The 64738-nt window shown below is 29.4% G+C and overlaps 2 protein-coding genes across 5 annotated transcripts; one reads left to right on the top strand and one right to left on the bottom strand.

Annotated features, from left to right (window-relative positions):
- Positions 1-7227: 7227 nt before the first annotated feature.
- On the bottom strand, positions 7228-33478 carry LOC107454694 (uncharacterized). 4 transcript variants are annotated; one of them, XM_016071969.3, is made up of 9 exons: positions 33272-33478; positions 30024-30143; positions 27572-27616; positions 24202-24271; positions 20926-21061; positions 18126-18210; positions 15449-15725; positions 9926-13598; positions 7228-7434 (listed from the first exon to the last, which is right to left on the bottom strand). In XM_016071969.3, exons 2-9 carry the CDS (start codon positions 30113-30115, stop codon positions 7379-7381), a joined length of 4434 nt encoding a protein of 1477 aa, XP_015927455.1. In that variant the 5' UTR covers positions 30116-30143; positions 33272-33478; the 3' UTR covers positions 7228-7378. The 4 variants fall into 4 exon arrangements, with proteins under 4 accessions (XP_015927455.1, XP_015927456.1, XP_015927457.1 ...); XM_016071970.3 differs by having other exon boundaries at positions 33248-33465; XM_016071971.4 differs by having other exon boundaries at positions 33396-33465.
- A 16144-nt stretch (positions 33479-49622) lies between these two features.
- Positions 49623-62095, top strand: LOC107454690 (arrestin domain-containing protein 4). The gene is made up of 5 exons (XM_043052659.2): positions 49623-49727; positions 51187-51401; positions 57148-57330; positions 59257-59442; positions 61729-62095. The coding sequence occupies exons 1-5, from the start codon at positions 49706-49708 to the stop codon at positions 61867-61869; spliced, it is 747 nt and encodes a 248-aa protein (XP_042908593.1). The 5' UTR covers positions 49623-49705; the 3' UTR covers positions 61870-62095.
- The last annotated feature ends 2643 nt before the right edge of the window (positions 62096-64738 follow it).

The raw sequence follows: 64738 nt of genomic DNA, 5'->3' as shown, positions 1-64738 counted from the left end.
GTGTGCGTGCCTCCTGATGTGACTTCTGTTCCTTTTTCAGCCATTATTCGCTCTTTAAGTGCTTTGCTGAGAAATCCAAGGATGATCCCATGAATATGAAAAACATAGTCTGAATATTTTTTTATTGTAATAATTTTATTATAAATTTCTTAGGTATTATCATTTTATTATTTTGCACTTATTGTTTTTAGGGGCAGTTTTATTTGATGAAATGAAGCTGTCTGCAATTTAACGTTCAACAAGCAAACCCTAGAAATTCAAGGCTTCGTTAATCTTGGAAAGTATACTTCATCGACGCAAGCATCTGAGAGGGGTGACCATGTGTTGGTTTCCATGATACTCCCTTTCAGGGGCAAGTGGGTGCAATCAATTGCATGTTTTCTGAGTAAAGGTGCTGCATCAGGTTGTAATTGCACTATGGTTTAGGGCAGGTGCCCATTAAGGGATCAAGAAAGTGCACTTCAATTCCATCTCTTGAAAATGCAATCAATTATATAAAAAATAGCTTTTGCTTTTAGATAATTTGCTATATTGTTTTCTTTTTTTTATTATTTAAAATTGAAAACCAATATACTTTAATAGAATTTTATAAAATAATCTAATGCTAAAACTGTTTACTGTTGTTTCCCCCCTTTCAAATAATATTAATTATAAGTAATAAAGCACATTTTATATAAATTTTTTGTAAAATTTAAAACCATTATACTTTAATAGAATATTATAAAATAATCTAATGCTAAAACTGTTTACTGTTGTTTTTTTTTCCCCTTTCAAATAATAATTAATTATAAGCAATAAAGCATATTTTATATTAATTTTTTTGTAAAATTTAAAACCAATATACTTTAATAGAATATTATAAAATAATCTAATGCTAAAACTGTTTACTGTTTTTTTCCCCCTTTCAAATAATAATTAATTATAAGCAATAAAGCATATTTTATATTAATTTTTTTGTAAAATTTAACTTTGTTTTTTAACATGTAAAATTTTGTTTAAAATTTTTTAATAATTTATTGAAGTTGCTCTTTAGTATTTCCCATGTTCATGTGAAAAAAAGTTTTCAGAAATACAAGAAAATACTTATACTTAAGTTTTTAGTTGGTTTAATTTTTACTGCTGTTAAGTTTTGTGCTGGTAATTATGATGAATTAGATTATTTCTTTCATAATAATAATTAAAAAGATGTTGACAACTATGATAAATTTTTCCAGGAACGATTTTACATCACTTGTTGTTGGAGTGTATTATTCTGTTGGAGCTTGCAGGCTTCTTCATTGATGTTGTTGTGACTGATTGGGCATCCTGGAATATAAATATATGGAAAAAATCCGGCATTACCTTGGAGTCTGTTAGCTGCCAACACATGTGTAATGAACTTCAGAGGCTTTGGTTTGTGTCAGATTTTCCCCATCTAATCAAATGGCTTAGGAATATAATAGTTGCTCTAAAGATCTTAATGGTAAATTATGTACATGCTTTTTTTGAACCTTTGTTTTATAAGTTAATACCATAAGCCTAGTTGAACCCTTGTTAACCTGAATTTTTTATAACATGAATTAATATGTGTTTCCTGGTGAAATCGCATAAAAAATTAAATTATGTATAATTAATGCAAAATGTATACATATGTACTGTATAATTTTTATTAACACTAAATATATTCAGAACATAAACAGATATTTTATAACTCTTTTGTAGCTATATAATTTAAAATTTGTCAGTTTGAAAATGTATACATATTTTTCTTTATTTTTAACCTTCTCTGATATAATAAGAAATATTAGGGAAGGTAATATTAATTTATATGCTTATAAAGTTGAAAACATTTTCTAATTATATCAAATGACAATTTAGACACCAGATGGTCTTATTAAGTTATAATTCTTGGAAGATGTTATTGAATGTGATATCCCTAAAGACTATAGTTTGAAAGTTTGTCCGAAATTGACACCAGAGCATGTGAGACCAAAGTTCTACCAAAAAATATATGTGGCTTTAGCTTTTCAGGTAACTTAAGATTTCTTTAAATTTTCTCATCTTTAGAGATAACTTTATTTAAAAAAAAATCTTTCTTTTAGTTATTTAGTGCTTCTGTTGCTGCTGGCATGGAATTATATAAAGATCCCACAGACAATTTAGCCGACAGTGATGGAACAATTACTTTTGTTAAGCGTGTAAATGAGTTAATTGACAGCATGAACTAAAGAAATGTCATACTGTTTATTCACTGATATCTGTTATTATGTTTCATGTCGAATGAATTATGAATATTTGGATTTTAATTCTTTGAAACCTCAATTTTTTTTAATACCACATTCAAGATTTTTTGAGCTACCTTAATGAGTGAGAGACATAAGCTCTTGAGAATAATTATCATTTTATTTCTGAGTCTACTTATTATGGGTTAAAAGTTACTTTAAAAGCTACATTGGAAATATTTGAATTTTTAACTAGCCAGTGTAAGTTCAGCTACTTAATGACTGCTCGGTTAAATAAAGATTCGTTAGAGCTATTAAAAGAATTAATTTTATTATAACTTATGTTTGAATTGTGACATTAAAATTGAAAGTGTTTATTATTTTTTAGAAATTCTTTGGCATCATGCGAAATGCTTGTGGATCTAACGATCATCCCTAACCCCAACACTTTCTTTCAGGCTTTTCGCTTAGTGGGTACGTATTCCCTAATAAAGCCTCAGAAAATTTCGAATGTGTCTAGAACTGAGTTGTTAGAGACACTGGTTGATTGCAGTACTAGACATTCCAGCGACAATAAGAAGATATTGTTCGAGGAGAAACTGGATGCAGTAATAGATAAGTGTCTAGATATTAATCAATTTTGTTTAAATTTGCTAGAAGAATGTGACCACAATTATACATTCGCCTTAAGTTCAAGCGATGTTGTTGTAGGTTACATTGCTAGGCGTGCATCCAAATTGTTCACTTTGATTATGGTGGTCTTGTAACACCTTCTAAAAGTGTTTTTGTGTTTGTTCAAACCCTTGAATCACAAGTGATGAATGTTTTGAAATCAAATGGTGTTAATGTTAACACATTTAATTCCATTCGTGACAAAATTGAAGATTTACCACAATTGCCTTTCTTGGGATGTGATGAACATAAACACAGTTTTACACTATCCGTCATAAATTTTTTTCTCACTACAAGAATGCATTTTATTTGTGATAGAGCAAATAAGATTGAGTCATTCAATTCCAATAAAACAAAGCAATTTAGAAAGTTATCCAAACTTTAAAACATTGCATGTAAATTTTTAATTTTAATACTACAGGAAAATTTATCACACTAACTTTTTGAAGGTAAGAATAAAAGTTTCTCTAAGAATTTTCAAGATTTAAAAAAAATAAAACCTCATCAATCTTCTAAGCTCTCTCACTTTTTTTATCAGATATATACTTAATATGATTTCACCTGAGCAACAACTTTTTTCTTTATATCCACTGAATTTTTCTAGCTCTTGCTGGATATTTATTCAGTGCATTTTATTTTTATTAATTTTTTTTCACATTATTTCTATCCCGATCTATTTTTTTAGCATATGTCTGGACACCTTTTCAATGTATTTTTGCACTAGTTTGTTTCATATTTTGAAGTAGCTTTATCAGATGGTTCTTGCAGGGTGCGTACAGACTCCTTGGGAAAAAAAGCAGTGCCGTTCCTGGGGTGGCGAACGCCTGCGTGCAAGAATAATTTTGTGCGCCCCTATATACTATGCTTAAATTTTGATGATAAGGCCAACTTTCATAATCATTTTTAGTTTGAGGTTTAAACTGAATTGTTTCCTTATAGACTAAAGTCACTTTAGTGTAAGTGTTTGATTATGAAAATGGGCGTAATAAAATAAAACAACGAAAAAATATTACAAAAATTTTATTTTCGACATGAAATAAAATAGACTATTAACGTTCAATATAGACTATTAACGCACAACACGCCGACAACAGATTTTTTGCATGTAAATTCCAGTGTAGAAGTTACTTCTTATATTAGTTTACTGTTTCTTCCCGTAATCAAAGTTTACAGCTTTGCTATAATTTGATTTTTAATAATTTGCTATAATTTGATTTTTTTCGAATAGTTGAATTTGGCGCCTGCGTGCGGGGCATTCGCTGCATACCCGCCAGGAACGGCACTGAAAAAATGTCTCCAAGAAGTACTTGGAACTACTTAGATTTCTAAATTAGTCCTTAGATTATTGTGTTGCATAGATGAACTTATTAAGTACGCTGATGAATTTGCTGTCCAAGCAGGGAAACTAAATTATGACTTAGCTGTCCAAATCTAATAGTTTAAGAAAAACTTTAAAAGAAGAAAAAATTAAATTGCAGGAGTTAGAGAAAAAAAATAACAGCAAATAATTTAAATTTTACATGTTACGAGCAAACTTAATTAATAATTTACTGTGATTTTTTTTTTTTGTATAAAATGCCTTAGATTTTCTTATGTATTCAGTTTTAAAAATATAAGATTTGTAGGCTTTTATGTTAATCTTTAAAACAAAATTTATTAAAATATTTGAAACTGGAAAATGTATTTATATATAAAAAAAAAGGTAAAAGTGATAACTTTATTTATTTTTCTTGATGAAGTTTGACCAAGTCAAAATTTATTTCAAAAGGGCTAGAAAAAGATATGTGGACTATACATTTTTGCAAGTTCCTTATAATAACTTCTTTTTAATTAAAAAAAAAACTATCTAGTTATCTTTTACACTAAGTTTTTTAATTTTTAATAAGTCCTTAAAATTTTGGACTCCTTGTTCTGATCTCTGTATGAACCCTGTTCTTGTCATAATTTTTTTATTGCTTTTTTAATCTGAATTTTTATTTGCTAACAAGTTTCTACTCTGATACCAAATCCCCAGTTGTTGGGAGGATTATTTCCAAGCATACTTGGAACTTAATCTAAATATTAGAATCCATTTGGGTCCTTTTGTTTAGTTATGTATATTGTACCCAATGTGATTTTTTATTAAGATGCACTTTCATCTTAGAAGTCTCAGTCAACAAACTCCAGATTTAATTTCTTTCCAGTATGAAAAAAAAGAGAAACTAGTGAATTCCATTTTGCATTATAATCTGAATGTTGTGTGAAAAATAAATTATCTTTAAAAATTTGCTAATCACTTTAAGATGCATAAAGTTTATCTCATTGGTTAGAGACATGCTAATTTATTAGCATATTGTATGTTAATTTTCCAGAATGTAAATTTTTTACCAGTTTATGTGAGAAGAATACAGAAGCTGAGCTTATACAGAAACCGAGTCAAAAATATTAAAGTATCTTATTTAGCTTGTGATTTATTTCCATTTATAACTAATTAATGAATTTTTTTGTTGTAATGCAGAAGAAATTATTTATTTTTTATTAATATTTTTTTTATTTATTTAAGAAATATAATGACACTACTAGAAGAAGAGCAGATCTTGTGTTGTTTAAATTGAACATCAACATCTCTTTATTTTCATTCAAGTACATGGTTTAATTTTCATAATAAAATTAAAAATTGAATTATGAATATTTTTAGTTAATTTTACCACTATGCAATAAAAGAAACCACTTTATTTTTCATATCACAATTCGCACACAAATTTCTCTAAAGGAAGCTTAAATAGAATAATTTTCACTAAATTGAATAATTTTTTTGAAATTATAATATTGAGATAAAAAGATTTTGATCTATCATTGATTCTGTTAGTTTATTTTATTTAATTATTAACATAAGCAGGCATTTTGTTTCTATGAATCTACATTTTCTATTGAAATTCAAAACATCTGTTAACTTAAATTTTACTTTATATAAATTTCTCTTAGTCATTATCAATTAAAGAGAATGTTTGTATATATTTTAAGGTTAAAACAATAGGATTCAGAAAAGAAAGCTATGAAAATTTGTAAATTTATATTTTTAATAATGAAAACAATTGTAAATAAAGAAGTTCAAAAAGGAGGAGAAAACTGACAATTAAAATTTCAATGATAATTTTTCCAAAAATAAAATAAATTTTCTACCAATAAACATCCTACTGTGAACTTAAATATTTCAGAATTTTTAGTGAGTACAAAACAATAAAAAGATGTCTGCTTGATATATTTAGCAGTTTTGTCTTCTATAGCAGATTCTCTCATTAACTCTAATGATTTTTTTGGGTCTCGATTGACACTTTTTTAGAAGAAAGTTCTGATGATCAACTCCCTGTTTGTGTCTCTAAATGAGCTTGGTCATTCAAAATATTAGAGTTTATTAGGGCCTTTTTATTTATATGCATGTATTGTGTCCAGTGTATTCTAATATTTTGACATACCTTCATTGTCACAGTAAAAGTGGAAAATTCTTTTCAACATTTAGGAGGTTTTCAAAAGTAAGTATTGTTTTGCAATATATTTAATAAGTCAATAAACATACAATTTGGAAGGCAATATTTTAATAACCTTTCAACTAAAAAAACTTGCAAAAACTAATGTTTTTGTTAATTTATTTTGTATTAATGATTATTGGAGATTATCGTTTCATCATCATAAATTGTTATATGTTAACAGAATAATCTTATCTTATTTTCACATTTATTTCTTCATCATCATTAATAGTAAGTAATTTTTATTTATTTTATTAATTTTTATTTATTTATCTGTATTAAAAAAAATTTTTCTTTCCAATTTGATAGTTTAAAACATTCAATTTCAATACCACTGATTTCAAAAACTATTATATAAAATGAAATCTTTGAATAAAAGCAATATTGTTTTTATTATTTAACCATTTTTCTTTATCAGTGTAATATTCCATAAAAATATTTTAATTCCCAATGCAGTTGTAAAATACCTCATATGCACATGCATATTTTGACAATTTTAACTTTTCTTTTCATTTAAGTCTTAAATCCCACCTTCAATTTAGTATTTAATATAACAAATTTTTCACTTTTTAAAATATTTGTTTTAATTCTCAAAATAAAATTTTAGGTTATTATAAATAATTTTGTCTTAATGTAAGCTTTAACTGGAATAATTTGTTACAAAATCAATCTAAGCTCAAAATTAAAGATTTTCAAAATGTAAAAATCTAAGACAACAAAGAAAGAAGTTTCTTAATGCACGACCTATACTGTTCTTTTTTGACAAGAACTCTAAAAATAATTATATATATTAAGGACGATGATACAGAACATTCCTATTTCTCACCCCTAAAAATGGAATATAGCCATCAAAAAACAAACAATTTTTATTTTTATTTTTACAAGAATTGGAAGTGTTTCAAAAATACTCTTTGATTGGCAAATTTGTTATAATACATGACTGGTTATAGCAACAGAAGGATGCGTAATGTTGAATTTCTCACTCAGATGCTTTATTTTTTAGCATTTTAACTTGCCCGGTTGTATCAAAGATTTTCTGGACCTTAAATTGTAACCTATAAAGAGAAAACATTGAGTTAGTTAATGTAACATATAAATTTTGAACAAAATTAGAAAATAAGATACTGTAAAGAGTGTAGGAAAAATATGATTTTCAGTCCAATCCTATGTCAGACTCAATTTGACATTATAAATTTTCCACTGCAGGGTGGCTACCCCTATGGTAGAATTTTTTCGGACTTTCTGCTCTCTCTAATCTAATAGTATATATAATTCTCTTGCGTGGCACCCAAATTTTGGCTGTATTTCTTTTCCGCCGGTGGCAACGTTTGCTTTGTTTTGTTTACATTACTATTTCTCTTACACGGCATATCGACCAACGATTGCCGCTAAAACTGTAACATGCCAAATCTAGCTGAGGTGGCTCAACATACAGCACTTTTAAAGACGAAAACTGAAATAATCAGAGAGCATCAGGTGCGACAATCTCATACTATTAAGCTAGGCAGAAGTGACTAGTCTTTGTCGAGAGATCTCCATTTTAGTATTTTGTCGAAAGCGCTTTTTTTCACGAATTTATTTGATGATTTTCTATTTATATCACGAATTATACTATAGCACATTTCTAATAGGTTCAACGAATTGCAGGTCATTTATTCGAATACAAATTTATTTTAATGACTTAGTATTTACTAAAAAGATGTAATTTAAAAAAAAAATTTTTTTTACATGGATTTGAATGATTGTTTTGAATCCTTAGAATTTTGTGCATTTGCAATGTACATAAGTCAGTAGCGAACGAATCGAGCTTGGGTTGCAAAGCAAACCATGTAAGATTGCGTAGCAATTTTCGGGGGTTAGCGAGCAGGGGGCGCAGCCTACTAGTACTAATATATTTCTGCAAGGTACTTTCAATAATAACAAAGATGTATGTTACTAATTTAAGATAACAAAAAGGTATGATACTAAAGGTAACAAATACAAAATAATTTTTTAACTGAATATGTAATATTTTTTTATATTCTAATATTACAGGCTATATTCTCTCTTTTAGTTGGGGGAGGGAGCAAACTATTTATTTCCTTTATTGCATTTGGCAAATCCTCATACCAGTAAAAAAAAAAAAAAAAGAAGCATGAAATCTGTTAAAGTAATTACCGAAAAGCATATTGAAGACGAAATCATGCGAATCGGACTCTTCAGAAAGGCATGTTTCGTTTCAAGATTTGATTGTTGTAATAAACAATATTGTATAAAAAATATTGGGTTTTAAAAACATGTGGAAATCAAAAGCAATAACTGCCATCAAATTACCCATATTGCCTGAAATATATCTAAAAAGTAATTGAAAACCAATGTCAATAACTACTGAAATTACAATTAAACTGGATTTACAATATCTGCATAAACTGAGCACTTCAAAAAGTGTTTATTTAAATGCACAATTCAAATTTTATGTGTAAATTTCTACAGAAACTACACTAGATGTACTAGGTTTCATACACTAGGTGTGGAAATTAAGAAAATGTTTGCCTCTGGTCCGTGAAGGCAGAAATATGCTATTTTCTGACAAAAACACCATACTGAAAATAAAAAGAGACATTTAAAAATCAAATCAAATCAGTTGGAGATCTACTCCCATTGTGGGGATTGTGAGTAGTTATTGACCATGTCAACAGCCCCACAATAGAATCGAGTTCACATGTCTTTATATACTAGTGAATTGGAATTATAATTTATGTAGTGGTAGATATACTTCACCCATACTCCTAAAAATAAATAACTTAGTGGTCACAAAATTGAATATGTTCTTCTATGAATATGTGAGGATCAAACGATTGGTGGTCTCTGTACTAGAATGTGCTTTTAGGTGCCAAAAGGCTGAACAGTCTTGGTGTAGTTTCTATCTTAGTTAAATAATCAGTAAATACTAACAGTAAAAACTGCTTAAAACACTGTTATAAAAGTTGTACTTCTGTATTCTGTAATACTTCTGTATCATAAAAAAAAACTTAAGAAAAAAAAACATTTAAACTTTTTTTTGTTACCATTATTAAAATGTACCAAACAGTTATCCGAGTTCAGATGCAACTACCCTTCCCCTTACTACTCTAAAAACTTTGAAACTATTTTGGTTTTCGGATTTTCATGTTATACAGTAAGGAACCGATTATCCGGAACGATCGGGACCATCGCTATTCCGGATAACTGATTTTTCCGGTTTTCTGAATCGCTACAAAAAGCCGTTTTTTTATTGTTAAACCCAACTAAAACAAAAAAAAATATTTGGAAATAATCTTAAAAAGAAGAAAAAACGATGAAGTAATACACTAATGATTATTTCCAAAATGATGGTAAGGTAAACATCTTTCAAAAAAGAAAGAAAAATCCTAAAATCTTATGAAGAAAAAAACATTTTTTTAAAAAAATGGCGGGAAAATGTATCGAATTTTGTTCCGGTTTTTTGGTTTTCCGGTTTTCTGATTTCCGGATAACGGGTTCTGTACTGTACTAAGTTCACAGATAAGTACCAAACATAACACTAACCTTTATTTGATTCTGGTTGACTATCACTTATTTGGATATCCTCTTTCTTCTTTCTGAGAAGTTTGCTCTCCTGAGCACCAACTCGGGAGACGGCAGGTCCAGTTCTGGAGGGTGAATTCAATGTCAATCGACTGAGATTAGAAGTCAGTACGGGGTCACTGTGATCAATCTTCAGTTTTTTCTTCCTATTAAGAGAAGTTGAGGGGTTAGTTGGATTCGCCTTGCGCTGTCTTAAAACTCTAAGTTGCTTTACAGGTGAGACAGCCAGAGGAAGTTCCAAGTGTCCTGTTGACGTAGATAAATCTTTACCTTGAATGGGATAGTCCAAAACCAAGCAATCCTTTTCTATAGTATTATTTGGAGGCTTGAGGGAATCCTGAGAATGATCTGCAGATTTTGGCAGAGAACTTTCATCATTAGCAATTTGAGGATTTGATTGTTCAAGTTCTAACTCTTGAGCCGTATGGATGTTACTATCACTGCAGCTCAAATTTTCTTTATTTTCACTTCGCTTCAATTCATCGTAAGTATCACAAATATTTTCTAATTTTTTTATACTAACAACAGGCTGTAGTACCTCTTCTGAAAATACTCTAGCATAACTGGAATTCCTATTTGCAGACGTTTCTGTAAGTTCTAATAGTTCCTCGGACTTATTCATTACAGGTTCATTGTTATCAGCATCATAAAAACGGTTTTCCACTTTATTTTTAAGGAAATCATGCCCATTCGGATCTTCCGACGAAACTTCACGACTACTTTCAGAAAATGGTAGATCTTCATTTTCAGTACTGGCAAGAAATAATTTTCCTACTTCCGAATCTCGGATAAGTTCTCTTTCGGCACAATCAGCATCGGAAGTATTCTCGTAATCACGTTCGACTTCCACGCTCGAACGAGGCGACTTTGCAACAGAGCTTGCAGCTTCATCAGGCTGGAAGCCTAAATTACATTTTGATTGGATGCAGTCATCAACTGGAATCAGACAAGAATTTTCATTTTGAATCCCTAAATCGTGTAATTGAGAATACTCATCAAATGAGTGCTCCCCAAAGAGTGATTCATTATCAGAAATGTCCTCGGTGTCTTCGATTCCGAAATCCGATTCAAGAAACACTGCATTATTTTGACTGACTTCAAGCTTAGAACAATCACCTCTATAATCAAGCAAATTACTTTTTGCTTCAGATAGGATATTGTACTCTTCACTATCAACTGCAGTTTGTTTAGAAATCTCAGAGAAAGTTTGACAACTACTGCTGGTAACAGAGAAAAATTCAGATTTACTTATATTAACATTTGCGGAGGACTCAATAGGTGGTAAGTTTAATTGGCAAGATTTTTCTTTAGAAGTTTCCAAACAACTCTCATCTGTATTATTTATTTTACTAACTACCTCATCTACAAGTTTGTATAATACACCCTCAATATAATTACCAAGCCTATTGGGACTTGCCTCTTTGTTTTCTGCAGGCATCTCATTATTTTGACTTTGTTTATCCCTGCCAAACAAACAAGAAACAATGGAATCGTTGAAATTTCGATTTGAAAGTTCGTTTTCTGACGTCTCTGGAGCTAAGTTCTTTGGTAGTGTTTCAGGACTCATAACATGAAACGCTTCTGCGCAAGTTTCAGAAACATGCAAATAAACAGTAGAATATTCAACTTTTTTAGTTTCATTAATATTTTCTTCCAAGTTGATGGAAGAATTATCACTAACAGAGTTTATTTTAGATATTTTTGAGACTTCATCAGAGTGATCAGCATTACCTATCAATGAGCATTCAGCGCTAAAATCTACAGTTTTATTATTAATTGGATAATTTTTATCTTGAACAACTTCTACATCAACAGTTTTATTATTAATTAGGTCATTTTTATCATGAACAACTTCTACTTTGTTCAAACTTATATCATTATTTCCACTAATTATTGGTTGCACTTTAACAAGATCTTCGGATATAAAATGTGATGGATGCAATTCAATTAATTTTACGTTTCTATTTTTTCCATCATGCACACTTTCTTCTTTTTCATCACCACACAAACAAATTGGTATAGCTTCAGTTGAATGGGACGGGATTCGTATACTACTTTGCTTTTCACAAAAATCTGTATGCTTATCTTCAGAAAGAGTAATTCTTTCAGAATTTGGCATTGTTTCATTAGCTTTTATATATTCCTCTAATGGTACTTCATGATGATGTTTAATTTCAGTTTCAAGATTTAGAGATGATGGAATCGATTTTACTTGATCAAATTTTATTTTAGAATCAGAAATTGATTTTACTTTATTTTCTTCTGCTTTGGATTCAGGACTCGGAGGTTGCAAAATTGATACTGTCTCAAGCCTTTGAGCAGTGGCCTTTTCATGCTCATTATTTTCTACAATTTCATTATCAGGCCCAGGTAAGTGCTTAAGAATCAAATTTGATTCACTATTATCTTCTGTATCTAAAGGCTCAGTTAACTCGATTTTTTTTCTCTTTTTACCTATGTGTGGAATATTTGTACAGATATCAAATGAAGAATCAACAGGCATTTTTGAATCATCTTCAACAAGGGCTGTTTCTGCTGCTATATCAATGGCAGATTCATATTGATTCACCACTCCAGCATCAATGAGAAATGAGCTGTTAACGCTATTTGATGAACAAGAATCTACTTTGATTTTTCTCTCTGAAAAGGTGTTGCTCATTGCTTCTTTTGTCTTGCTACTTAGGTCAAAAAATTCTTGACCAACTTTACCTTTAGTTTCATTATACAACTGAGGTAAAATTGACGATTCTTCTTCAACAAGCTCCTGTGTTGTGATGTTTCTATTCTTAGTAACATTTGAATTTAATAACTTGTCCTTCCTCTTTCTTTTTACAACAGAGGCACCAGAAGATGAAGGATCAACTAATGCAGTTGAATCAACACTATCTCCAGTACTTGAGTTTGTTAACATGTCCTTTTTCTTCTTCTTTCTTTTAACAACTGAGATACCAGGAGATGAAGAATCAATTAATGCAGTTGAGTCAATACTATCTTCAGCACTTGAATTGGTTAACATGTCCTTTTTCTTCTTCTTTCTTTTAACAACTGAGATACCAGGAGATGAAGGATCAACTAATGCACTTAAATCAATACTAATTTCGATACTTAAATTTGTTAGCTTGTCCTTTCCATTTACAAATGAGACACCAGGAGAGGAAGGATCAACTAATGTAGTTGAGTCAATACTATCTTCAATACATGAATTTGTTAACCTGTCCCTATTCTTCTTTTTTCTTTTTGCAATTGAGGTACCAGTAGATGAAGGATCAGCTGTCGCACTTAAATCAATACTATCTTCAGCACTTGAATTGGTTAACATGTCCTTTTTCTTCTTCTTTCTTTTTATAACTGAGATACCAGGAGATGAAGGATCAACTAATGCAGTTGAATCAATACTATCTTCCGTACTTAAATTAGTTAACATTTCCTTCTTCCTCTTTCTTTTCACTAACGAGACACTGGCAGGTGAAGAATCGACAAAAATGTTTGCATCGTTTTTGATAACGGGTGTTTCTGCAATGTTTTCAATGGTAAAATCACACTGACTATTTATTCCTGTACCAACTACAAATGAGTCTTTAACATTGTTAGGTAAATAAAAGTCTTCTTTGACTTTCACTTCAATCAGTAATGCCTAAAGAGATGGATTAAAAATTATTTGTAAACATTAACTAAAAAGTTTTTTTAAAAAAAGAAATAATTATTAATGCTTGAAACAATATAACTTTCTATTTTTCGCTTAAAACAGAATTTTAAATGTTTGATTCTACAGATATAATCAAATGAAATAGAATTTCAAGCATGCCTAATTAAGAATTTTTTTTCTTTTTTTAAAGAAAGAACCTTAATTATTAATTCCTCAAACTAGAGTATAAGATAGAAGATATAGAGAGATAAAACTTTTTGTCGGCAGTAAGGGTTAAAATTCTAATGTTGTTTGAAAAAAAAAATACAGCAACTAACGAATGATCGGAATAATACTTATGACTTATAGTGATCTTTTCATTTTTTAATTCTTAAAGGGATTGTTCAGCAGCAATTTTTTTTCTTCCAGTTGAATTGAGACAGAAAATCATCCAGTTTATTTTTGATCTAAAATAATTTTCTTAAATGTTTAATTACCACATTTAAAAAGATAAAATCTTATAAAAATAAGCAAATGATAAAATGAATAAGATTTTATTTTATAATCATTGTTGAACAGCCAAATTTTCAGTTTACGGCTACCAATGTTCTACTTCGTAACCTTATAATTTTGAACCCAATACAGAAGACAAAAGAACTCTCAGATCAAGTATTGGGAGAAATTTGCCTTTGTGGTGGACTTTTCGATGGAACTAACCTGCATTTGCGTTGCATAAGACAGAAAAACTACAAAAACGTTTCAAGGTTAGTCTGACCACAAAGGGGACTCTAATCCATGAATCGAGAACATATGCACACATTGGTTAATTAACAGATTGAGGCTTAACAGCAAAAAACTCTTCAGCTCTTAAAAGGTACTTGCAAAAATTTTCTGTCACCAACTGCGAGCGCACGTTTACAACTCCCGTCGTGAAAGGATTAATTTTTAGACAAAATTAAAGGATTAATTTTTAGACAAAATTAATCCTACTTTTAGTAAAGTTAATTCCTAAGTAAATGCGGTCATTAGTTGCAGTTACCCAAAACGAACGCATTGAAACATCAGAGTTTTATTTCACTTAAAGTAATTATTTTAAATATTCAAGAAATTAAACAAAAATACATGAATTATAAAAATAAAATAGGAGTTGCCAATGGATAACTCAGGGTAATCATTTAACAGATAAAAATGAAATTTCTGGGATTTTCAAAATAAAATTTAAATAATATACCAGATTTTCCTGATTTAAGCTAGCACAATTTTCAACATGATTTAAAATTTTTCATACATTTATACATGCCACACATTTAGTAGAGAAAATCTCTCTTGAAAGTAATTTATGACTATTCTATGCTTTAAAAGTATTATGGTATTCCAACAAAAATAAAATATTTGAAGTCCTAATTGTCCAAGAAGTTTAATTAAGTGAGCAATAACTGTTTAACCGAAATAAGAAAAATTATTAACTAAGTGGAATTGGGTTATTCATTACGATAACAAAGAAATAAGCTACAATATTTTCAAAAAATAATTGCCCACTTTAAATTTGAAGAATTTTAAGAGTTAAAAGTAAGTCACCCAGAATTCCAGAGTGTGTGAAAACTCAAAAGACATGTTCATGTACTAAAATGATTTGAATAGAAAAATAAATTTATTTGCCTATTACAGGGCATAATACGTTAATAATTTTTGTACAGGACATTGAATTCTCTTTAAAAAGAAGAAAGAAATATATTCATATTTGAATTATAATTTATTAATATAAAACCTAAATTAGAAAGAGACACGTTGAAAGATCTTGAAATAAAATTATCACAGATAAGGACTAAATAAATGCAATGGGGAAAAAAACAACTTACTTTTCGCAATTGTACAAAAAATTCTTGTGGAAGTTTCATATTATTAAGAAACACTTTTGTAAACAATTTATTGTTTACGTTGGTTAAATTTTCTATTTCATGGGACATGAGCCAAGACTTAATGTCTGAAGGAATGTGAATCTTTGAAGCAAGTGCAACAACCTTTGCTCTCTCTAATTTGTTCTTTGACAGGAATTTCACTGTTTTGAGCAGCAGCATAACCTTGAAGTAATCTTCTGCTTTAGATACTTTCAGCTTATTAGTGAAAAGAAAATGACTGCAAAGAAAAATAAGCATTTGTCATAAGAATATTCAGCAAAAGTAACCAATATGCAATAGTTATTAATAAGGTTTATGGTCTTTAGTACGACCTTCCCATTCATTATGATAACCAACTCACAAGACTTTGTGGGGAAAGTAGATATCAACAATGTCAACTTTCATCTATGAAACCCCACAATAGAATCGAGTTAACATGTTTTATATAGTAGTGAATTTAATTATATTTTTTTGTAGTGGTAGATACACTACAGTACTCCACCACCGGAATGATACCTGTGATAGAATTCAATAAACGGATACCACTAATTGATTCATTGCTGTTTTGTGAGACGCCAGGAGGGGGAGCTGTTTTAAGATCACCGTACAGTTGAGTGCTGAACGTCAGAGCTGTATTAAGTTCACAGTCGTGGTCGCTCCTGTGTTACCCTTAGTAGTCGAGTGTATACATTGAACGTTGTGTTTGATGGAGACTGAGAAGCAACAGCGTGAGGAACACAATGTCTCTGTCACAAGTAGCAAGTCAACTGTTCAAATCATAGTGGGCGTTTCTGCCAAGGTAAGCATGTTAAAATCACGTCCGAAGGTCACCAACGTCTGGGGTGGTGAGTAGATATCGACTATGTCACCTTTCAACCATGAAAAGGTACCCCCACCATAGAATCGAGTTAACATGTCTTACATACTAGTGAATTGGAATTATATATATTTTTTGTAGTGATAGATACACTACAACTTGTCTCCTTTTCGAAAGAAGCAAATAAGAGTCTAATGTGAACCTTACCAATGAAGCAAACTGAAATCTTATTCCATTGTTTTTATTCCAGTAAATATTGATTTAAAAATAAGTTTTGATATTTTCTTCTGCATTCATAATACATAAAAAAAAATTGTTTCCAATTAAAAAAACTAGTTTTTTCTAGTTTAGTTAGAAATGTTTCAAACCAGAATCTCTTTTGATGATTGTGCATTGAATGTGAAACATCTTGAACTCTTTTCGAAGGAAGAAATTAAAAGTCATTCGATCCAAGATGCTTAGCGTAAACCAGTACTACTAGGTGTAGACTAGTATATAGCAAAACAGGGAATTCTTGTAATCAGTGGCCAGTTGTAGCATTTTTAACAGTGTCCACTTTTTTAAAAATTGGATATTTTATATTATTGATATTAAGAATCAATCAGTATCTATATTAAGAATCAATCAATCAATAGTGTATTTTTATGAAGCAATATTTAAAAAAGAATTTTTTTAATTGTATTTTTATCATTATAGAGGTACAGATTTTTCTAGTAAAATTTTTGCAAAGAAACTGGTAAACCAGGCACTCAGAGTCGAAGAATTTTCGATGCTCTGACAATTTATGCACGCTTTAGAGTCCCAGATTTTAATTTTAAAATTTTTAGTACAAGCAAGCAAACAAAAAATAATAATAATAACATAACCATCAACTTGCAGGGAAACACACAAATTTATTTCGCAGCTGAATTATTTATTCATTCTTAAAAAATAATTGAATCTAATAAATTCTCTTTCATATTTGATTTAAAATCACTATAAATGTAATTTAATACCGAGAATAGTCTTTCTATATAACTAGGCTAAAGGTCACAATGCAGACAATGAAATTGCTGTAGCCTGGAGCATGGGTTCCGAAAATTTAAAGTTCCAGCTTCACTCTGGTTGCAGGTTTTATCTCTGAGTTACAGAGGTAAACAGGAGTAAAAGTACGATGCATGCAAATAATAATTCATAAGCAATGAAAATTTTCTTTACAAATAAAATAGCATATATATATATATATATATATATATATATATAAACGAAAATTATCAATACAGTAAGGAACTAATTAACTGGAATGCTGGGAACTATCCTGGATGTCTGAATTTCCCTGTTTTCTGGATCGCTAAAAAATGATTTAACACAGCTTAACTACATTTCTACTTTAATATTCAATTAAAAAATGCAGATTTAGTATTAGTATTCCAATTAAAAATGTGTATTTTGCACTTCATTCTTTTTACTTTATTGTATTTATATAATAAGGCATAGAGATGTATTTTTCTTGCTATTTCTCAACCTCCTTCTGTTAGCTCATATTTCCCGATTTACGATCTTTAGTTAGAACGAAAAACGAAATCATTAATTTAATCTGATTTCATTAATAAAAAAATAATAATAATAAAAAACGGCCAAAATTGATCCACGAGATTTATCTGACAGCGACTCATTTGGAAAGTTCTTTCTCTGTTTTGTGCAGCCGATATCTCCAAAAATCTCTATTCATGCAAAAAAAGTACTGGCGCTGCTAAAGACCACTAAATGAAAGATATGTCATAAACATTGGATAAAAGAGATCAAATAATAGTAACAATGCTAGAAATATAAGACTATTACTTAAGAACTGCAGTAAAAGATGGTCGACATTTTTTCTTGACATTATTAATGAGGACGAGAGAATCATACATCAGTTCCAATGGACCTGTGAAAATAATTTTAACAAAATAAGGAATTATGGGAATTAATATTCAAAAGATGCATCTTAATTTCATTTTAATTTAAGTTATGAAAAAAAAATATTTAAACTTTATAGAAGGACAAGAAATTTCCACTCACTATTGATGTAGGGCTAGTGAGAAAGTTTTGTCTCATAAAATTTTGTGTTTCAAATCAAACTACCATCCATATTTTCCCCAGAAAAATATTAGGATTTTTCTTAGTGTGCTCTTTTTATTCCTGTTCTCTGTTAATCTTATAAGGGTTTGTCATTTTCCTTTGCAATTAGAAAAAAAAATTGAAAAGGATGTTTCAGTGCCAAAAAGGCAGCAATATGCAAACATTGTGTTAAAAGTACGGGGAAATTTCTAAATAGGATGATATTGGAATCATTAAAGCCTTACTACAACCTTATTTTAAATAATCATTATTATCATTTTTGCCTCTGTACCTTAATTTTTATCGATCCCTTTTTGGTTATAGAGGTCACTAAAAGGTTCTTCATACTACATTTGCCAAGGTTCAAAAGGTTCATATTTTTGAGAAAATAGAGAACAGAAATTTTAGCTTGATTAGTACGTTTAGAACTGAAATTCATTTTTAACCTGCTCTATACTATTTTCAAAACCAGAGATAACTTTCATGAACTCAATTATTATTATTTTTCTTTCTTTAAAACATCTAAACGTAAGAGAATGAACCTAAAGAACTTGAACACAACTTGAAAAAATGAAAAATGGTATCTCTGTCATTCTAAAGACTGCCAGTAAGACCATTCATAAAAAGTAACAGATACAGTGCCATATATATTACAAATAATAATAATAGCATGCAAAGAATCTTCGAGTATTCAATAAATAAGCATAAATTTCTTAAAAGGATAAATATAGATAGAACACAAACTAATAATTGTCAGTAAAATATTAGGATCTCTAATTCCAATAAATAAACAAAATTAAAACAAATAAAAAAAAAACTATTTATTTCCTAATTCATTATTTAAAAATAATTGCAGACAGTATTGCTGCAATAATTATTGCAGACATTTCAAAAATTATAAAGAATAAGTAATATGAAACCTTCATTGCAAAATATTATGCTCAAAAATTGAAAAGCTTAATGGCTATATAGCATATTTTTGTTTCCATTTTAGACAGTTCTGTCAATGATTAACACAATCGTACATTTTTATAACTACATAATTTTTGGAGTAATATGTATATATGGCTAAATCTATCATGCTTATAAAAAATAAAAGAAATACTTTTGCTAAAAAAGAATAAATGCAAAAGATAAAAAGAAAACAATTTTTTTTTTGTTACAAACAACACATGTGTAACCTTAATCCTAAAGGAATAAAACAAAAACACAAATTAAACTTTTGAATTTATAATTTAAACATTCTATAAACATTCGATTAATTTATAATTTAAACATTCTATAAACACTGAATGTTACATTAAAATGATGTTGTTGTTGTTAATTTACGTCGCACTAGAGCTGCACAATGGGCTATTGGCGACGGTCTGGGAAACATCCCGGAGGATGATCCGAAGACATGCCATCACAATTTTGATCCTCTGCGGAGGGGATAGCACCCCGCTTCGGTAGCCCGACGACCTGCGCGCGAAGTCGAGCACTTTACGGTAGCACAGTTTAACGAGGACCAATACCGCACACCCTCGGTCCCTACGCAGACTGATCCAAGTGGTCACCCACCCGCACACTGACCGCAGCCAGTGATGCTTGACTTCGGTGATCTGCTGGGAACCGTGTCTTAAAGATCAGTCCACACTAGATCAGTAAAGATCAGTCCATATTAAAATGAATACAGTAAAAATGTAATATTTATTAACACTTGCTTCTGAAATGTTTCAGTACTTAAATAATTATACACTGTGCAGCTTAACATATGATGCATTAACTCCAGTAATATCTACAATTGATATTTAAAATTATTAAAGTTTCAAAATTTCAAAAGAAAACACAATTGCTTTTTTCAAATGCATTTCAAAGAAGAAATCCCAATTTAAAATTAGTTATTTTTTGTCTGACATAATTTTAGCAAAATTCTTAACTTCAATTGTAATCATATGATTTAGCATTGATCATATAAAACTATGCTATGTACACGTTTTAAATTTTTAAAATAAAAAAGGATAATAAAAAAAAATTATTCTTGCTTTTTTTTTTTTAAGATTCTATTTAAAAGAAACTTGAAATCATATTAGAAAATAGAGGAATAAAAAGGAAAAAGTAGAGTAAAACTTATTTTCTATGTGTATATAAGTTTTGTAATGGTAATAAGTTAATTTTTTAAACATATGATGTATTTACATATTTTTATTAGGCAATAATAAATTTAATGCATATTAATGACTCAATGATGAAATAAAAATGGATAATAAAAAAAATAAAAAAAACTATTCTTGTTTTTCTTTCTTTTTTTTTTTTTTTTAATTTTATTTAAGAGAAACCTAAAATCATATTAGAAAATAGAGGAATAAAAAGTAGAAAAAAACTTATTTTCTATGTGTACATAAGTTTTGTAATGGTAATAAGTTAATTTTTTAAACATATGTATTTACATATTTTTATTAGGCAATAATAAATTTAATGCATATTAATGACTCAATGATTTGACTCAAGTGTTATCAATTTTTTAAAAAAAAAATAATAAAAAAAGAACAAAAAAATTTACCAGGGAAAATGTTCATAGCAGCTAAAATATTGTTTATCCATTTTGAAGATAATTTGCCTTTACTTAATTGGACACCAACCTTAATGAGGTAAGATAAAATAATTACGCAAGACTTTTTCATAGAACATAAAGACTCCTGTAAATAAATATAACAAATATATCTTAGGAAATTATAACAGTTTCAAAGGCTAAAAAATAAAAAGGTGTTTTTTAAAAAAAATGATTTAGTTCTAATTAATACATTAAATTTAACAAAGAACTTCAATAGATGAGAAAGATAGTGGTTAAAAAATTAACTAATTAACTTGCTTTTCACTAATATATATATATATATATATATATATTTAAAATTATATATATATATCTGCATGGAATAATTATAATAATATCTAGATGAGTGGAAATGTTATACAAAGCAAAAGATATTTTGAATTATTAAAAATTTGACAAATTGAAAAACAGAAAAAAAAAGTGTTAATTTAACAAGAACATAGGCAAAAAATTACATAATTATAAATCTTGTAGTGGTCCTAGTGGTCAATATATTCGTCTAACTTGAAGCCTCTAACTGCTCAGCTGGTGAACAAAATATTCTCATTTTTCTTATAATTTAATTTTTATTCTTGAAAACAATATTCTTTTTCAAAAGTTACGGTTATTTTCAAAAGCATTTCTTTAAAAGTAATTCTTTTTAAAAAAAAAATTATTTCGTTAAAAAGAAATTCTTAATTTTAAGAATATTATTTATTTTTTAAAGGAAATTATTATTTTGAATAACATTATTTGATAGCAATAGTTATCTTTAACAACATTATTTATTTATTAATATTATTCATTCAAGGAATTTTTTTTATCTTCAATAAAATTTTTTAAAGAAACTCAAAAATATTATTTATTTTTTTAAAACATTAATTATTTTTTAAAATGAATTCTTATTTCTAAAATAATAAATAGAATTATGTTTTTAAAAGGAAAATTTTATTTTTAAATACATGATACATTTTTAAGAAAAAATAATTTTTTTAAATCTTAATTTTACAGTTCAAACAAGTGATATTTTCTACTTAATTTTATTCATACATCTAGTTTAGACAGATTAAGAGGGGGGTGACTAAGGTTGTAGCTATAGGTTCCCACATTTTTAAGCACTCCCACAAGGTAACTTTAAAGATTTTAAAAGTAAGATTGACTTTGGTCATTTTTTTTAAAATCAATTTTGGTTTTACATTCTTCCTCTTTAGAACCATTAAAAAAAATCCTTAAAAGAATCATTAAAAAAAGATTTTATTTTAGAATAATGCTGGTGACGAATTTGAAGAGAAAATTATTATTTTATTTTTTTAGGGATAAATATAAAAAGAAAATAATTTTAATAATATAGTTGAAAATCTGTGATCCTAAATGATTTTTCTATCATTTCGCAATATTGTTTCATCGAGAATGCATAGTCAAATCATAGGAGAGATGAAGAGTATATTTTTACAATATGTGTGATTTTTGTCCTGACAGAATTTTTTAGTGTGCATTGGCCACAATCTTACACTGACCTGTATGCCTTGCCCAGTTGTTCTATTTGGAGGGAGAATTGCAACTGCAGGTGTATAAATTGTACAGATTACCATATAGAATTAAGGCACCTGTGGTACAAAAGTGACAACAATTTTGGGGCAGTAAAATTGTCTTTTGAATTACAATATCTACATTAGAGTCTTTATTATTCAAATAAAATCATAAATCAGCTAAAAATAAACAAAGAACTATTTAATATATTATATAATTTCTTTTTTTAAAAAAAGTACACTTTAATTTTAACTTAAGGACACTCTTGAAACTGTAGTTAGAAGTCATTTAAATATTACTTCATGTTACAACAATATTTTTACAATTGTTAGTGAAAAGGATTGCAACTCTAAAATTCACTAAATAGTTGAATTCTGATTTCGGCAAACTACAATAAACTAAATTCAATTTCTTTAGGAAGGTGCTTTCTTTCAATTATTGCTTTTGACAGTCACAGTTACTTAGACAAATACTAGCAATTATTAGGTACTTTACAGAATTGTAATCTCAATGCCTCAAATCGAAAATTTAAGACATTTAAATGTTGCTAGAGTAAAACAAAAATTTTACAAATTAATATTTTGCAAGCTATAGCTTTCAATAATTAAATTTTCTTCATTTTCTTAAGCCGAAATTAGTTTAAGCTAATGAAGCCAGGAAAAAAAATTCTTATTTTTTGTTATCAAAAATAGCCACTTTTTCAATAGAAAAAAAATTACTTTAATGATTTTTTTTTTTAAAAAAAAATAGTGACAATTTTTAACAAAAATTTGACCACACTGGAAAAGCATATGTGTAAAAAAAATAAATAAAAATAAAAACACTTTTCAATACATATGAACAAAAAAATGACATTTTCCTATTCAATAACACTAAAATATAAAAGATTTATAATTTAAAATTAGTTAAGAGATATTTAGGCTGTGCTCATAGAAATGACTCTGAGACTCATTTTAGTTTTGTAAAATGTTTTTAATCATCAAACATATGATTTGATAAAATTAAATTAGTATTCATATATGAATGGATAAAAATCGACTTTTGTCTATTTTGACATATATATGAGAGATGAAATTGAAAATGAGAAGGAATTAAGGTTCTATTTTTGGAAATAGGACATATTCCAGGTGAAATCGTCAAGACTTTCTTGAAAAGTTCTTGATAAAAAATGGGTAAAATAGTTTTTTTCCAGATTTTTCGGACAAACACACACAAAAAAAAGAACTATGATTATACCCTATTTTGAAATTTGGCGCAATTTAAGAAAATGGCGTAATTACAGACAGTGGCACAAGTTGAAAATATCCAAATTTTATTAAACTAATTATGGGTGGAATTTTTGTGACGAATTTCAAGAATTTATTTAAAGAGAAATAAATTTTACTACCTCAATTTCTTATCTAATAATGTTAAAGATCATACTTTCCAACATTAATAAAAACTAAATGTGTTTTTTTTGTTTAAAAAAATTAATAAATAAAAAGTGAATTTTTGCCAAACTACATGAGTTTTTTATGCAGAAAAACAAGACGTGCTGTGAACACAGTGATTAGTAATTATTGATCATACAAATTTCCCCCCTTTTTACTGTAACAATGCTGACACAAATGACATACTGACAAGGTCAACAAAATTTAATTCCACTGATAAAATAAGGTCATTATCTCCTTAAAATATACTTTAATAATTTTATATAATCTAATTAAGACAACTCACTCTTTTCCAATTGATCTTCCAACAGAAATGTTTATAAAAGTCTCCAATGCAGGCATATAATTTTTCCAAGCTAAAAAAATAACCAGAATTCATCAAATCTGGAAAAAAAATTCCTTTTGTTTTCCCTGTACATATTTTACACAATATATTAAGAGAAAAAACAGAACTATTGTGCTCTTGTGTAAGCTACATAGGGCTAACTATACTAATTTTAATGCCTGGAAAAATTTCAAGAAAAAAGGAACAGCTGAACATAATTAAAACAAATAATGCTATAGTAAATGAAATAGTTTGGTATAGCTGAAACACCATCCTTATATATCCCACCGATTGCATTTTGAATAGTCACCATTTTTTAAAAAATGTAAATAAGAAACAAAATTCCCTGCATTTTCCCTGTTATTTTAAGTGATTTTTAAATTCCCTGTATTTTCCAGACTTTCCCTGTAGAGTGGTATCTCTGTTTAAATAAAATTATTTAGTAATGAAAATCTTCCAGTTAAATTAATTAAAAGAAGGTATTTTTCTTCTTTGAAATAGAACAATAAGATTATTAAATAGCTGCATGATGAAAATAATAAGATATCTTTTAAAAAGTTATATGTTAATATATACAGGGGTGATTGTGAGCTCAACTCAAACATCCTGAAAGATTCTTGAGTAAAATCAATAATGACAAAATACAGAAAATTATTGTCTTTATGAATTTAAGTCATTGATATTTTCAAAACATGAAATTCTAAATAAATTACATGCAGCATAATTTAAATGAATAATTAATTATGTTTAAGTTTACTTTCATCTCTTACATTCATTATTCAACAAAAAAATATTTATTCAAATGAAAGAGTTGCCAAGTATAAATTCTAATTTTAATATTTCTAAATAAAATATACAAGAATTTTTAAACATAAATGTGATCAATGATTCATTGAAACTTCTGGACCTTGGGTTTCCGAAAACTTCCGGATCGCAGTCAGCGAAAAATCCGGATTTTTTCCGGAGCACAATCATCTGTGAACAATAAATTTTTTCCTTTCAAACATTTTAGCATCAAATTTTACAGATTTATACTTAAACTTATTAAATTAATATAAACCAAGCTATTCAGATTATAAATCAACTCAACACATTTAAAAGAACTTTGAGATAAATTTTATCTTGAAATCTATTGGCCTCACAGATTTTTTAAAGGAGTTTTAAAGATGTAAAATATTAAATTAGTTTCGTTAGCATTAACTAGATTTTGAATTTTAATAATGAAATCTTTCAGTTACATTGATAGCTCCATTGTTTTTCAAAACAAAATAATAATGTCAGGAATTGTGAAATATGGTCACCTGGTTGCTATTGGCAGCCAATAAATTTTGAGTGGCGACTACACTTTTAGCTTTTCAATGAAGATTTCACATTGTTCTTTTTTTTTCTAATTTTTAATTTTTGGATGAAAATATTCGGTTTGAGAATTCAGCTCAAACAATATTTTTTCATTGTTATAGCCTTTGTTTTCATCAATCATTGGAGAAAAAATTCACATTCTTTCCTTATTTTCGCATACACAAATTTCTGATTACAAATTTCTGACCATTAACTGGGGAAAAGAAATCGAAACTTGTTTACTTGCTTCGTAACTGATTTAAACACTATTTAATATAATTTTTTTAAATTATCCTAATTTGATATTTATTTTTACAAATAAAAACTATTTTTCACAAAAATTTTATCATTAAATCTAACAAACTTACTAAAAATTATTACAATTAGATAAATTGAGCCATTTAGTTCCTAAAACAACTCAATACATATAAAAGAATTTTGCGACATTCGTGAAAACATTTCGAAATTATGGGGCTTCAAAGATGTAAATTATTTTAAGTCACTTTTTAAGACATATGGAAAAGTGACTTCCTTAATTGCAACTTTCTATTAAACTCATTTTATCCCTTGATCAAGCAGATTTTGAAACAAAATATCTATTTTACCACATCACAAAGTAACCATAAACACTGCAAAAAAAATTTATTTAATTTTTCTGATTTTCATAACTAGTGACATTAATTTCCTTATCTGTATTATTTGAAAAACAATTAGGTCTATTTTTTGTTTCTGTAACTAATTTATATTAATGAACAGTATTTTTTTTCTCTTTAAAATATTGTTGCATGGGGTAAATAACATTGAATATAAAACCCTACAATAAATTACAGCTCACTTTTTTAGACATTTAATAAGGATATTGATATATTATACCACAGATAGATTAACAAGTAAGTACGAAAACACATCATTCGAAAAATATAAAAATTATCTTAGAATGATGGAACTGACAGGAACATAAAGTTACACTTAGTGAGATCAGGGTTTAAAAAAAGGTTTTTCATTTTTTAAACCCAACTCAGGTGGGTTTTTATTGGGCTTTTCTTTGGGTTTTTTAAGATATTACCTAGTTTAACACTCTTTAGATTTAATTCTTAATTCAAAAGAGAACAATTTTAATAAAAAGAAAACTTTTATACGAAAATAATAATTAAGTTATGCATTAAAATAAAAAGGTTTATTTCAATGCATAATTTTAATGTAGTAACATCTTTTCATGCTATGTATTAATAAAAGACTCTTAAATTAATTATTTCCTTGTGTAAAAATAAAATCATAATATTGGGATCAGAGAAATATGATGTTTTCTGGTTTTATTTATTTATTATAAAACATTCATAAGTTATAGCTTTATTTTTTTTCATTATAAAGTAAGCCTTTTAATGGCCAACTAACTACAGAACTACTGTTTATTTAACAATTTAGTAGTTTTAGGAATTATTCTTTAAACTATGTATTCATAGTTGGTTTTGATTTGAAAATTCCAGAATCAATCAATATATTTAAGATAAATATGAAATCCCTCAAAATCTATTTCTCTTTTATTTTATTCCTTATTAATCCATTATGATTATGTTTATAAAAACCCCTATTGAGGCTGGTTTTATTGTTTTTTTTAAAGAAAACCCACCCAGGTTTTTTTGGGTTTGTGGGTGGGTCAAAAATTCTGAGTGAGATGAATGTGTTACAAAATAAATAGATAAATAAAATTATTAGTACAAAGATGAAATAATTAAAAGTAAACTGAAAATTAGGATCTTAATTTAATTGACAAAACTCAAAGCTTTATAAAAATGAATAAGTAAATTATACATTAATAAGAGACATTTATAAAACTTATTTTTTTTCAATCTAAGGACTTTATTTGATCAGTTTTTACACATTTTAAGATGGAAAATTTTGAATGGTTTACTTTCCAACATCCTTGGAAACTTAACAAAAAAAAAAAACAGGAAATGGTATACGTAAACAATTGTAAAGGAAAAATTCATACCTATTTTCATCTTTCTTTGCTTGACGAAATTCATCTTTTATACATCTAATAAAAAATAAAAGTGATAATAAAAAACACATTTGCAAATACAGAAATATTAACACATTTCAGGGACATTATTTCATCAGTTATCTATGTATCTTATCTTGAGTTTAATTGAAGAGTAAAACTGGAAAATAATTATTAATGTGGTAATTAATAGTAGAACTTCTAAGCAGTAATTATGAGAACAGTTTTTAGTTAACTTAGTGAGAAAAAAAATAAAGTAGATATAAATTATGTTACAATTAGGAAGGAGTTATAAAATTTTATTGTGCAACTCATATTTTTGAATAGTCAAAGATTAATTAAATGTTTTTTCTTTGTACTTTAATTGTTTATTCTATTTATTGATTCATGTATGTATATCAGTTTGTTTTATTTTTTTGAAGTATTGTTTCATTATGTTTTGACAAGCTAATTAACTTTCGGTTCTAAATCTTTCTTTTACTATAGTGTTAAATAACTCTATTTCATTTTTTTTAAAAACATGTTAAATTCGTACTCTGATTTCACTAATAATCAAGTTTCTTTTGTTATTTTAAATGACATTTTATATTTAAATTCACTACTGTATTGCATAAAAATCCAAATAATCTCTTAACATAATTTATTGTATTTTATCAATATTTTTAGCTATAGATAAGGCAAAAAATCTAAAGGCTTCAAAAATGTGTAATAAGATGTATATTTTCTGCGGAATTTAAAGTAAATTTTTTCCTTCAAATTAACAAAAAGTGGTCTTGATAAAAATTTTAAAAAAACATTTATGGGCATAAACGACTGTCCGTGTACAGTTACGGGTGTGTCCGCTTTGCACAGAGGATACATAATGGTTTGTTTATAGAAGATAAACAAGGAATTAAAAAACTGTCAGTAATGTGAGGCATCTGTTTGTAAAAGTGTCCATAACATGAGATTTCACAATAACATGTAAGTAAAAGAATATAAAAATGAGCAAATAATATTAAAACATTCTTAATATTCAGAAGAAAATTTTTCTTTTAAATGAATTTGAACTTCAAATGATGTTTTAAAAATTAAAACATCACAGAGAAAGGAAAGGGAAAAGAAATATCTCCAAAATGAATTAATAATAAAAAAAAGATGTATAATATGAAGCAGAGAATAAACCTTTTTATCCATTTATTAATGATTGCATTTACGAAGTTTTCACTATAGACAGACAAAACAAAGAATTTCAAAACTTGAAAAGAATTACGTTTGAAATCGAAGTTATTAATTAGGACTAATTAAACACTAGCATCAAGAGAAAGCAGCAATGAAATTTGATACTAAAAATTATTTTTGATCCCGATTTCTGCAAGTAATATTGAAATTTTTTTTCTTATTATTTTAATGCTCGGTTTAACTTTGCTATCATAAATATGCTGGCAGACCATTTTCATCTTCTCATAACTTTTTTGCATAGTTAACACACTGCAGAGCGTAATCAGGCTCACTGGTGATCGAGCTGCTAAATTACATATGTTTGAATAAACATTTTGTATTTCATCTCTTATAGTAGCGATGGGCAAACTACGGCCCGCGGGCCAACTGTGGCCCGCCGGAAAGTAGAATTTTAATTTGCCGATCAGTGGCAAAATTAAAATTATTTTTGTTTTTCCTTTTTTAACAAAGTACTGATGACCTTTTTACTTTCTCTATTTTTGTTCAGCAAAACATAAATTGATGGAAATAGTTAGCACAGACAGCTTCAATTGGTAAGATGTTGAAAGCAGAAGTTCGTCATAGAATAGCCTTAGATTGGCTCTAACTAGCGTTTGTCTTTCTCGAGGAATCTAATGTAAGTAAATTGTACTTCACATTTGGCAGCTGCGCATTTTAAGAACCAACGAGCGGACAATCTAACAATCATCTGAAGCAGTTGCTTCTAAATATGCCAAAGTTTTTCAAATCATTACCAAAAGCTAGTTTCCAAAATTTAATACTTCATGCCCAGAAAATCAGCGCTATGTTTGCTTAATTTTATTGTTATGTGAACAAGAGTTTTCAACTATGAACCTTAGAAAAAATCATTCCAGAAGTGGACTAACAGAAAAGCATTCAGCCTTGTTCCTTAAAATAAGCACATCTCATTTCGAACCTTAATATAAGGAACTTTTAAAAATGAAATCGCAATTTCATTCATCTCACTAAATATTTAAATTAANTATATCTCTTTTTTTTTTTTTTAAATTTTGAAAGTTTTATTTGGCCCACCAAACATTTTTTTCTTCTCGATTTTTGGCCCTCGACCGAAAAAGTTTAGCCATCCTTGTCTTATAGCATAAATTAAATAAATTTGAACTAAGAAAACTTTTAATATCAGACAAATATTGTTTAATGAGAGATTTAATTTTCATTCAATATACAGAAAAAAAAAAAATTAAATGATGCTTCAGTAACTTACTTGAGTAGAAAAGAAAGAGCATCATCCCCATAGTCATGAGTGAAGCTCTTTGAGAAAGCTTTATAAACAGTGTCAGTCCAACTGTATTTCATCTTTAAGGTGTTTCAATACAAATTTTCCCTAATTAAACAAAAGTTAATCATGAATATATCGAGACATAGTAATTTTTCAAGCACTTAATGACTTAAAAGTTTATAAAAATTGCAGTGAAAATCGCAATTTAAGAAGTATTCAAATAAGTCAATTTCAAAAATTTTTTTTAATATAAATTGTTTAAGTCAAATTATTGTCACTAAAATTGGTGATAAAATCACAATCAGCATATAACAAATCTCTAGTCAACGTAGCATGGAAATTTACATATTAAGATAACATTGTCAATAGATGAAATTCTTTCATCAGTATTCTACATTCTTTACGAAAGTTCTGTAGCAGGGCCCTAGTAGGGCATACTCAGTACTTACTATAGTGTCAGCTCAACATGCTTACTATGGATACCACTCAGGGGTCTGTCCAGGCCAAATTTACTACAATTTAGCAGTACCTTCACAAATTCAACTTTAGGAAAAACGGTAGGTTCACAAAATACTTTTTCTTTAAATTTTATTTTTATATCCTGTGAGAAACAATAAATCAATATTTTTGTGTTGATATTTTAATATAATTTTTAATTTTCACAAATTATGTCTAAATTTTCACAAAATAGGTACCCCTTAGAAAAACATAGACAGATCCCTGCCACTTCAAAAATTTCAACACTGTACTTATTTTTAAAAAATTAACATTGTAGAGCATTGTTTATAAAAATTTACAGAAACATATAGCTCTCTGACTTCAAAATGTATCTTACTATCAGAATAACTTATATCAATGACTATTATTTTATCTAGAAAAAAGTATTTATTCATTTGCTTAATTTATTTTATACAGAAAACAAAACAAAAATAACAGCTATTATCATTTTTTTTAAATACCAATCGCTGAATAATACACTACTAGTTTTTCGTGGAATCATTCATTTACTGATTTTTCACTTCATCAGAAATGTTTAATGGTATAGCTCTATAAATTTTATTTTTAAAAAATAATTATAATGTAGCTTTTACCAGCGTATCAAAATATTAAGATGGAAAAAAAAACTTTTATCTCAAGCAGATTCAGCAATACAAATTTTGTTAGAACACATATAGTTCAGTCAATCCAATTATTTTAATGCAGTGTGAATTCATTACTTGAGCATTTCACAAGGATAATGAAAAATAACTATGCTTTAAATAAAAACGAATTTTTATTGATTTATTTTTAAGAGAAAATATTTATAATTTTTAAGGAAAAAAATTTTGAAAATTAAATTTCTTGAAAAATTAACTTCGAAAGAGCGATTCAAATTGAGGGACAAAATTCACCCCACAGAATTTTTCAAAAGACTGATTTCAGACCCGAGGACTGAAGATAGGCACCCATGCGAGTGTGTTCTCTATTCTAAAGGATAATTTGCATAATCTCCTTAATGTAACTAAATACTAACACTAATATATGCACTGTTTGCAACAAGCATAAATAGTAATAAACAAGTCAAAAGAAGTCAAATCAGGACTGCAAGAAAACCGAGTAACTTCTAAATATTACAACACCTGTGGCAGAACTTTTACGAGCTAACTGCAGCAAACTTCTCGAGCATTAATATCTTGCTAACATGTATATTACTAATTTAAAGATGTTAATATGTATATTACTAATTTAAAGATGCTAATATGTATATTACTAATTTAAGATGCTAATATGTAGATTACTAATTTAAAGAAATTAAAGCTTTGTGTTTACCTAAAAAAAAGAAAAAAACATATTTAGATTAAATGAATTCTATATAATTTTCTAAATAGAATATTTAATACTTTTTTAATCCTAATATTATGGGTGATATTCCCCATTTTGTCACAATAAAAATAATAATAATAAAAATAATAATAAAAATAATAAAAATCATCATCACAATAAAAATAACTAATTAAAAATCGTGAAATATGTTGCAGTAATTACCAAAATAAAAGATCCACAATCTAAAAAAAGGGGGTTACTCAGACGTATGTTTTGCTTCGAGGTTCGGTTATTATAATAAATATGGTGTTAAAAAAAAATATCAGATTTTAAGAACTGTGTGAAAATTAATAATAACTAACGAATAAAATAGATAGAAAAGTTAATAATCAAATGCACAATTCAATAACTGTCGACAGTACAATCAAAACACTTTATGGATTTATATTATCGGTGTTAATTGTGATTTGCAAGCAAAAGTGATTATTTAAATTTTGCAAGTAGAAATTAATTAAATTTTGCAACTTTCTCATAATGAAAAATATTTAGTTTTTTGGCAAATTATATATATACACTAAGTACTACAGAAAGTTAATTCTGTTAAACATCATATTGAGTAATACATCTACTGGATATATTAATTTCAAAATTGAAATTATATTTGGTATGCCAAAATTAAATTTTTAATTTATTAAATAATGAACTAAAATCTTATAACACACTACAGGTTTAGTTACTGCTTGACAACAATTAAACTAATAACAATTTAAACTGAAGATTGAAATGCAAAAAAAAAAAAAAAAAAACGTTAGGTACTTAAACAGCTCCATAATTTTTTTATTATTATAAAAAAAATTTCTGTTAATTAAATTTAACTCTATAGGAAACTTTCAATGTACAGATATTAAATAATATATAGGAGTAAAAAATATTATTTCATGTAAAAGTACACATATGTATGGATAAAGAAATACTATTTAATTAAAATTCAATATTGTGAAGCAATCAGAATTTGAGATAGATGAACGTTTGGAGGTAATTTTTTTGAAATTAATGCTTTTCAGCTAAGCTAGACAATGAATTAGAATACATGAATTATACATTTAAAATAATAATAATGTCTAGAAAAATTTCGTGGATATTTCTACTACAAGAATCTGTTTAAAAAATATTTATGTAAGTTCATTAAATAATTTTTATCTACTTAATAAGTTACGACAACAATATCTAAAAAACTGGAAATTTTATTTATATTAAAAGTCTTTTCTACAGTTTTATGGCGAAGAAAAGCCTTCGTAGAGCACATAATGAAATCCGAGAAGAAATAAGCACATTTGCACGAATCCATACAAAAGTAAACAAACGGCAACAAACAACGATACTAGGACTTTTTTAAAAAAATTTACCTTTACCAAATTATCTTATTTTACCTTATTTAATCCTCAACAGACAAAATTATTTTTTTATTATTTATTTGACGGAATTTTTCTAATTGGAGATTATTTTATTAGACGGAAAAATTTAAAACGGTTTAATCTATAAAACGGTTAGTACATTTATATGTAACGACCAAATTCTACACGCTCCATTGTAGACCGCTCAAAGTTTGTTTATATTTCACGCTAGAGTAAGGGCATGCTTTGATCTGCACATCTAGTACTTCCGCTCAGCTTGTATCTTGCTAAGCAAATTCACTGATGTAAAAACAGATAATACAAAAAGAAATACTTCAACTGTTACTTCAAGTTATAATCGGAAACATCAAATAATATCATATGTGAAACGATTGGCATACGCAAATGAATATAATTTTATTCATTTCGCAAATGGATGAAAGTTTCATTTTTTGAATTTTGACACATTATACCAAATTCGAGTTGCGAAAAATTAAAAGCAGAAACAATTTGAAACAAGACCTAGATTTTTTGTATCGACCAGAATGTGTTCGAATAGTAGTATAAGTACGTACTTGGGTAAATTGAATTCCGTATTCAGTTAAGGCTGATTTCAATTTCGTAACTTCAAAAGTTACAGAAATTTTTATTTTTATTATGGTTCTATACACAAAGCATAAACAACTAAAATTAGTATGGGGATTTATATTTCATGAAATTAAAAATGCAAATATGAAACCTGAAAAGAAACCAAACCACATTGTCGTCACTATTATTGTTATTTGAAAAGTTTATAAACTATAGAATTTAGCAACAAGAAGAAAGAATTTCTAAAAATTCAATCAATTGAAAAATGCTAATTTTGAAATAGAATTATAATAGCATACTAATAAAAGAAAAAAATTGCCACAGGTATCCTTAATTGTTTTATTATTAATTTAATGTAATTTGCGAGTAAATTGATGTATGTTTTGAAGTCAGACTACAACTAAAGCTTCTTGGCACGCATTTGGTCAACTAGCCATTTAAATTTTGATAATACAATTATGGTTTTAAAATAGCGCTATCATAAAAAGGAGTTCTCCTTTTTGTAAAAAAAAATGTAAATTAAAAGGAATTATAGACAATTAATTATTACTGTTAGCTATCATTTTTATTTAGTGAAAACCGCCAATAGTATTTACTTTATGAACATGAATTTGCGCAAAACTAAAAAATGGCAGAAGATTATTATTTTAACTTTTTATAAATCAGTTTTTATTATTTTTATTTGAACGAAATTTTGTTTTTCTTAATTTTTGCAAATGTTTATCAGCTTCGGCTTCCCATTTTGATTCTTGTCTCCCCTTCCCTTGTTGTTTTTCCTTTGAAAAATTTGATTACAAATTTTTTCAGTCACGAAAATCGCCATTATATATAATGGCCAGTCAAAACCCGCTATAGTGAACACGGTTTACATTGAACTCCCGGATATAGTGAACGTAATGTTCGGTCCCGTGCCTTTCTATACACGTATAATGTTATTTTTTGTGGATATAGTGAACTAAAAAAGTGAGGAAATTGGATATTATGAACTTTTTCTGTCTTCGACTGATTTTTCTTCATTTTTTTTAATAATTTTGAAATGTCTACTTCAAAATAAATACTTGTACTAATTTTTAAAACCATCTATAGTGTGGAATGTAGCGATAAGCATTTTTTCTTGTTCGCTTCTTTTATCTCACTTTTCCATCCCTAAACAAAGGCCTACGCAGGCAGATGTATGGACAAATTTTTCCCTGCATCAGCTAAAGATTACTAATTTTTTCTTCTTCTTTTTTTTTGTACACAAGACGAAGAGTAATAAAAAATAAAAACAATTCAACAAATTTTTTATTACTACGTATTATTTATCAGTCATTTTTGTATTTCATTTTATTGATCATTTATTTAAGAGATGAATAATAAAAAGAAGGAGTTCGGAACCATTAATTAAAATTGTTTGCGGAACGAATATAGTGCACTCCCGGTTATAGTGAACTGAAATTTCGGTCTCTTGAAGGTTCACTATAGCGGGTTTGACTGTAGCACATTTGTGAAGTTTATCGAAATAAAACTAATACGCAAGTAGCAAAATGGGATATTTTTAGTTACATGATAAATTTTGATGGACATTTAGAGCGAAAAAGAATATCGAATGCATTTATGACATTATTGCAAGTAATCCATATATAACGGGATTTAATAAAGAGCTGATTTAGCTTCTTAAGAATTACTGATGCATTAAAAGACCGAAATAATTTATAATTGCTGAAAAAGCTTAAGAAATTTTTTTATTTATTTATTCGTAAATAACGATAAATATCACGAGATTAAATTTGCTTTTTCTTCTTATAAAAACAAACATACTGTTAGTTGAACTTTATGCAGATTTTGCTGCTGGTTTTGTATGCAGTTGTGGTGATTAGATTAAATAATATTAAATAAATTGATTCAATAAAATTAATAATCACAACAGTTTAATAATAATTAAAAAAAAAAAGAAATCATATTAAGTTACAATGTAAAAGACAGACATGATTAACGACAGCGGCATTTTTAAAAGAGGTGAATGTTCACCGGTCAGCAAACCCGAATGAATATTTATATTGAGCTGCTGCCAGATTCTGGAAACTAAAGTTTGAACACAAGAGATGTTGCCATCTCATAAAAAGGTTGAGGGAAATGTATTGCACTGCCACCTGGCGAGCAGAGTTCATCGCCATCTGGTGAGAAGGTGGTTCACCACACAGTCATTTTTTCAAAACAAAATATAGCTAGGGAAAATAAATATCAAAGCTAGTAATGGAAAACTTAGAGGTATGATTAGTGACCTCTTTGGTTGGTAGGCAAGCGTACTAATCCCTGAGACACCAGGGCCACGCATTTTTACATGAAAAAATACAAATTTGAACGAAATCGTCAATAGTTCCTGAGAAATAGAATTTTGAAAAAAGTAGTGTATTTAAATTTTGATTTTTAAAAAACTTTTCCACCGATTTCGCTCAAATTTTCTACTTTGCCATTTAAAACTGAATTCTTTAAAATTACTTAAAAATTGTTGACTTATGATCCGAAATTTTTCTACTTAAATAAAATAATGAAAAATAATAAATATATTTACTAAAAGTTATATTTTGCGTAGACTTATCTTTGGATAAACGAATTTTATAATTGTGTGCAACAATTTTTCACTTCAATTAAAAAGTTCTCAAGAAATGTAAAAGTAAAATTAACATTAAGGGGTCCAAACTTTGAACCATTCTCCTGACCTAACTATTGGGACTATATTTACCAAGTACTCCCTATATTTTGAAGTTCAGAAATCGGAATCCGTCCAAAAAAGGTATGTTTATTCAGAGAAAGTACGATTTTGTGTCTGATTTCGTAACTTATAATGTCGCTTACTCTAATTAATTAGCATATTTGAAGGCAAACCTCAAACCAATAAGATTGAATCCAAGAACATGAAGATCCAATCATTAGATCAAAAGTTATACAAAATACATAGAAAACAATACTTCATTTGTCTATGTAGCAGTGAAAGATGTGTCAATATGTGCATATACAAAACTGTACTTTTTGTGTACAAAATGCTTTTATACTATTAGTCTGATAGTCTCGGAATTAGTTTCATTCAATGAGGAACCTATGTAGTTTATTTTATTTTTCAAACGAAACTCCATACCATTTATAACGATAGGCACCAAGTTCAGCTCAGTGGGTTTTCTTGTTATTAATGTTTAAAATCGCCCAATGGGATACCTGCTAGTGACGTAGTGTGGGTATCTCGATCTTGATTGGTTGTTGAAACGTAGCATCTCTAAACGTTAGCAACTGTTCTTTCCATTCTATTTCAAGTAAGTCAAACCCGTCATGCATGAATTCTCTTAAGGGACACATTCTAAATTCTTTCACAAAGATTTTTTTCTGAAAGATTTCAATTCTTTCACTATATAGTCAAAAATTAATTTACTTCAAAAGTTATTGAAAAAAATACAAATTAGGAAAGTAGTTTCAAACTTTTTTTTAAACATTTATCAACTTATTTTATTGTTTCAATGGCATATATACTTCAAGTTGGTGAGCTAATATCACCAGCAACTCTTAACTATGCATATTTATCCATTTTGTTAAAATTAAAATTGAATTGTTAGTATTGAAAGTTTTGATTTTCTTAATGGTTGATTGGATTCCTTATTTGGTTGGATACCTGAGGTCGCTGCTCTCTTCTCTCCCTGCCACTGAATTCCACTGACTTCACATCCAACTGAATTACAAAATCTTCTGCTTTTTCATTGACACTACAGCCTATGCGGGTTTTCCCCCTGTTCAACTTCAAATCCGTCTCTACACAGTTCACCAGCATCGTAGCCGGTCTGCCTCTTTTTCTTGTACCCTCTATCTTTGAAAAAGTAAATTTTTTTGGCTGAATTTATATTTTTGCATCGAAGCATGCTTCAGAACCTGCAGGACTTAATAATTCTTAAAAAGAATCGCCAAATCTACAATTCTCAAACACCAATTCCCAGAGCCGACTTGGCGAGATTTTTAAACATAAAGTCTCAAATCCTAATTCCAGAATCTCAATTTCACAAATCCCAGCTTTCAAATCGCACTTTCTTCAATTCCAATTTTAAAATCCCTATTTTCAAATCCCAACTCCTGAATTCCAATCCAGAAATCCAATCAAGTAAAAAATCAAAAGTTATCACTTAATTTATCGATCACACCGCTAATTGAATCTCCAATCTGTATCACGAAAAAAAGGAAAAAAAAAAAAAAAAAAAAAAAAAAAAAAAAAAAAAAAAAAAAAAAAACTATTAAAAGTATTTATTTTCCCCAAACTCCGAATATTAATAAAATTAATCCATAATATTAATCCCAAAAGATTAAATATTTTTGCATCATCTGTAATTCAATCGCTTGTGTATCACCTGCGAAAAAAACTATTAAAAATACTTATTTTCACCAAACTCCTTTTCACAATATTAATCCCAAAAGATTAAATATTTTTGCATCATCTGTAATTCAATCGCTTGTGTATCACCTGCGAAAAAAACTATTAAAAATACTTATTTTCACCAAACTCCTTTTCACAATATTAATCCCAAAAGATTAAATATTTTTGCATCATCTGTAATTCAATCGCTTGTGTATCACCTGCGAAAAAAACTATTAAAAATACTTATTTTCACCAAACTCCTTTTCACAATATTAATCCCAAAAGATTAAATATTTTTGCATCATCTGTAATTCAATCACTTGTGTATCACCTGCGAAAAAAACTATTAAAAATACTTATTTTCACCAAACTCCTTTTCACAATATTAATCCCAAAAGATTAAATATTTTTGCATCATCTGTAATTCAATCACTTGTGTATCACCTGCGAAAAAAACTATTAAAAATACTTATTTTCACCAAACTCCTTTTCACAATATTAATCCCAAAAGATTAAATATTTTTGCATCATCTGTAATTCAATCACTTGTGTATCACCTGCGAAAAAAACTATTAAAAATACTTATTTTCACCAAACTCCTTTTCACAATATTAATCCCAAAAGATTAAATATTTTTGCATCATCTGTAATTCAATCACTTGTGTATCACCTGCGAAAAAAACTATTAAAAATACTTATTTTCACCAAACTCCTTTTCACAATATTAATCCCAAAAGATTAAATATTTTTGCATCATCTGTAATTCAATCACTTGTGTATCACCTGCGAAAAAAACTATTAAAAATACTTATTTTCACCAAACTCCTTTTCACAATATTAATCCCAAAAGATTAAATATTTTTGCATCATCTGTAATTCAATCACTTGTGTATCACCTGCGAAAAAAACTATTAAAAATACTTATTTTCACCAAACTCCTTTTCACAATATTAATCCCAAAAGATTAAATATTTTTGCATCATCTGTAATTCAATNATATTTCAGTATATATATATATATATATATATATATATATATATATATATAATCTTATATGTTATAAACTAAAAGCACATTTATTGTATTTTTTTTCCTAACGATCGTTTTTTAACTGCTTGATTAGAATATCTAATTTTAAGCACACGTTTATTTTATTTTACTTTTTATGGATAAGTTTGTTTTCTGCTTTTCATCTTTCATCTTAAACTGATTTAAAATTAAATAGCGATTTTTATCTTAGGATCATTATTCTTTATTTTGAAAATGTCTCTTTCACTGTAGAGGGGAATGCGTCCTGATGAGAACCTTTACGTTCTTCTATTAATTTGTTTTTATTATTTTCCCAATAATATTAATAACAAATAACAAAATAAAATAATATTTCTTATATATATGAGTGTAGTTTAAAACAAACCATTACAATAGTTTAGTAACTCGAAAAAAAATTATCAATAAAGTAACAATCACAAATTTTTTTTAAATAAATAATTATCTTTATTTTAAGAATATATAAAAAAAATAATAAGCTTCTCATGTATTGAAAAATTAGACCTTGTTTAATAATGAAGCATACGAATTTTTATAATGTATTTTTATAATGTATTTTTATAATGTATTTTCATAAAGTTACAAAAAGCCCTCTTTTCAAATATTCCAATGATTTATATTTCTCTTCTTCCTTGAAAACAACTTTTAAAACTAATTAATTTTGATTAGTTTTAAAAACTTTAAAAAAAAACAAAAAAAAAAAACAGTTATGCAGATTGGTCTAAATTCATATAATTCGAATACGGAGTTCGGATTCCTGAGAAATTGAATTTTAAAAAAGTCGGATATTAAAAATTTGATTTCTCAGGAACTATTCGATCAATTTCGCTAAAATATTGCATTTTTCCTTGTTAAATTAGTTACCTTCTTTTAAAACGATGTAAAAAATGTATACCTTACAATTAAATTTTTTTACGACTGTTATTAAATAAAATAATAAATATTTAATAAAAGTTATTTTTTAGCAATTTACACAATTATAAACGACCTTTATAATTGTGTGAAAAATTTTTTCAATTCGCTTGAAAAGCTTTCGAGTTACTTTTCAGATTGTGGCTGATTTCATAACTTAAAATATCATCCGCACTTATTAATTAGCATATTTTGTAAGTCACCCCCTTGAACCACTGAGATGAGAACGTCAAGTTATCAGGGTGAACCGTTTATTTATTTTTTTTTGAGCATGAACGTCTAAAAATTTATAATTCAAATCTGTTTAATTTTTTTGCTTTATCTCTAAATTATTCTACGCTACCAGGGATACGAAGAGAATTTTTCATAATTTCATCTTTTTTTTAAATAGACCAGAACCTATTCCGGTCCATTTCTTAAGTTTTTGCCCCTTTTTTTTCACTGTTCGAAAAATTTATTATTTCCAGATTAAACTAAAAAGTCAACTTCCTCTAATTTATTTCCAATTAAGGAATGTATTATTGTCGCTATTTAATCTAAAGTTTTGTATTTAATTATGTGTAGCTTTTTTCTTATTATATGTTCTTATACAATGTTTGCAAAACCTAATTTTATTAAGAGCATCGGTTTTTTTACTGAGCAATAAAGAAACCAACCAAAATATATAATTTGATTGTAGCTATCTTATTTGTAATCGTCATAACAAATCGTAATTATTCACACTGTAATCTTTAATCAGTTTATTATATAGCGCTGATTTTATTGTTCTGTTGTTAGCAAAGCATGATTATTTTAAAAAAAAATCAATTTCCTTCAGTTTTAATTTAGAAAATATTGGGTAATCATCCGGTTATGTTATAGTTCTTTTTTTTTTTTTAACACAGAGGCATTAGTTGCGTGTACTTATTTTTGTTACCTAATTTTATTATTAAAACTTTAAAGTATAATTGTGTTTAATTAAACAAACTGTTAGAATTTTTATTGACAATTGAAAAAACGCAATAGAATCTTCCATAAATATGATAAAACTGACCTTTTTATTTCTAACCAATGCTAATTTCGAATACATGTGAATGCATTACAATTAAAAGGCGATCATTTTATTGTTATAGTTAATTTATTTTTCTATATATCTATTTCTTAAAAACAAATACAATGTAATCTTTTTGCAATATTGCAAAAATGGGTTAAATGGTTGAAACAATGCTTTTATTTCGTATTGCATAAAAAAAAAGAAAGAGAATATAAATATTTTAAGAAGGGCGCCAGTACAAGATTTGCCATAGGCGCTTCTTCCCATATAGATATGCTTCTGATCATAGAAGTATCAATTAACTTATATATTTTAATATAGAAGCATTAATTGACTCCTATTTTATAGAAGTATCATATGATTTACAATTTGTCTTAGCTGTATCAAATAACTTATATTTTTTATAACAGGCATCATTTGACTTGATTCATTTTTTCCCCCATAGGGTATTATGCCACTCACATTTTATCATGGGGGTATAATGCGATTTATATATTAACATAGGGGCATAACGAGACTTATGTTTTATCACTTTATATTTTACCATATACAGTTGGACTTCCATTTAATGAACTTCCATTTTGCGAATTTCTCTATTTTGTGGTTTTTTTCGAGGAACTAAGAAAATTTTGGAATTTTTTTTTAAAAATCACTTCCAAATAGCGAAGTGAATTTTCTATTTAACGAGCTTTTCTTTGAGATCCCTTTTTCCTATTTCCCAAAATATTTCCGAACATTTCAAACTTGTTAACGCATTTTATGGGGATATTGATTTTCGAAACCACTTAACATTTAGCGAAAGCAGTAAAACCCCTTTCCCTTTATATTTATACTTCAAACGAAAATCTCAGTCAAAATTAGCGGATTTTATCAGTAGCAATTAAATTTAAGAACGCATATGGTAATGTATGTTTAAAATTACTTTTATAATAAATGCAGATATAATTTTATACATCAATTTAGCTTTTTTTTTTTTTTAGTTGAAAATATATATGTAGCGTGATAGTGTAACCACTGGGTAATGTTTCAATCTATTCTTGCGTTCCATGTAGATTTCTTTTATGGTTAAGATTTATAAAATAAGTAGTAGATACTAGTTTAACAAGATAACGGTGTATCAATTGCTATTTTAATTATATCTAGGGTTTATAAATTTAAAACTTAGTTTGTGTTGTTTAAGTACTTCAAAAGTTGACTTTCAATATAACGAATTTTCCACATAACGAATTTATTATCGGGATATAGCGACTTCGTTAAATAGAGGTCCGACTGTGTGTGTGTGTATAATATATATATGTATATATATATATATTTCATTCTCTGGATCGATGAATTTGAGCAAAAATGACATACCCTCTTTTTTCATATTACAATGGTATTTAACATTGATACCCAGTACAGTAAAGTAACTTTGATGCATGATTTGCACAATGTTGTAATCACTGTTTTATCTTTATATTCACTAGTCTTTTCCATACGCACATTTTACCATTGATGTATCATTTATCTCGATTTTTTTTTACGTACTCACCATCTAATTTCCCCACCAAAGCCTATGTTTTAACTAAGGTACATACCAGTAATAACAATTGTAGTTAATAAATAATTGAAATATTTAAAAATGATCTTAAATGTCTCATAAAACGTTTTATTTTTCAATATATTTTAATATATGTTCTTGATAATTTTAAATTTGCATAGGCATATGTTAATTTTCACTTCAGACAGCTCCACGTGACTAGTGCAAAAAGTGATTTTTTCTCAAAATCCAATATTTCATAACAAACTTTAATTTTGCAGCTACTTTAAATTTAATGACAAAATGTGTCAAAAGATATTCCAGCTGAACTAATAAACAATATTTTGCTGCATGTCTGACTATTTAATTGCGTAAAAAATTCCGGATCAAATTACGGTATAAAAAAACCAGCACTTAGGAAACATCAGACGTAAAATATATTTTTGCAGTATTTTCGCAGAAATATTTAGTTAAAGCGATAACTGTAAAAATTATTCAACAGAGTTTTTGTTCTGAAAACATGTTCCGGTAAAAATGGATTATAAGTCAGAAAGTACCCACACCTTGAGTCCCGGTACATTTTATCCCAATTTGATCCGGAGTTTTTTGCAGTGCAACTGAAAAAAATGGCAAAGACATATGTCAATTTTTCACTCAGATTGAGGTACGTGCGCACTCCCAGAAAGAAAACTCACACTTTTAACGATTCAGAATTTCTTGAGTTGTATTTCGTTTATTTTTGAAATCATTTCCTAATTCACGTGAATTGTGACAAAACGCGAATTTCCAAATGTACGAAAAAATTGTTTCCTCAACTCAAAACTTTACGTAGTGCGTTGTGGGAGATTATTAGCTAGAATGACAAAATTGGGATGGAGATTAGACGATCGAAAATAAAATAACGAAGTAAGGCAAGCGGCTGTACGTTGGGCTAAGAAAATGGCTCCCTACTAGGAAATCCCGGGTTCGAATCCGGCGTCGAGTATGGGTGTGACTTATCTCTCTATTCAATCCGTCTTTCTTGTGTTGTTAGGTAGTCCCTGATACTATTTCGCTCTCACGATAAACTGATTGCTGGAAAATTAGATACATTAGGGATTACGAAAGTTTTTTGTTTGTAAAAAAATAGAATGATGAAATATTTCTTTAATTTTGATGAGATTCATTTCATCGAAGAAGTAACGATATGAAGTTGACNTAAGCTATATATATATATATATATATATATTCTTCTCCGCTCTAATTACATGCAAAAATAAATTTTGGAATTTTTTATTTTAAAAAACGGTCTAATAGTTATTAAGAATATCTGTTAGATTAACGGAATTACATTTGTACTAAAATAAAAAATCTAAAAAATACAGTTTTCATTTTCTTAAAAATTTATATTCAAAAGTTCATAAATAAATTCATTTTGCAAATTAAAGACATTTTCATGATAAATAACTGTTTTTCTCTGATTTAAATAACTACAAATATGATCCAATTTGAAAAATTATTGTTTGGGAGTGAGGCGTGTTCGGAAGATTTCACCTTTAACGAATAGGAAAAAAACACTTCCACAGTGTAAAAAAGTACCAATATGCTTAATAAAAAATTCTGTATCAAAGGTTAGAGAATCGTAGAAATATTTTAAGTAATAATTGATATAAATTAATTAAAATGTGAAATGCAATGCGCGTGATCATCTTGGATAACTTTTGGAACGCATTTTCGCGTACCCAATCTTAATAATTTGAGAGCCTCATATGAAAATTAATTAGAGCAGAAAACATTTTGATCGTCACAAAATCAGATACAAAAATCCCTACTAATTTCAACCCTCAAAATTTAAGAGGTTCCAATTTGGAAATTATGGTTCGAATGAGCCGTGAATGGTGCAGAGGATAATTCGCCTTCCAATGAGGTGAACCAGGTTCGAATCCCAGCGATGGCTGGTCGATACAAATTCCGCATCTAGCTTGCACCGACCACAGCGCTGACGCAAAATATTTTTACTGGTAGATGGATCATGGGTTAAAGTTCCCTTGTCGTAAGGCTGACTGTGGGTGGCTTTCGTGGTTTTCCTCTCCATGCAACGCAAATAAGGGTTAGCTCCACCAAAACGTCCTCCACGGAGGCAAATATCTCCTAATAGTTCCCTTATCTTCTGACTTGGGTTCAAAAATATAAGGCAATGGAGTTGAACATCGTTGTAGTCGTAAACTTAAAAATTGTTAACCCGAAAAGCTGGGTCGGCTGTTCAACGACGGTTATAAAATAAAATAAAATATGGTTTGAATAGTTTAGAAGGAAAGCAGTCGAACGTTTGGACTCCCCATTATTTAGTTAACTTTTTAAATGCTCTTATTTCGCTATATTTCGGTTACTTTTATTATTTAGTAACAGTCGGAAGAAGTTTCAATTGTAAGGTATACATTTTACATCATATATAACAATATATAATTTTAAATGGCAAAATCTAAGATTTGATGGAAATCTGTCGAATAATTACAAAGTTAGCCAATTTTAAAAAGTTGCCCAGTCGAAATTTTGCATGTCTTCTAAAACGCAAAAGACTATTGTTTTTATTAATGAGGACTGAGAAAAATAAAAGTTATGCTTTTTCTGAGAAAATATGTCTGATTTCATATCGTAAAATATTGTCTACCCTAGCTAGTTAGCATTAGGCTAAGGATAATTATGAGTGAGTACATAAAAATCAAATCAGCAGAAAAGTTATGTTCACTTTTTCCGCACTTTCGATAAATTAATATTAAAGTACCTTTACTTCGTAGCAGCATTTTATAAAGTAATCGCAATTCAATTTTGCGAATTTATATTAAAACACCAAGTTATAGAAATGAATAAAAATACAAATGTAAAAAACGTAAGTTGATATTACAGTTTAGAACAACAGCATCGTATAAAGTTAGTGCTTTTTAAACTAAGATTTATCAATTTCTTCAATTGTTTTTTTTTACTTCTTCTTTTAAATTTTATTTACTTTTCCGATAAAAAAATATTTTTGAGTGATTAAATGAATTTCTTTTTATTGCTACACATTTTAAGAGGTAGCAAATTTTTTACACTCTAAATATTTTTTTTTTATTGAATTTAAAAAAAAAATACGCATTCAAGAAATATTCATTGCTAAATAGTAATAAAAATTTTAAGCTTTTAAATCCTACTCAATTAAAAGAAAATATTTTTATGGATGCGTCAACATCATTATAAAATATTTTATTCACCGAAAATAACCGAATTCTCTTGTCGATGAAATCGATAAAATTAAAAAAAAAAAAAAACCGGACAGCGTCTGACATCAATGTTTATCATTCTATTTAGTATTTGACGCCATGAACTGGCATTTCAAACTTGTTTGGATAAACTATTTGTAAATCGATTATACATTGTAAAAATTTGTTTCAGATTGAACGTTATAGTTCAATTTACTACTTCAAAAGAAACCTGCAGGATGGAACTGGTAATAACAAATTAGAATAAAGTAAGAATTGCTAAAAAAAAAAAAATAGAATGAAAAGAAAGAGAAAACAAGAAAAAATGTGAATAAACCTAATATAGTGGTGTGGAAACACTTCACTGCAAACTTTTTTTTAAAATATTATATTGATCGAGTGAAATGCATATTACTAATAGATTATTTTAATCGAAAATCCGAATAAAAACTTTATATTATTAAGTATAATCCGATAATCCAATTAAAAACTTTATGCTATTACACTTTAAGTTACATAAAAGCGTAAATTGTAGAATAAACAAACAAACATTCCCTGGAATCTTAATTATCAGGTGATACTATACAGCTTTATTGTTTTTACGCGACTCAAACCGGTTTGCACTTGTTTACGTTAGTGTATCAATGGAATAAATTAGAAGAAATCTAATGTAAATTAGACTATTGGAAAAAATTAGACGATTTATTATATTAATATAGAATATTTATTATATCAGGTATTATATTAGTATATTATAATAATTAGATCAAATTATAAGACGCACTGTAGTTTTTTAATAATTACACTAGCGTGCAAAAGTTTTTGGTCAACGCGTGAAAGACATTTTAACCTTTCTATGCTGTTTTTTTTTAAATTTTTTTTTTTTTTTTTATTTATTTATTTTTTTTAAGTAGGGGAGAGTGGGGTCAATTGTAACATTTTTTACTTAACTATTTTTAACTAACAAAAAATCCAATATATTATTAGTATTAATTGACAGACGAGTAAAGTAGACTATCCTCTACTAGAAAAAAAAATAAATACCTGATTTTATATGTTATTATATTAGTAATTAACAATTTTTGACAGTCGAGCACTTGTTACAATTGTCCCCACTTACGGGGTCAATTGTAACAGTTCATAAATTCAACTAAAACATAGTTAATTATACATATTATCATAGTTGTGATATATTTCTTTATTGATCAAAATAGTAGTGATATTTTAGGAGTAAAAATAATAATGAGCAGAGACCTAAAGCGTTAAACTTTTAACTTTAAGGGGTTAAAAATTTTAATTTATGCTGTGAAAGGTGACAAATAAAATAATGCACATGCAACATAATATAAATGCTATAGGAAACTATTGGTGGTTCTTAAAGAGTTAAGTAATGGTTTGTAAACATAAGATTATTTATTTTCAGCTGTTACAATCGTCCCTTTACTTATTGTTACAATTGTCCCCAAGACGCCATTTCAGCTTCATTTGTTAAAAAAAATGCTAGTTAATTAACAAAGCTAATCTTTCTTTTTTGAAATGTTAATTAAGGTGTCCACCTACATATTCGGTTACTAATTTTTATTTGTTTAAACAAAATTACTTTGTTACAATATAATATTCTAATACCAAAAAAAGTACTTGCGTGGCGTGAAAATATCTTTTGTGATCTAACTCTTTCAAAAGTACATAAAAATGATTGCCATCAGGGGTGTACATGTAGATTTATTAAATACACCTTGTGCGCCACCTAGGAACCAAATCTAGAACCCGACACTCGAAAATTTTGCTCTGTTACAATCGTACCCTGTTACAATTGACCCCACTCTCCCCTATAGATGATTTTTGTTTTATTTAGTCAATCCAACATATATATAACACTTGATTTGATTTCAGATTTTTTACTCTTTTTGAAATTTTAGGGAAAACGTAATCTTCTTTGGATTAAATTCAAATATTTGCACTCAGTTCAGTTGAATAATTCTTTTTTATATATAATTCGAGTCTTGTCAGGACTACTTCTACAAAAAAAAAATATCAATATTAAATTAAAGTTAAAATCCCCGATTAATAAATATATCCAAAACTTACGCTTATTTGTTAAAATTGCATCTTTCAATTGCATTTTCATCCAATTCTTAAATGTAAGAAAATAGCTTCACGAAATACCCGACTGATATGAAAATTGTATTTCATTTAAAGTGACTTTCAAAGCGCTAACTTTGCTTTCTGGTTGATAAGCATATTAAGAATGTTTGGGAATAAAATTATACATTATTCATTACATTTCCAATCAAACATCTATAATATTGAGTTTGATCAAAGAGTTTTGCACGAGTTTATAAGCAATACTTTTATATGTAATGCGCTTTTATTCTGATTGGATTAAATTTTTTATTTACTGGGATAGGAGATTTTTATATACCTCCTATTTGTATTTATTTTCAACGTGTTGCATTACAACGTTAAAAAATTGATACACTAACGCAAACCGGGTATGCAAACCGGTTTCAGCCCCGTGAAAACAATAAAGCTGTATAGTATCACGTGATAATTAGGATTTTACATAGAATCTTATAGTGCGTCTTCTAATTTGGCCGGTGATTGTACTATGTATATTTGTTAATTCCATAATTTACACTTTTTTAATAATTAGCATTTCAATAATTGTCAAACACTCAAGCATTTATATATATGTTTCATGGGTATGCAACAATTATAAGTTATGAAAATTTTCTATTAAATTAACAATTATGAAATAATAAAAATTATTAATAATATTAAATAAAAACAACAAACGGAAAATAAAAATACAGCAGAAAATAAAGATTAAAAAAAAGATCAGAAAGCCATATTGTTGTATCACTCGGTTTACGCACCTCGCTTTTACTTTCCACACCTATGAAAAAGTGAACTCTTCCTTTAAGCTTTCCCGCCACCTGAAAACTTATCGTGGTCAAATAATACCACAACTTGTGAAACAGTTATCTTTATATTTGTTTGCCAATAAATAAATAAAAATTAACTATTGGATGCTTGCACTTCAAGAAAAAGAAGATCACAACATCCCCACAAAACTTGGATCAGTCTGCGTAGGGACCGAGGGTTTGCGGTATGGGTCCTCGTTAAACTGTCCTACCGTACAGTGCTCGACTTCGCGTGCAGGTCGTCTGACTACCGAAGCGGGGTGCCATCCCCTCTGCAGAGGATCAAAATTGCTATGGCATGTCTTCGGATCATACTCAGGGATGTTTCCCAGACCGTCGCCAATAGCCCATTGTGCAGCTCTAGTGCGACGTAAATGAACTACAACAACATCAACCACGTTGTTACATTGAGGCATTCGTCGATGCAGAAGCCACTCAGTGTGACGCCTACAGGTATTCAATTAGGTCTGATTTAAATTGCATAATCATTTCATTTCTTCTCGAGTTACAAGCATCCAATTCTATATACAATAACTTTGATCCAAATGCTGTCACTTCTTATTTGTTGTTAACAGAAACAAAGTGACAAAAACTGTATTATTCCATCACCTCGTGACATAACGCTTGAAGTTCATTAGGCTATTGTTGTGTAACATACTACTAACATTTTATGAGTCATTAAAGCTTTAGTTAATTAATTCCATTCTGAAATTCAGCCCTTTTTTCAGGGTTAGACTTTTACGTATGTATAGTTTCTTCTTTTTGTTCCAGGTTTGTATTTCCATATATTGGGAGAAGGAGTGGTCAGAGTGTCCGGCAGCTCGAATGACAAAGAGAATTACATCGACTTCAAAATGAGAATGCTTGGAGAAGGAGGTGAGTGTGATATATTTTACTGTCTATCTACGTTTAAAATTCATTTTAAAACCTTTATATTTACACAGCAACAAGTCTTACCTTTCATTAAAGGAGAAATGTTCCCCCTTTTACAACCTATTTAATCGAGACCTGACATCAGACTGTTCACGTTACAAGAGGATTTATAAAACCTAAACCCTAGCATTGCCAAGTAAACATAATTTCGAGTCAGGCTGGAACTCAAACGCACGATGATTGGCTCTTTTCGTCACTTGGTTATTTGTTGCCTATCCTTGAAAAGTGGGATACGAAAAAATTACATCATTAAAAGATATTTTCTCATGAATATTTGCTAATAAACCACCTCATTAGTGGTAATTTGTTTTCATCAGATTAGTTGTTCCCTCAGGTAGGTACTTTATAAACGTCGCACTACAGCTGTACAATGGGCTATTGGTGACGGTCTGGAAAACATCCCTAAGGATGATTCGGAAACATGCGATTACAATTTTGATCCTCTGCAGAGGGGATCACATTTGTAAGGCCGCTTCCTGAATTTAGACATAGATCTGAAAGGGTATGAAATTTTCTCCAGATTCCTCTACCCATGGTATTTCTCAGTGACCGACCATAGTACTTTTGATTCCACATATTTCACGAGCACGTAGATCGCATGTACTGGATGGGTCTCAGCAGAGTCGAGGATCAAACCCCGATCCTGCCGGACTTAGGTCTGATTCTCTAACCACTGGGTCAACACGGCCTCTCTCTCAGTTGTAGAAAAAGGTTCCTGGTTTTATTTGCAGCACCACTCCTCCTGAACAATAAGTCTGAACCATCGCTGGATTAGAGGCGCTAGAATCTTTCATTCAACACCATGGTTTCCGGATCAAAATTTTCATGAATTCTTGGATTCAAAGCATACGTGCGTTTATCACCATTAATTATGAAACGATTTGTGATTTTATGATAAAACTTCGTTCATTGACAAATTTAACTGAAAAGTAAAACGAAAAAATCTTCTGATTTTGACCAATCAGAGTAAAATAGGATTTAAAAGCATTTAAAAACCACTTTTATCAAGTGAAATCGAAATAGATTCGCCTTTCTTAGGAAATCACGTTTTGAGTATCCGCAAATATACTGATTCCAAACTCTCCTTTGCTTCAATACTGCTTATTCGGAGTTCATGTTTTTTTAATGTTAATTTATAAACTTTTTCCGAGAATACTCTTTCATATTTAATGGCTGCAAACAATGCATTAAAAATGTATTTCAACCAGAAGAAGCAGACGATTGCTGGATCGGTGAAGTTAGACTGATCTAGTTCAGCCTTATGTGTTGCATTTTCAGTATAAGACATTAAAAAAAAAATTGCTTCTTGTTTAAGGTGATTTGTATTCCTAAGGAGTTTTGAAAGAAAATGATATTAAAGTTTTAGAGCACTAGATGAGGGTTTAATGTGGTGTATTTGCAGGTCGGATGATGATCCTTTCCCCAGGAGTTCACACTTTTCCTTTCAAGCTTGGCCTACCCTTAGGCTTACCCTCCACCTTTCTTGCCAAACATGGATGGGTTCAGTACTACTGTAAGGCAGAACTGAAAGAGGCATCCGGGCTGACGCACAAAAACCAGCAAGTCTTCATCATCATGAATCCCATAGACCTCAATCTCGAACCCTCTCTGCTAATGGTAAGTCATCAGAAAGATTTCTAGCAATTATGTAGTCTTAAATTTCGGACAATGTTGGGTCTAAAATAGTTTCATTTTGGTTATATTGCAAAAACTGGAGAAATTAAGGGCGATCATTCCAATTGACAGATTATTATTATCCAATTGCTAATGAAGCCAGTAGATTGAAATAAGTTCGATTTTATGAAGTAAAGAATACTAGGAGGCTTCGCCCCCTGCTCGCTGGAGCTCACCAACCCCCGGAACTGCTTTCGCAGTTCATTACGGATTGCTTCCCAATCTGATGCTCGCTCATTGGATACGCTCTTAAGGTCTAGCTTTCGTATACTTTTTTGAACACTGAAGTTCCGAAAACTTTTTACTGTAGAAAATTCTAAACCTGCGCATTTCAATATTAATTTGAAATTGCAAACAGTTCAAATATTTTTCTTAATCACACTATTCTAAATTTCAGTTGCTGAGAAAAGTAACTGTTGTAAGTTTTGTTTTAAAGTCTTTCCCACCAGAGGGCTAAAACCATGTGTTGTAAAACAATATGAAATAGTACTGAACGCCGGATGTAAAGCATCGGCTTCGATGAAGATAATTTTGTGAGAATTTTTTTGATAATTCGGTGAGAATTCACCCGATTAGACATATGATGCTCACTACGTGCTCTTGCGCGCCGAAGCCTCTCAATTAAAACGTATTAGCGTTTTATATAACATGGATTAGCCATATGATGCTCACTACGTGCTCTTGCGCGCCGAATCCAATCAATTAAAAATGAAAACTGTTGCCAGCGCGAGAAAAGAAATATCATCGGTTTTATTGATACATACGTACGTATTAGCGTTTTATATAACATGGATTATAATGGGTTGTGGAATCTACTTAGTTTCCTATTATTCAATATGAAACTATTTTTGTGGTTATAATATGTTTTTTTTTGGCCTCACAGGGCGTGTTAAACCATTACACAATAGCTACCATAAATTAAATATTTCATAAAATCGATAATGCATTTTTAATGAATGGCTAGTTTTCCTATAGGTTTGGAAACCACATTAATTTTTAGTTTTGTTAAGTTTTTCATTGCTAGGATTGAAATAAGTTTGATTTTGTAAATTTAAGAATATTATAATGGATTGGTTGTGAATCTACTTAGTTTAAAATTATTCAATATGAAACTATTTTTGTGGTTAGAATATGTTTTTTGGCTTCCCAGGGAGTGTTTAACCATTACACAATAACTACCATAAATTAAATATTTGATAAAAAGATAATGCTTTTAATTGAATGGCTAGATTTCCTAGATTGGGAGACCACATTAATTTTTAGTTTTGCTAAGTTTTTGAATTCTAGGATTGAAATAAGTTCGATTTTGTAAAGTAAAGAATATTATAATGGGCTGGTTGTGGAATCTACTTAGTTTAATATTATTCAATATGAAAACTATTTTTGCGGATATTTATGAAAAAAACTAATTATACATATTAAATATTAATGAAGGCAGTCTCTTCTGTGAGACGAGACTGATTCTCTGTTTAATTGTATTGGAATGCCCGAGGAAAAGTTATAATTATTGTGAACCATCGAGCCGATGAATCGTTACCTTTTTTTTTCTCCGTTGATTGGTAAACATTACCTTATAAACTTACAGAGCTTGCGGTTGTTACCATTCCTCCGGCAGTTATTTAATCTTCCGGGTGGCCAAGCCGGCCTTTTACGTCATATTTTTGCACCTTTATTGGTACACACGTTCCTTAATATTTTAGAAATTATGAAAGAAATTATTTATAACACACCTGTCACAACAAAAGGAGGTATTTAAACTATATATATAAACTATCTATATATAAACTATCTATATATTAACTATATATACATAAATTATAAACTATATTATAAACTTATGATAACGAATAAAATTGGGTGGGTAGATTTAAGGGTCGGTAGAGAAAAATACTCATATAACGTGACTTTAATGTGAAAAACAGAATTATTATTATTATTTTTTTCTTCTTGTGGAGGAAAGTGCAATAAGGGAAAATATTCATTAGAATATATTTCAAATATTGTGTATAAGTTTCTTCCTGCAAATAATTTTACACGTTAACATCAGAAAGTTTTTCAAACAATTTCAATTATTTAACCAAAACTAAACCAACAAATTTTGGTACAAAATTGATAATTGAAATAGCATTTAAATTTTAACAAAAAAATAGCATTGAAATAACATTATAAATAAATAAAAAAATCGTGCTCTACTCAAATATGCTATTCTGTTAATTAAATGTGTTATGAGCACAAAAGAAAAAACATGAAGTATGTGCGTTTTACAATTTTTTTAGTTTAAGAATTAGGTATTTTTTGTTTTTGTTTTGTCCCTTAATTTACAAAAAAAATTAGATAGTTATGAAATTAAATTGAAAATGCAACATTTGTGCCGTATTAACCTATCGGACTCTAAAGAAGTATTACACTTGGAAACAAATGTTTTATTGCATTTAAACAAATACTTGAACTTACCTAACTCGAGTGTGGAAATTTCACATCAGAAACTAGTTTTGCACCTAAATAAAATTTAAACTTTGAAGAACAGATTGTGCGATACAAAAAAAGAAATAAATAACTTTACTTGCTAACTATATATAATGATAACCTAATAACTAATAACAGTTCGAATTTCAGATAGATATTTCTTAAAGCTTTAATATATTTAAAAATTCTGTTACAAATGTTAAGATTTATATTATACTACATCTTATTTTTCCTTTTCTTACATTTTCATAATACCTATTACTTAATTACTTAATTAATTAATTTATTTTATTTATTTATGTTTTTTGCTACTTTGACATCAAGTTGAGTATGAAATTATTAAATGAAGTTCTCGAGAAAGATAAATTTTTCTAAAACAATTGGTAGATCATTATTATTTAAAGCAAAGAAAAGCGCAGTTGCTAAAAAAATTGCAATAACTTTCGAACAAAAAAAAAAAAAAAATCGGCGCTAAGTTCCAATATGAAAATGGCCTTTTCAGTTTGTCAAATTTTAAGTCTGTAGTTGCATTCTTGCGGCCCGCATAATTTGTTTCGCAGATTGTTTTCCAGTTAAAAATTCTCGAACTAATTATCGAATGTTAATTTTTTTTATTCCATCATACTCTCTATATTTTATTTTATTCCATTTTTATGACTTTTTATTCTAACATTCCATGGCATTTTATTCCATGATACATTTTCTTCATATCCTCGCAATTCAAAGTCTTATAGTTTTTGTGCAATAAATCAAACTTAATAATGAGTTGAACACCCTAAACACGCGGCGGTGGTCCTAACGATATTTTTATATATAGATATTTTTTTTTAATAAAAGCGGAGTTATTGGCAAACTATACTTTATTTATTTATTTGATTTCCAGATGAGGTGAAATTGCACCTTTTTGTACTCCCTTACTAGCGTCTATATGGGACATATTTACGTAGAATATGATGAGACATATGCATATTTGTGAGATATTTATCAATAAATATTTTTGAGAATGATTTTGGAATATAGTTTTCTCGAAACCCCTCCTTTTTTTTTTATGAAATCTACTTTTCTAACGAAAGAAATTAAAGTTTCTTCTACTTTTTAAAAGGAAATTCTTTTATGATTTGATTAAGCACTAAATTTTAGAATACCGTAAATTGACTGAAGTCAAATAAAACAAAAATTAATATTGTTGATGGTAATTTTATTTATTTATTTTTACAAAATCTATCATGTGATCCTCTCTTTCAGTTATAATCTTTATCCTTATTGATAACATCTCGACACAAATGGTTCTGTAATTACCGCTTTCCGCATAAGGTCTTATCATCTTTTAAAATATGAAGTAAAAATAATACTGCGCAAGGTATGAAATCTATATTAAACTAAGAAAGAACAAAAATCTTTTCCAATTCAGACCAATTATTTTTAAAGGCAATCTAAACTAAAGATGGAAAAGAGCCGTGATAGCTTAAGAGATAGAGCATTTGCCTTCCAATGAGGTGAACCGGGTTCGAGTCCCAGCAATGACTGATCGATACGAATTCCGCATCCGGCTTGCATCGACCACAGTGCTGACGTGAAATATCCTCAGGGGTAGACGGATCATGGGTTAGAGTTCCCTTGCCGTCTGGCTTACCATGGGATGTACTCGTGGTCTTCTATTTATTGTGTATCTTAATAATTATCGAATACGATACTTATATATCAAGTTCTAGAGCAGTGATAGCTCAGGTGGGTTCGCCTCCCATTGAGGCAAATCCAAGTGCTGGCTAGCGGATACGAATTCTGCTCCCGGTTCACGCTAACCACAGTACCGATGTAAAATATCCTCAGGGGTAGACGGATCATGGATTAGATTCCCCTTGCCGTCGGACTAAACATGGGAGGTTTCGTGGTTTCCCTCTCCATGTGACGCAAGTGCGGGTTAGTTTCATCAAAAAGTCATCCACGAAGACAAATTTCACCCAATACTTGATTCAGGCGTTCCCTTGTCTTCAGGTTTAGGTTCAAAATTACAAGGCTATGTAGTTGAACATTAGTAGTCATAAACCCAAAAATTGGGTCGGTTGTTCAACGACGGGTATAAAATAAAGATAAAATGATTTCTTCCTTTTGAGTCCTCAATAATCTGAGTTCTAAAAGTTTTTATTTCTGTCATGAATACTAACTTGAGATCACTAGTGTAGTTTTTTGCAAGACTTTTACTTGTCTAAGTTGTATCGAATAAAAGTATAATTCAGAACTTGTATCCCAAGACAAAATTCTTAATGGCCCCATTGAAACATTTTGAGGATTTATGTTGGTTTCAGTGCGATTCATGATGGTTCAACATCACTTAATGGTCATCATCATCCATCATTTTCCATTATATGTTCATGGTTTTTTGATATACCAACAAACATCCATCATTCCATGATGGAATTTTACTTTAATACACTATGATGGTTAACAATCAAGAGAATTTTGATTCTCATGCACGAACGATTGTGATCCGCGATGGTTCATGATGGCTCCAACTATACATTTCCATGATGATTTAATGGGAATTCTTGTTGGTTCTTAGGAATATAAAATCTAAACAATAAATTTTTTTTTAATGTTGGCCCATCATAAATGAATTCGAATTCCTACATCAGGGTGATGATGGTCAATGATCGTTCCAATATTTGCTTTCTAAGATACTATGATGGAAATTCGTGATGATTCAACATGGACAAACCATCAAAACAAGTTCTTATGTTGGACCCTCATGAATCAGTCCGAATTCTTACTTTGGGTTAATGGTTGCTTATGTTGGTTACCATCAAAAAACATAATAGTTCATGATGGAATGATTGATGGTTACCATCAAGACTATGTTGTTCCATCAATGAAAAACCATCAAAAATTTGGACACTCTGCACAATTTTGGAGTGTGTTTCTCCCATTTTGCTTCGTCATGCAATTTTCCTGCGATTTTAATAACCATGTTAGCACGCTATTGTTAAATCAATTTGAACGGATAATCACCTTAATAAGGTTGCAGCAAATCTGCACCGTATTTCCATTCCACGTTCATAGTTGCGTTTATTGTCAGACCTATTTTTTAGAGTGTAAATATGTGATATTTATTTTTCATATTTAATTTTTTTTTTACCTATTTTATATTTTATTTATTTAATTTTTATTAACTTTGAATTCTATTTACTTATTTATTACTTAATAAATTTTTTTGTTTCTTCCAAAGCAACCCTTCCACTGTGAAATTCAGGAGAAAGTTGGGATACCCTGTCTGACGGCGGGAAGCATTCTCTGTAGAATTCGTCTGGACAGGGGTGGTTACGTGCCCGGGGAGAATATCTGCATCTATGCAGCCATCGAAAACAGCAGTAAAGTCACCATCAAGAGGACAAAGGCTACCCTCACAGAGGTAAACTATATCAAATTCTATGCTCATCATTGCTGGGGGATATGGAAATTTTACCCACCATTTGATTTGCAGCACTAAACTAAACACTAAACAGGCAAACTACAATGTATATATCAAATTCTATGCTCATCATTGCTGGGTGATATGGAAATTTTACCCAGAATTTTTTATTTTATTTTTTAAAATATTCGTTTAGTCCTCCACGAAGGCAAATTTCTCCCAATATTTGAACCAGGCGTTCCCTTATCTTCTGGATAGGGCTCGAAATTACGAGGCTACGGAGTTGAACATTAGAAGCCATAAACCCAAAATATTAGGTGGGCTATTCAACGACGGTTATAAAATAAAAAACATATCGCGAATTTTTTCTTCAATGTTCCGATAAAATAGTACTTGATAGTTTATTTTAGTTTATGACTGGCATACCAATTCTTGAACAGCTGACCCAATTCTGAGCTTACTACTATCAATGTTCAACTGCGCAGTCCCTCTTCTGAACCCGTGATAACAAATCATCAAAATTCAAAACAATTCATTTTACATTGGATCCTAAAAGCACAAGAAATAAGCTGCTATAATAGAAATTGAAAATATAATATCTTTTCTGGAAATTATATAATTACCAGTTGTTATCACTAATTATTAACCTAAGACACACGAATCAAAGCTGCTTATAAAATTGAAAATTACTAAATTTTTTTTGAAGCGTTTATTGGGATTTAAAGACACCATTCAATGGCGCATTAAAGATAACACTAAGTTTCTTCTCTTCGTCTCCGTCTAACGTCGCCACTATTCGTGATAAAAATATGGCTCAATAACAAGTCTTTTACTATGAAGATCACATTTTGTTAATGCGCAAGAAGGTGTTAACACAGTTATATTAATCATGAGCTGTAGATAATTGTTTTAAACCCAAATCTTTAAGGCTTCAAAAGGAATTTTATTCCATTATGGCAATTTATTAGGCAGGCAACGTAAATTTATAATTGCACATCATATATGTCCCCGTTAAATCCCGTAAGCCGTTAATGTGCACATTATATAGATAATAATCTGCAGACGAACTTAATGCATCCATTAAAGTGCGAAATCAAGTGTTTTCCATAATTTACCTTGTTAATGGACGCATCAACGGCCTCCGTAATGTTACAGTTTGTCCTTCTAATTCAATCAATGATTGTTTGATTGCATTGATTCGATGCTGAAAAATAAATAAATGACATTATGTTAATTTCCTTACTTGTATAGTAATAATATTTTTATAAACCATTTGATTCTTGGTATTATATTTTTTAAAGTGATTGATTCTATCAATCAATACGTTGATTGTAGTAGCTTGATTTTTTTTGATAGCGAAAAATAAACAAATGCAGTTTCAGGGTAAAGAAACGATGTTATTTTTCCAGCAATTATCTTATCTTCACTTTAACGATTGCCTGGTAGGTAATGTGCAGAATGTCGCGGTAGTTATAATAACTTGAGAAATGAGAATTTTTTTCTCCACCAAAACGAATCATCCATGTAAATTTGCATAATAGCTAGATAATCTGTTGAATAACTGTTTTTGTACACTGAATCCCTTAGCAAAATTTGCCATAGAGTAACCTATGGTAATCTATGGCAACCTATGGTTAACCATAGAAATTTGTACGGCAAAATACCATACGCCTATGGTTACCATAGAGATCCGTATGGCACAACGCCATATGCAAATGGCTACCATAGAAATTTGTACGGCAGGCTATCATAAGGCTATGGTAACCATGGAGATCTGTATGGCATTTATATGGCAAGATACCATAAACCTATGATAACCATAGATATCTGTATATTATATTATATATGGCAAGACAATCCCTTATGGAAATGTACCATATAATACCAAATAAATCATATGTTATATCCTTGTTTTTGTTGTTTCAGACCATTCAGTATACGGCAAAGAATAAATTAATTCATACGGAGAGTAGAGAGCTGGCCTCCCTGCAGAAGGGGCGTATTGCATCCGGTTCGGGGGATCAGTGGCAAAACGCCCTCCTCCACATCCCTCCACTCCCCCCCACCAACCTAAGAGGCTGCCATCTCATCAGAATACAGTACGATGTTTATGTAAGAATCTTATTTGCTATATTTATAATTTTGTGTTCTCTGTCAAGTTTGTAACCATAGAACAGCGATGGTTCAGGAGATAGAGCGGTCGCCTTCTAATGAGGGGGAAGGGGTTCGAATCCCAGCGATCGCTGGTCTGTACGAATCCGCATCCGGCTTGCACCGGGCACAGCGCTGACGTAAAATATCCTCAGTGGTAGACGAATCATGGGTTAGAGTCCCCTTGCCGTCAGGTTATCAATGCGAGGTTCTCGTGGTCTTCCTTTCCATGCAACGCAAATGCTGGTAATTTCCATCAAAAAGTCCTCGATGAAGGTAAATTTCTCCCAATACTTGATCCAGGAGTTCCCTTGTCTTCTGGATTGGGTTCAAAATTACAAGGCTATGGAGTTGAGCATTATTAGCCGTAAGCTCAGAAAATTGGGTCGGCTGTTCAACGACGGTTATATATATAAAAAAAAAGTTAGAAACCATTTTAAACTTGCTTTCGACGGGGAAAACTCATATCGTTTGGCTGTCAGGCAACGGAAAAAAAATTGATAAAAAAAAAATTCTTTGCACGATTTTGTCTTTAACGAAATTTATCCTTAAACATCGCAGATTGTTCTCTCGTTCGAAAGCTGATCGGCATGTATGGTGGTCGGGGAACTGATCTTGCGCCTGAAAGGTTCCAGGTTTGAATCGAGGACAAGGCATGGATGTCCTTTCATTCGCTTCTCTGTCCTTCTTATTGTGGGAGTAACATTGTCCCACCTAGTATAGTGCTCCTAAAAGAGTGGTCAAGAAATCTGTCCTTCTGATACCCGAAGGACGAATGTCAATGACCAAGTGGCTTTTGAAGAAAGATATCTGGTTCGAAATTTTGTTTTCTTTCTCATCCGGTATTATGAGAAACTGGTAATATTTAAAATTCAATTACGCTAAGAAAACGTTTTGCTATTTCACAATATATATTTAAAGTAATTAAAATCAATTGTTTAAAGAAATATTTAGTTGCTGTTGTTTCTAATATCGCTGTTGTTTCGCTAATATCGCTGTTGTTTCTAATGACGCTTGGTCAAGTAAAGCTCGCCAGCCGTCTTGCGAATCAAGTCAGAAAGGGGAACCTTTTATTTGTCAAGAGAGCACCGTAAGGGTGAAAGTACGTCTTGGCTAGGAAATATGGTATAGATCAGGGATGGGTTAACTTTTTGGGTCGTGGGCCAAAAATCTAGAAAAAAAAGTTTGGTGGGCCGAGTAAAAACTTCTGAAATAAAATAAAGTCAATTCATCATTGAGTGCACGTCACTCTACATCAACTTTGCGTTTTTTAGTTGCCATTTTGGGATAAAAAATGTTTACAAATAACTCAAAAAGGCAGTAGCCATTTTATACATTTAATAATTTCACCATTATTTACAATGACATTGTGTGTGTGCAACTTTTCCATACGCAGTAAATTATGTTAGAACTCGAGCCGGCAGAAAAATCCGTTCGTTGGAACTTAAAACGCGTAGTCAGCCTTATGTGAAGTACAATTCACCTATATTAGATTCCACATGTCTGCTCCTCGAGAAAGACAAATACTAGTTGTAGCTAATCTACAGCTATTCTATAAAGAACTTTTGCTGTCAACATTTTACCAGTTAAAGCTGTTTGTGCTAACTATTTTAATTAATTTATGTTTTGTAGAACAAAAATAGAGAAAGTGAAAAGGTCATCAGTACTTTGTTAAAAAAGAAATCAACAAAAATAGTTTTAAACAAAGTATTCGCCACTGATCGGCTAGTTAAAATTCTGTCCGCGGGCCGGTTAAAATCTTCCGGCGGGCCACAGTTGGCCCGCGGGCCGTAGTTTCCTCATCCCTGGTATAGATAGTAGCACCATTCATTCGTGAAGCTACTGCTTGAGTTTAGATATAGATTTGAAAAAGAGGGAAATTTCCTCTAGATCCCTGTATTCGATCGACGATTTTAAAAATCGTAGAGGTAGTTACGCCCCAATACTCCCCCATCAGAATTTTATCAGGGATGAAATTCGATGAACGGATACCACTTGTTGTATTGTTCAGCGGATTTTGAGAACTTGTGGTGTGAGCTGTATCAAGTTCAGCGAGTTTTTGAGCTTTTGTTGTGAGAGCTGCATCCATTTTTTTTTCTTTTGAAGGGCATGTTGTGGATATTGTATAATTAGGGTTCTATACAATGCTTTTATTAGCTATGCAATTTGGTGCAATTAGCTATGTGATTTTTTTAAAATCACTTATTAAGAGAACGGCAGATTTATTTCATTTTGTTTTCGTTTCAGTTTGTTATTGAACCAAAAGGTCTGGACCGTCCAATCAAGCTTCAGTTGCCAATAATGATCGCCACCTACCCAGTCAGAAATAAAGACCTCAGCAGAAGGCCTCCTGCATATCCAGCTCTTTTACCCGTCTTCAGGAATTAATTATAATTTTTTAAATCAATATTTTGTGAAGACTCTTTAAGAAATATAATTTCGTGGAAAACAAATCACTGAAATAGGAATATTAGCTCAAAGGATGCTTCTCGAATTAATTATTGTAATAATAAATTTATCACTTTAAAATCGAAAAAGATTCTTGAATTCCATATTATCTACTCTTAAGATTGACACCAAAAACAACCGTTGCTATGGGAACAAGCAAAAAAAACCTAAACTAAACTAAATCGAATCGCTTGAACATGAGTGAAAGGTAAAGTTTGCCTATGCGAACCTTAAAAAAACGGTCGTATTTTTCTACACCGAAAGCCAAATTTTCTCGTATAGTTCGTTCACCAGGAGTTGGCACTTGGTTCCACATCTACGGACGAAGAGTTCATTTCAGTGCGGGAGTAAGAGGAGTAACGTCCCCGCGCTTGAAACTGAGACAACCCTTAATGCGTGTCAAATGCAAATAGTGAATTTTTCTTCAGTCACGTACTTCGCTTTATCATTTGCTATTATACCTTCCGTTACTCTAGGTAATTAAATATATTGCAGCAAAATTTCTCAAAAAAGTATAAACTATTCACTCAAAAGAGAGAAATAACATTAAATTTATGAAATATTTAATGTTAAAAAAAATGCACATAAAGAGTGCGAAATAAATATTTTTGTCATACTATCGCCAAGTAGCAACCTTGTTCAGGATTGTTCACATCCCTGTGCAAAAAATAGGGAAATAGTATCGTCGGATACCACGTGATTAAGGTGGAGCCAAGTGCCAACTTCTGGTGAACGAACTATAGCAGTGAAATCAAAAATTTAATTGCAATTTTAAAAAAAATGATTTTACAAAGAGTTCAAAAATATCGTAATACCTGCTTATAAACTGTAATACTTTCTTGAATTTAAAAAGAGATTATAGAAAAAGAGTGTAATGATTCACGTAAACTTTGCAATGTAGCTCATCTCAACAGCCTTACTCTGTACAATTTCGAAACCACTTGTCGTTATTCTCAAGCCTACGGCTTGATATAGGAACTCAGGCTTTTGCTAACACCAATTATTTAAGTGTGTGAAAAGATTATAATTACGTATACTTTCTGCCAAATTTATATAGTTAGTCATTTTTAAACAGAGAGAAATATTTTAAATATTACAGTTTTAATAATTTTCTATTTATCTTGTTTTAAATATTTAATGATTGTAAGTATATATTAATACTAAATATTTATTTCTATTGTATGTGAAGTTGTCAATAAACATGGATTATCATTTGTTCCATTTTAGAATCATTATTTTTTACACTACCGAACATTTAAAGAACTTAGTTGAGGCGATAACTTATCATAAAACATGATTTATGTTTTATGATAAGTTATCGCCTCATAATGTTGTCAATAAACCTGGATTATCATTTGTTTCATTTTAGAATCATTATTTTTAACACTACTGAACATTTAAAGAACTTAATTGAGGCGATAACTTATCATAAAACATGATTTATGAAAAATATAAGTAGTATTTTGAAATTCGTAGTATTAATAAAATTAATTTACTGTTTTGCTAACCATGAAGGATATTTATCTAACACACTTTACATATGCTAGTTGATAGTGGCAATGCCGGTGGGGCAAGGTCGGTCCCATATGAGGGATGAAAAAACGCTTCCCAACCGAGCTCCAATAATTTAGCAAGTGTTGCTGAAGATGAATGAGGCCTCGCATTGTTGTGGTGGAACGCGATTCCTTCGTGGTTTGTCGTCCCTCATAAAGCTTTGACATTGCACCACCGAAATATCATTTATTTCGAAGCTAACAGAATTTTTTAAATGGAAAAGTTTCCATTATAATGAGACCTAAAATCGCATTTGTTTAAGTTTTTTGTGATGATAAGGACCAACAGTTCAATGAGTGTGTGATCATAATGTTGCCAGGAAGATCGCAAAAGGTCATCAAACAGAATGGAAGATATTTGTCAGATTCCAGTTAATTTTTTACTAGCAAAAAATTTAGAGGCACAGTGTCTTAGGGGATCGAGAGTTCGCCTGCCAATGTGGTGAACCGGGTTCGAAATCCAACGCTAGCTGGTCGATACGAATTCTGCACCCGGCTTGCACCGGTAGATGGATGATGGGTTAGAGTCCCCTTGCCGTCAGGCTAACCGTGGAAGGTTCTTGTGGCTTTCCCCTCCATGTAAGGCAAATGCGGGTTAGTTCCATCAAAAAGTTCTCCACGATGGCAAATTTCACCAAATACTCGATCCAGGATTTCTCTTGTTTTCGTGATTGAGTTCAAAATTACAAGGGTACGGAGTAGAACATTGGTAGTCGTAAACTAAAAATTGGGTGGGCAGTTCAATGGTTATAAAAAAAAATTCGCTTGAAAAAAAAAAGAAGAAAAAAAATTTTCGCTTGAGGAAAAAAAAAAAAAAAAAAAAAAAAAAAAAAAAAAAAAAAAAAAAAAAAACGAAATTTAGCAACTCAAATATGTGTTTAACAAGCTTTCTGATAACATGGAAAATGTAGCGTAAGAAGGGACAAATTTGACACTTTCAAACTGAGCAGTTATTCATAATTCTTGCGAATTTAAAAGCGTTTAATAAATTGAATGCTTTTTAAAAGTGCAACAGGGAGGCTAACAGTTTTCTTAAAGAAAAATTTAAAAAACTATTTAAAAGTTTTAAAAGTTGTTTAAAAATTTGTAACGTAGTTTTATTTCACATTAAAAGAAAATGAAATTTAGCAACAAAAATATGTGATTTGCAAGCTTTGTGATAACATAGAAAATGTAGCGTCAGAGGGGACAGATTTGACACATTCAAACTGAGCAGTTATTCATAATTCCTACGAATTTTAAAAGCGATAAATAAA

The sequence above is a fragment of the Parasteatoda tepidariorum genome, chromosome 2 (genome assembly GCF_043381705.1).
Source record: "Parasteatoda tepidariorum isolate YZ-2023 chromosome 2, CAS_Ptep_4.0, whole genome shotgun sequence".
NCBI classification, from domain to species: domain Eukaryota; kingdom Metazoa; phylum Arthropoda; class Arachnida; order Araneae; family Theridiidae; genus Parasteatoda; species Parasteatoda tepidariorum.
This window is presented reverse-complemented; position numbering and strand designations above follow the sequence as displayed.

Bases quoted from the DNA above. Each gene is read 5' to 3' on its own strand.
- LOC107454694 (XM_016071969.3), bottom strand. From the start codon at position 30,115: ATGAAATACAGTTGGACTGACACTGTTTATAAAGCTTTCTCAAAGAGC. The intron at 15,726-18,125 runs GTAATAGTCTTA...TTTTCTTTGCAG, and splicing joins TCTTTTACTGCAGTTCTTAA to TCATTTTCTTTTCACTAATA. The intron at 13,599-15,448 runs GTAAGTTGTTTT...CCATCTCTTTAG, and splicing joins TTTTTGTACAATTGCGAAAA to GCATTACTGATTGAAGTGAA.
- LOC107454690 (XM_043052659.2), top strand. From the start codon at position 49,706: ATGAGAATGCTTGGAGAAGGAG. The intron at 51,402-57,147 runs GTAAGTCATCAG...TTTCTTCCAAAG, and splicing joins TCGAACCCTCTCTGCTAATG to CAACCCTTCCACTGTGAAAT. The intron at 57,331-59,256 runs GTAAACTATATC...TTGTTGTTTCAG, and splicing joins CAAAGGCTACCCTCACAGAG to ACCATTCAGTATACGGCAAA.